Source organism: Medicago sativa, chromosome 5 (genome assembly GCF_051527215.1).
Source record: "Medicago sativa cultivar Bolivia chromosome 5, Bolivia_mono, whole genome shotgun sequence".
Lineage (NCBI taxonomy): Eukaryota > Viridiplantae > Streptophyta > Magnoliopsida > Fabales > Fabaceae > Medicago > Medicago sativa.
In genome coordinates this window covers 56,763,096-56,835,184 of record NC_140753.1, presented here as the reverse complement: position 1 = coordinate 56,835,184, position 72,089 = coordinate 56,763,096, and the positions used below count along the sequence as shown (strand labels likewise).

General features: G+C 34.1%; 3 protein-coding genes, 2 long non-coding RNA genes and 1 pseudogene across 20 annotated transcripts; 4 read left to right on the top strand and 2 right to left on the bottom strand.

Annotated features, from left to right (window-relative positions):
* The first annotated feature begins 1,053 nt into the window (after positions 1–1,053).
* On the top strand, positions 1,054–5,787 carry LOC146923339 (BAG family molecular chaperone regulator 4-like). 9 transcript variants are annotated; one of them, XM_085716098.1, is made up of 11 exons: positions 1,054–1,211; positions 1,436–1,480; positions 1,558–1,718; positions 1,811–1,883; positions 2,160–2,306; positions 2,738–2,803; positions 2,956–3,157; positions 3,251–3,370; positions 4,121–4,177; positions 5,077–5,291; positions 5,405–5,787. In XM_085716098.1, the coding sequence occupies exons 3-7, from the start codon at positions 1,588–1,590 to the stop codon at positions 3,013–3,015; spliced, it is 477 nt and encodes a 158-aa protein (XP_085572224.1). In that variant the 5' UTR covers positions 1,054–1,211; positions 1,436–1,480; positions 1,558–1,587; the 3' UTR covers positions 3,016–3,157; positions 3,251–3,370; positions 4,121–4,177; positions 5,077–5,291; positions 5,405–5,787. The 9 variants fall into 9 exon arrangements, with proteins under 9 accessions (XP_085572224.1, XP_085572223.1, XP_085572219.1 ...); XM_085716097.1 differs by having other exon boundaries at positions 3,251–3,480; XM_085716093.1 differs by lacking the exon at positions 4,121–4,177.
* Positions 5,788–16,763: 10,976 nt separating this feature from the next.
* Positions 16,764–17,858, top strand: LOC146923338 (uncharacterized). Its single transcript, XR_015012895.1, has 2 exons — positions 16,764–16,958; positions 17,160–17,858. It is a non-coding gene; the product is annotated as an uncharacterized LOC146923338 (long non-coding RNA).
* Positions 17,859–20,795: 2,937 nt separating this feature from the next.
* LOC146923337 (uncharacterized) lies at positions 20,796–25,541 on the top strand. 8 transcript variants are annotated; one of them, XR_015012892.1, is made up of 6 exons: positions 20,796–21,832; positions 22,842–22,940; positions 24,364–24,464; positions 24,575–24,654; positions 24,912–25,041; positions 25,134–25,541. XR_015012892.1 is itself a non-coding variant. In XM_085716092.1 (6 exons), the coding sequence occupies exons 1-5, from the start codon at positions 21,824–21,826 to the stop codon at positions 24,994–24,996; spliced, it is 369 nt and encodes a 122-aa protein (XP_085572218.1). In that variant the 5' UTR covers positions 20,796–21,823; the 3' UTR covers positions 24,997–25,041; positions 25,134–25,541. The 8 variants fall into 8 exon arrangements, 3 of the variants coding, with proteins under 3 accessions (XP_085572218.1, XP_085572217.1, XP_085572215.1); XR_015012890.1 differs by having other exon boundaries at positions 24,265–24,464; positions 24,580–24,654; positions 24,759–25,041; XR_015012894.1 differs by having other exon boundaries at positions 24,181–24,464; positions 24,962–25,041.
* Positions 25,542–27,363: 1,822 nt separating this feature from the next.
* Positions 27,364–35,033, bottom strand: LOC146923336 (uncharacterized). Its single transcript, XR_015012896.1, has 3 exons — positions 33,683–35,033; positions 31,219–31,353; positions 27,364–27,575 (listed from the first exon to the last, which is right to left on the bottom strand). It is a non-coding gene; the product is annotated as an uncharacterized LOC146923336 (long non-coding RNA).
* Positions 35,034–44,510: 9,477 nt separating this feature from the next.
* Positions 44,511–46,768, bottom strand: LOC146923335 (uncharacterized; annotated as a pseudogene).
* An 8,634-nt stretch (positions 46,769–55,402) lies between these two features.
* On the top strand, positions 55,403–58,695 carry LOC146923334 (uncharacterized). The gene is made up of 4 exons (XM_085711689.1): positions 55,403–55,445; positions 55,545–55,834; positions 55,985–56,192; positions 56,277–58,695. The coding sequence occupies exons 1-4, from the start codon at positions 55,403–55,405 to the stop codon at positions 58,556–58,558; spliced, it is 2,823 nt and encodes a 940-aa protein (XP_085567815.1). The 3' UTR covers positions 58,559–58,695.
* The last annotated feature ends 13,394 nt before the right edge of the window (positions 58,696–72,089 follow it).

Genomic DNA, 72,089 nt, shown 5'->3' with positions numbered 1-72,089 from the left:
TAAATTAAAAAACAAATATTTGTTTAATAAAAGTACATAATAATAACAAACAAAATCATGTTCCCTTCTTCTCTCATATCACAACAACCTTTTATTGTTTTTTAGTTTAAAATCTCAACCGTTAGATATTTTTTTGCCACATGTCTTGCATCCAAACCCTAAATGGAGTAAATGGAGCTTAGCCTAATGGAGCATACCCGAACTCGAAGTGTTTGATTTTAGCTTTTCAATTGCTTAAGACTTTATTTTAAATTTTAAATTTGGTTTAATTTGTAACAAGGGCCAACTAGTGTGTTAACCCATGCATTGCACATGACATGTCTAAAATGAAGTTGCTTTATATATATTATTGTAAAATGCTTAAAATATATTGAACAAGGAATATCCTATGCAAGGTAATCAAAATCAGACCCAACATTAAATCAGTTTAGACGAACCGGTAGTAATTAAATATTTTAATTTTTTTACGAGGTCATTATGACTGTTATGTTTGCAATTTTATTGAGATGGAGCTTCACTCTCCTCTTTGTTTCGTTCACATCGCCTCCCTTCACTTCATGATGTGGAAAATTTAGATATATAAGTTCCTGACAGACATGTTTAAGCATGTAAGTCATGTTTCTATTAATCTTGCAGAGATGTTTAAATGCTCGTGTATGGGTCTCAGGTTAAGAAGGTTAATTGCTCTGTTTAATCTTTCATAGACTTATCTTTCATGAACAAGTCCCACGTAACATTGGAAAATTGAAATTATAATGTGTGGAGCATGGGTTATAAGTAGAAGTCTGTACCTCGTCAAACTGAAAGCTAAGGGTGCCCGCAGCTTAGTTTGAGGCCCTCAATTGTGAGGCCAATTCGATCCAAAAATTACTAAAGTTTCATATCTACTAACCTAGATAAGAAAATAAATGTCTGTGTTTTTGACCATTTTGCCCTTCTGAGGGCATTTTGGTAATCTACTTATTTGAGAAGGGGGCATTTTAGTAATCTCATTGTTTCCATTAACATTTGGGCAATATATGGAGTGGCTCTGGAAAAGGAAATAAAAAAAAACGCGTTCTGCTTTCTCTAAAATACGCGTTCTCTAAAACGCTTTCTCCGTCACCTGCGATCTTCACTGCCGCCGTCAATCTCGCCGTTGCCGTCGTCGATCTCGCCGTCGAACACACTAATCTCCACCGTTCATCATCTTTTTCAGCATGCATGTCTAGGTTATTGATGTATTTCATTTTTTGTTTTGTTTGTTTTTATTAATTTTTTCTCTCTTTTTTGATTTGGCTGTTTTATTCATTTCCTCTTTGATCGATTGAGAGAATTGGGTTTTTGTTGTTCTCATTTGTTGATCTCATGATTGAATGCTTGATTTTTGTTTTATTGTTTTTTCCAGAATTTTTTTTTCTCTGTTTCGATGGTGATTAGGGTTTCATGTGTTTAGAATGCAGATTGGCCTCAACAGGACTCTCTGAATCGCGTCCAACTGGTATGGGTTTTTTTTGTTTTTGTGTTTTGTCAAAGATTGTATTTTTGGGTTCATGCAATTTTGGATTTTCACTACAGGATCTGTTGGAGGCATTTCAAGTTGCAATAATGGATACAGGTTTAAGAAAAACATTGATTTCTGTTCTGCTTATCAAAGAGACTGGTCAAGCTATTAGGTCCACTGGTGTCAAAATATTGATTGTTTTCTTAGCTCCCACTGGTCACCTTGTGAATGAGATATGTTCTTCATAACTTTGTGTTTAATTCACTATTTTTCAATTCACAAGCGTGATCTTTTTGGTGAATTAAGTTGTTTCTTGTGCATTCACATTGCAGCCTATGGTTCTAAAGGAGTTGATACATGGAATTTGAAGAGCTGGCAGAAGGAAATTAGTGACAATGATGTATGTTTATCTTTTCCAGAAAATTACTTTAGGCTTCTTTTGTTCATTAGTGATTTTACTTTCATGATTTGGAGTATTGATCGCTTTTTAGGGCTCATGGACTTTTTAACTTTAGAGCTTACTGTCAATTTATTTTTGAATTTATAAGAAATTAGTGACAATTTATTTTTAGGTTTGTTAATTGCTTGATTTATTTTTGAATATTATTATCATTCATTATAGAAACATTATAACTTGAACTAGATAATGAAGATATTACTGATTTTAATTTTGCAGGTGTTGGTCTTGGATGTGGCTGTCAATGGAGGGACCAAGGTTTCTGACAAAGAATTTGTTGTGACTACAGAGTTACTTATGAGGAAATTGCTAAAGGTGGATGGTATTAAGGCTGAAGGTGATGCTAGGTTGCAGAGAAAAGCTGAGGTAATGTTTATGGTGTTGAGAGTTACTGACTTGAAAGCTTATGATTGAAGATTTTATTTTGCTCAATTTACATTGTTATAAGAATACCATATATGTGCCAAACAAAATCATGGTATTAAAGATGAGAAAATTATTTCTTTTTGATTCTAAATACAACAAAACAATTTTTTTTGAGATAGGTTAGAATAGAGTAAGCTAAGAATAGAAGCTACAAATAATGGTTCATCTTCTATATATGTTAGAATAGAAGTTTGGCAAGTTTACAACACACATTGAAAAAAGAGTGTATGCTTATGTTTTCCTTCTATATTATATATGTTTAAATTTGTTGTTTGAGTTTCATTTCTGAAGAGATCAGTTGAACCGATAAAATAGCAAACATGAGACAATCATGTGATTTGGAGAGTTGACTGAATATATTTTTTTTGCAGATTGTGCATTCGATTGCTCTATTTCGGGTTGACTTCGCAGGAAGAGGAGAGCTTACTGAGCGCCAGGTCTGTGAATTAGTCATTACTTTAGCCCATTATTTTAATCGCAAAAGTTCCTCTTTTTATTATTTCCTTCTCTAGGTTTGTTTTATGTGAAGGTTTATATGATGTTTTGCTTGATGATGGCTTCCTTAGATTTTACTTACTGTGTTTTATAGATAATACCTACAACATCAACCAACAACACGAGATTGAGCCAAGGGAGACAATTGATCTAAATCTCTATGATGTCATTTAAGGAAGCTCAATACTTTGTTTTTCAGATGTCACATTCATTGTCTTCTTTAATTGTATTGATTTATTGGAAAATTTCAATTGCTCGACCGATTCCTGGAGCGGCTATTTGCACGGAATCACAAGGTATGCTTTAAAGTTCGGTGCTTGTGCCTTTCTGCTTCCTTTTTGTGGCCAAGCTGCTACTCATCTGCACCTGCCTTTGCTAAATGCTATTAGGTTCTGATCTTCAGTCAGTGGACCAAAGTGCTAGATATAATGGATTATTATTTTAGTGAAAAGGGTTTCGAAGTTTCCAGGATTGACGGTTCGGTGAAGCTGGATGATAGGAAACGGCAGGTCTGTATCAATGCTTGGATAACACAACTTTTAATCATACACCTCAACTTACTTTTGATTCACTTTGACACCTTTTGTCCTTTTGGTGTTATGCATTTTCTTCTTATGAGGTATGTGGATGTAATTATAAGCATAATTCAGATGGTTTTTAAGCACTTTCTTTCCTATTGCAAATGGCAGATTCATTCCCATTATTGACACCACTAATTTATTGAATTTCAAAATAATGAGTATTATCACAAATCATCAAAAAATGATGTGAAAGATCTTTTTTATTGATATGTCAGTGTTCATGCATCCTCTTTTTTGCATTTGTTCATGCATCCTTCTGTGATGTGGTTACAAAAGAAATGGCTTGGTCTTCCTGCCCCGTTAATTATTTCTGGTCTAATTGGCTACTACGTGCACTTCTAAAATTTATCTTCCTACTATAATATATTGATCAATTGTTTCTTTGTCTTTACATGCATATGGAATTTAATGAAATATAGCCATTTGCATGTTCCTATTAGATGAGCCAAGGAATAGAGTCAATGTAAAGATATTCCATGTTTTGTTAAAAAAAATGAGTTTGCTGAGTTTATCTTGTCTGTTAATAGATAAAAAGTATGTGGTTGTTCTATTATGTGTATATAGCTTTGATCTATAATTTCTTAAAGCACATGCTCTTCTATCTGGATGAAAAAATGCAGTTAAAGTTGTCTATTGTTATTTTATTAAAAAAATTGATTGGCGTTGATTTGATTGAAGTTTTGGCTTAATGCAAAGTAGAATCATGGACAATTTGGTGTTCAAGTTGAAATAGGGGTAAAGTTTCCTCCACATTAAAAGTGCGTTATATAATTTTGGACTGTATCAACGTACTCCTTTTTTTCTCGAGTTATTACAAGTAGACTAAGCAACCTGTAAGCTTACTATGTCTAAGCAACCTGTAAGCTTACCATGTAATTGACTAAAAGCACATCACAAGGCATACTTATATAAGTTCAAAATTTGAGTACAGTTTGTAATTGATGCAAGGTACGTTTGTTGAATCTGAATTGTTTTAAAAACAAGCGAGAACAACAGTTTGTGTGGATCAATTTTTATAGTTTGAGTTCGGTTAGTGTAGTGAACCATGTTTGAAACATCAGTTCGTCATATCAGAGAAACAGTTTGGTTCTTTTTAGTGTAGTATGATTTGGTTTTATAGTTGGGTTCTGTTTTTCCGTTTATTTGAACAGTCCTAACTAACTGCTAAGATAGTTCTTTGAATTCCCAGAACCAAAGCATTTTCTTAGTCCTCTAGGAATGTTGTACTCCATATTATGTTTTTATGTAAAATAAAATGATTAGGTTTTTATATTATGAAATAGGGTAAGATGATTTTATTGGTAATTTTATTTGACTTCCTTGAATAATTAGCTTTCACTCTATCTATTGAAATATAAAGGACTGCCACAGCTACTAACATAAATATAATATTCTAAGTTTTTTCTACCCATTTTTTCTATACTTCTATTCTTTTCTACCAAAAATAAACCGTTCTTTCTTTTTTCTTCAAAAATTTATTCCACCTTCCTTCTTGCCCCATACTATTATTCTCAATATTATGATGTCTTTTCTGCTCAGGAAATTTGTGAATCTTTTACATACATCTTGGTGTGGGTTATGCAATTTTGTGGTATAAATTTCATTAAGCAAAACACTTTGTTAAATTTCTATAGGATCCATGGCATCTTCCCTCAACAATGGAGATAAGAAGGCTGTTAATGGTGCAGGAAGTTGATTTCATGGCTTAGAGGATCAAAGATTACATCGGAGAGAAAAAGGCTGTTAACAGTTATGTTCTTTGTGGAAATCTTTGCAGAATTGGTTTCACCGTGTTTATTAATTGAGTTCCAGAAATGAGTTATTCAAATTAGTATTTTTTGTACAGCAGGTAATTTTTGGGGGCATGACTAGCATTTTATTGATTCAACTTAACTTTTAAAATGAAATTTAGATACCTCTCGGTGTAGTGATTTTACTGATATTTGGTGTATTATGCTGTAGGTGGAGAGCATTTGGATATAGATAATTTCACTTGGCTGCAACTTCGCAACGGCGATGAAATAATTTAAGAATGCAAAAGCCCTTAATCGTTGCCTTATAGATTTGTAATGATCATTTTTTCCACCATTAGATTCAATTCTTATTAGCAATTAGAAAATTATTATCATGTATTTTCGTTAGTTGCTTTCAGTTGTTTCTCTGCCCTTTCCTTTGCAATTCTATTAGCATTGTATTGGTGTAATTTATTATGTTTTAATTTGAGTTTGGGATCTGGTTGCTGTTATTTCAGCATTTGATTGTATTGTTGATTGGTCTAGACTCTACTTGTGTTGAGACCTCTATTATCTAATTTGTCAAGAGTAGATATTCATTTCCGAGTTAAATTCTGTTGCTCTTTATGATAAGTTTTTTATTTTATTACATTCCATTAGTCATTTATAGTTTATGATTCACAACGACTTCTCAAATATTATTGATGTTTTTTTTATGTTATATTTAGTTATCAAAGAGGTACAATATCTTAATAAAATGTTCTGTTAGTGTATGTTCAAAAATTGTTGTTGCTAAATAATTGAACAAAACAACACAACGAGTTCTCAATATCCACGAGAATGATAGTAACAATTTGTACTAAAGAACATATATTTTTTCTTTCTGAAAGAATTCTGCAAAACAACTTTTTTGTCAAAATTTATTATTTTTTAATTTTAAGAAAGTACTGAGATTATTTTTCAAAAAATTCCTCTCATTGTGTGCGCCATCCACACCAAATTATTACATAGCGCCAGAGGTAAAGCAGTGAGGCCTGAGGAAGGAGCTCAAATGATGGCCAAAGTTGAAATAAAAGAGAAATGAAATGATTTTGTATGGAAGACACACCATTAATTCGATAGAGCTTCAACATCCAAGAGGATCATACACAATCCACCAACGATCATTTATTCAATATTAGAATTGACATGAACGAACATTATACTTTTTAAGTCAAAAAGGTCTTTAACCACTCATTTTGTTTCTTTGGTTCATTTTGTGTGATGTGAATATTGGTGTTAATCCGGTAACTCTGTGACAGTTGCGCTTGCTTTTATAAGTTTGGCTAACATGTAATCGTAATTTGCACATCATTGGTTCCTTCATTGGTTCCAATTAGTTTAATCTGAATTATGTTGTTTTCCTGACTTCATGAACAAAATATATGTTTTTTTCTTTGATAAATATTTCTAATGTTTGTGCAATATTCCTTAATTTGCTTATTTTTCCTTTGGAACAATTTTTTTTACAAGATACGTTGTTCAACCTGTGCGAAGCACGGGTTTGTAACTAATTCTCTTAAAAATATTCATCTTCCTTCAAAATCAAATCATTCATCTTATAAGATAGTATAATGGGTAAATTCTGAGGTGTGTGTGTTTTTCTCAACAAAAACATCTAAAACACACAAATTTAGAGAAATGTAATGTAGTATCCAAGTTTCTTGAAGCAAAACTATTGAAATTGAATCTGAAATGATGGGGGTGGGAATATGGGAAAAAACAGTTATGAAAATCGAGCTTCATCTTCGAGCTCCAAGTTTAATGGTGTTGTGAGAGTGCTTAAATGTTGGTGTCCTAAAATTTGTGTTGTTAGAAAATCCAATACTTCAAAAAACCCAGGAAGACCAATTTATGTTTGCCCTATGGCAAAGTTCTAATGAAAAGAGGTTGAAGATGATTGAGGAATGTAACATTTCTGTAATAATATTATCATCAAATTAGTCCCTGAATTATTTCTCCATCTATCAAATAGATCCCTACGTTATATTAAAAAACCATCAAATAAGTCCCTGGATTGTTTAATCAGATATCAAATTGATCCTTGAAACATATGTGTGCAAAATAAACTAAAAAAGCCAGAACACACAAATTGAAACCGAAATATTATATGGGCAAAAGTCATAGGCAAGTCTTTTAAACTCCACGAAGCATCACTTCTTTGGAAATTCAAGAGTTGGTATAAACTCCATGAATTTAGTAGGTTAAGTTGAACCGGGTGGACCATAGGTTGGATATGGAACCCTAATTATGCCAACAGAAGTAGGATGAGCTGGTGCAGGATCCCTCATTGGTGTTTGCTTAAGCCTATCAGCTGAAAGAGCTGGTCCTCTAAGGTCATGCCTCCTTGGTGCAACACCCTGAAATTGCAAATTCAATCAAATTAGTCCCTAAAATCATAACATAATCAATCATATCAGTCCTTCAATTAATATACTAATTGCCAAACTGATCCTTAAAATTTAGGAGTCATGTCAGTCCAGCATTTGCAACAGCATTTCCTGCAGTTTCTACATTTCCAGGCACAACATTTTCTGGCACGGTTTAGTCTTAATCACAAACAAAACAACATCAAAATACAAACCCTCTTCAGAAACTGTTTTATTCAACCTATAATTTCCTTCATTACTTTAAAAAGTTTTTAGCACAATAGTTTTTCGGTTGGATCAAGGTCCACTTCTAGAACCCCACCCACATTAGTAGATGCAATGATCCTCTTTAGTTTATAAATGTGCAACTTTGATTGTTTATCATTTTAGAGTTATTAATCTGCAACATTTACATATATGTTCTTAGATAAATTGTATCAACATTGTTAAAAAGAGTAGAAACCTGAGCGCAAATATGAATCGGTTTTAGTAATAAATAGATTTTCTAAATTATAACTTATTCAAACATATAATAAAGAATTTCAAAACCATAGTATTCTAAATGCCCACGGATACCCGTGGGTAAAATCTGTCACGGGCATGGAGCGGGTAGCTAAACGGGTATCCACGGGTATAATAAACGGGTATTTGACTACCCATTATTATATGGACACAGACACAGATTTGATTGTATCCATAACCACGGGTACCATACCCGATAATAAATTAAGTAAATTACTAAAATATTTTTATATATCATATCTTATTACTTAAAGTTGTTACCTTATTGAAGAAAATTTTACCGCCCACCTAAAAATCCTCAATGATAACCTATTTTTCTTTTAAATTTTTTTAATTCATCTTATTAGGTTCACCGTTTCCACTTCATTCACATCATAAAACATATAGATTATCTAAGAATCATAAATTTCCTATGGATTATATATGATTTATGAAATTTTGAAAGTATTATGTATTGATGTTTAAAAGTTGAGGTTTTTTGGTAATTAAAAAATGTTTATATTTGTACCAAAAAATAAATAAATTCAAAACTTCATGGGTACCCATGGATACCTGAATACCCACGAGTACTCGTATAGTGGGTACCCACGAGGTTAGATTGACTCTGCATAGTGCAGGGGTGGTGGATCAGATCAAGTACTCAGTTCACAATTATTCTACTAAATTAACTTTACAGTTATTGAGTTGTTGAAAGCCACTACTTTTCCAATGCACGTTTAGCCTTCTCAATTGTTGTCTTCGCTGCAACTTGCTTTGTATCTCTCTCTACAAAAAAAGTCCTTGACGTTTTCATTTGTTACTCGTGATAAGCCGTTTTGAACATTTCATTTTCTAACCCGTGATGCAGGAGTACTTTAAATATTGGGTTATGGTTTATAATTATCTGTCATTTCGCAATCTATCTGTCCGATATAATATTTTGTCCAAAAAGTAGCTAACCCCCGTGCGAAGCACGGGTTTGTAACTAGTTATATATATAATTTGTAAAAAATAAATATTAATTCAACGAATATCAACATCAATGACAACTTGTCATGTACACCTTGTAAAAAAAAAAAAAAAAACTTGTCATGTACATAATAATTATTTTTAAATATGTATTATCGATAACTTGTTCTATGCATAATATTTTATTTAAAAAAATTATTGGGTACAACTTGTCTTGTGTATAATATTTATTTTAAACCTTGTATCACTAACAATTTGTTCCGTGTTTTATAATTTTTTTGGAATTTTAACAATGAATTTTTTTTTTGGTGTATAATAATCATTTTAATCAACGATAACTTGTCCCGTGTTTATAAGTATATTTTCAAATTTTTATAAGAAACAATTTGTCTCGTGTATCATAATTTCTTTATTAGCTACAACTTATCCTATGCATAATTAATATATTAAGAATTATTTTAAAAATTTTATTATGAGCAATTTGTCCCGTGTGTAATATTTGTTTTAAATTTTATATTAGCGATAACTTGTTCCATGTATAATAATTATTTAGATTTTTACCAACCACAACTCTTCTCGTGTATAATAACTATTTTAAAATTTATATTAGCGACAACTTATACCGTGTTTTATAATTATTTTTAAATTTTTTATCATGCACAACTTTTCCCACTTATTGATATTTATTTTAAAATTTGTATCGGTAACAATTTATTCCGTGTTTAATAATTATTTTTGGATTTTTAAAGATGACAGATCTTTTGGTATATAATAATGGGAGTGGTTATGGTGCATAAGGAGATCCTTATGCACCGTGCATAATTGCTTTTTACACCCAACATAATTGCTTTCTACATCCCAAGTAAGCCCACTATAAAATCTAATTATTTGTGGGCCTAATAAAGTCTCATATTATAATTTTTTAAAACTGCTTTCTACACCCAACTTATTAGGATCACTTTTTTAAAACCGCTTATTCAAAACAGCTTATTTATGCAAAACAGCTTATTTGTTCAAAACAGCTTATTCAAAACAGTTTATTTATACAAAACAGCTTATTCCGATTTCATTTTAAAAAACAACTTATTCAAAACAACATATTTATGCAAAACAACTTATTCAAAACAGCTTATTTATGCAAAACAGCTTATTCGAAACAACTTATTTATACAAAATAGCTTATTTGTGCAAAACAACTTATTCAAAACAACTCATTTATACAAAACAGCTTATTTGTGCAAAACAGCTTATTCAAAACAGCTTATTTATACAAAACAACTTATTCCGATTTCATTTTAAAAAACAACTTATTCAAAACAACTTATTTATGCAAAACAACATATTTATGCAAAACAACTTATTCAAAACAGCTTATTTATGCAAAACAGTTTATTTGAAACAACTTATTTATCCAAAATAGCTTATTTGTGCAAAACAACTTATTCAAAACAACTCATTTATACAAAACAGCTTATTTGTGCAAAACAGCTTAGTTATACAAAACAACTTATTCCGATTTCATTTTAAAAAACAACTTATTCAAAACAACTTATTTATGCAAAACAACATATTTATGCAAAACAACTTATTCAAAACAACTTATTTATGCAAAACAGCTTATTCGAAACAACTTATTTATACAAAATAGCTTATTTGTGCAAAACAGCTTATTCAAAACAACTCATTCATACAAAACAAAAACAGCTTATTTGTGCAAAACAGCTTATTCAAAACAGCTTATTTATACAAAACAGCTTATTTGTGCAAAACAGCTTATTCAAAACAGCTTATTTATACAAAACAACTTATTCCGATTTCATTTTAAAAAATAACTTATTCAAAACAACTTATTTATGCAAAACAACATAGTTATGCAAAAAAACTTATTCAAAACAGCTTATTTATGCAAAACAGCTTATTCGAAACAACTTATTTATACAAAATAGCTTATTTGTGCAAAACAGCTTATTCAAAACAACTCATTTATACAAAACAGCTTATTTGTGCAAAACAGCTTATTCAAAACAGCTTATTTATACAAAACAACTTATTTCGATTTCATTTTAAAAAACAACTTATTCAAAACAACTTATTTATGCAAAACAACATATTTATGCAAAACAACTTATTCAAAACAGCTTATTTATGCAAAACAGCTTATTCGAAACAACTTATTTATACAAAATAGCTTATTTGTGCAAAACAGTTTATTCAAAACAACTCATTTATACAAAACAGCTTATTTGTGCAAAACAGCTTATTCAAAACAGCTTATTTATACAAAACAGCTTATTCCGATTTCATTTTAAAAAACAACTTATTCAAAACAACTTATATATGCAAAACAACATATTTATGCAAAACAACTTATTCAAAACAGCTTATTTATGCAAAACAGCTTATTCGAAACAACTTATTTATACAAAATAGCTTATTTGTGCAAAACAGCTTATTCAAAACAACTCATTTATACAAAACAGCTTATTTGTGCAAAACAGCTTATTCAAAACAGCTTATTTATACAAAACAGCTTATTCCGATTTCGTTTTAAAAAACAACTTATTCAAAACAACTTATTTATGCAAAACAACATATTTATACAAAACAACTTATTCAAAACAGCTTATTTATGCAAAACAGCTTATTCGAAACAACTTATTGATACAAAATAGCTTATTTGTGCAAAACAACTTATTCAAAACAACTCATTTATACAAAACAGCTTATTTGTGCAAAACAACTTATTCAAAACAGCTTATTTATACAAAACAGCTTATTCGAAACAACTTATTCATACAAAATAGCTTATTTGTGCAAAACAGCTTATTCAAAACAACTTATTTATACAAAACAACTTATTTGTGTAAAACAACTATTTTGCACAAAATAAGCTGTTTTGAATAAGCTTTTTATGAGTTAGAGAGAGAAATGAGCTTGGATTATGAGTTTCTTTACTGGAACGTTGTTTAACACTGAAATTATTACTGAAACCATAATTATGGTTTAATGGTTTTGATAATCATGTATGTGAAACCAAGATAATTGTGTAATGGTTTTTAATGAAATTATTATTGTTAGATGGTTTTGAATAATGATTAAGATGTTATACACTGAAATTATTACTGAAACCATAATTATGGTTTAATGGTTTTGATAGTCTTCTATGAGAAACCAAAATAATTGTCTAATGGTTTTGTTATGGCTATGGTTTCTGTGAGTTGGTTTCAAAACCATTTTGCTGTGGAAATGGTTTCTGTGAGTTGTACTCCAAAACTATTTTGCAGTGAAAATGGTTTCCGTGAGTTGGTCTCCAAAACCATTTTGCTCTCGAAATGGTTTCTGTGAGTTGTACTCCAAAACCATTATATGTACTTAATGGTTTTGAATTTTCTGTGAAAATGGTTTTGAATTTTCAGTTCTGTTATGTGAGTTGTACTCCAAAACCATTACCATCATTCAGTTCTGTGAGTTGTACTCCAAAACCATTTTGCTGTGAAAATGGTTTATGTGAGTTGTACTCCAAAACTATTAGATGTACTTAATGGTTTTCTTTGAAAATAACACTCATCACGCAAATAATTTTCCAGATAAACTCAAAACCTAACACGAATCCATTCACAATAACACTCATCACGCAAATAATTTTCCAGATTCATATAGCAACAACATCCAAACTGTTTTTAGAAATAATTCAAGACATTATTGTGAAAAGAAATGTTAGAAACACTCTCATTCTAACACTTTTCTTAACACTCCTGTCTTGTTAGTTGAAACTCCTATGATACAGTGGTAGAAAGAGAGTCCAGTCCGTCCATAACCGTAAATGAAAGCCTCATCAACCATTAGACAATTATTTTGGTTTCTCATAGAAGACTATCAAAACCATTAAACCATAATTATGGTTTCAGTAATAATTTCAGTGTATAACATCTTAATCATTATTCAAAACCATCTAACAATAATAATTTCATTAAAAATCATTACACATTTATCTTGGTTTCACATACATGATTATCAAAACCATTAAACCATAATTATGGTTTCAGTAATAATTGCAGTGTATAACATGTTAAATAATGTTCCAGTAAAGAAACTCATAATCCATACTCATTTCTCTCTCTAACTCATAAAAAGCTTATTCAAAACAGCTTATTTTGTGCAAAATAGCTGTTTTGCACAAATAAGCTGTTTTGTATAAATAAGTTGTTTTGAATAAGCTGTTTTGCACAAATAAGCTATTTTATATAAATAAGTTGTTTTGAATAAGCTGTTTTGTATAAATAAGCTGTTTTGAATAAGCTGTTTTGCACAAATAAGCTGCTTTGTATAAATAAGTTGTTTTGAATAAGCTGTTTTGCACAAATAAGCTATTTTGTATAAATAAGTTGTTTCGAATAAGCCGTTTTGCATAAATAAGCTGTTTTGAATAAGTTGTTTTGCATAAATATGTTGTTTTGCATATATAAGTTGTTTTGAATAAGTTGTTTTTTTAAAATGAAATCGGAATAAGCTGTTTTGTATAAATAAGTTGTTTTGCACAAATAAGCTGTTTTGTATAAATAAGTTGTTTTGAATAAGCTGTTTTGCACAAATAAGCTATTTTGTATAAATAAGTTGTTTCGAATAAGCTGTTTTGCATAAATAAGATGTTTTGAATAAGTTGTTTTGCATAAATATGTTGTTTTGCATATATAAGTTGTTTTGAATAAGTTGTTTTTTAAAATGAAATCAGAATAAGCTGTTTTGTATAAATAAGTTGTTTTGCACAAATAAGCTGATTTTGTTTTGTATGAAGGAGTTGTTTTGAATAAGCTGTTTTGCACAAATAAGCTATTTTGTATAAATAAGTTGTTTCGAATAAGCTGTTTTTCATAAATAAGCTGTTTTGAATAAGTTGTTTTGCATAAATATGTTGTTTTGCATAAATAAGTTGATTTGAATAAGTTGTTTTTTAAAATGAAATTGGAATAAGTTGTTTTGTATAACTAAGCTGTTTTGAATAAGCTGTTTTGCACAAATAAGCTGTTTTGTATAAATGAGTTGTTTTGAATAAGCTGTTTTGCACAAATAAGCTATTTTGGATAAATAAGTTGTTTCGAATAAGCTGTTTTGCATAAATAAGCTGTTTTGAATAAGTTGTTTTTTAAAATGAAATCGGAATAAGCTGTTTTGTATAAATAAGCTGTTTTGAATAAGCTGTTTTGCACAAATAAGCTGTTTTGTATAAATGAGTTGTTTTGAATAAGCTGTTTTGCACAAATAAGCTATTTTGTATAAATAAGTTGTTTCGAATAAGCTGTTTTGCATAAATAAACTGTTTTGAACAAGTTGTTTTGCATAAATATGTTGTTTTGCATAAATAAGTTGTTTTGAATAAGTTGTTTTTTAAAATGAAATCGGAATAAGTTGTTTTGTATAAATAAGCTGTTTTGCACAAATAAGCTCTTTTGTATAAATAAGTTGTTTCGAATAAGCTGTTTTGCATAAATAAGCTGTTTTGAATAAGTTGTTTTGCATAAGTATGTTGTTTTGCATAAATAAGTTGTTTTGAATAAGTTGTTTTTTAAAATGAAATCGGAATACGTTGTTTTGTATAAATAAGCTGTTTTGAATAAGCTGTTTTGCACAAATAAGCTGTTTTGTATAAATAAGTTGTTTTGAATAATTTGTTTTGCACAAATAAGCTATTTTGTATAAATAAGTTGTTTCGAATAAGCTGTTTTGCATAAATTAGCTGTTTTGAATAAGTTGTTTTGCATAAATAATTTGTTTTGCATAAATAAGTTGTTTTGAATAAGTTGTTTTTTAAAATAAAATCGGAATAAGCTGATTTGTATAAATAAGCTGTTTTGAATAAGCTGTTTCGAACAAATAAGCTGTTTTGCATAAATAAGCTGTTTTGAATAAGCGGTTTTAAAAAAAGTGATCCTAATAAGTTGTTTTGAATAAGCTGTTTTGCATAAATAAGCTATTTTGAATAAGTTAGTTTTCAAAATTAATCGGAATAAGCTGTTTTGTATAAATAAGCTGTTTTGAATAAGCTGTTTTGCACAAATAAGCTGTTTTGTATAAATAAGTTGTTTTGAATAAGCTGTTTTGCACAAATAAGCTCTTTTGTATAAATAAGTTGTTTCGAATAAGCTGTTTTGCATAAATAAGCTGTTTTGAATAAGTTGTTTTGCATAAATATGTTGTTTTGCATAAATAAGTTGTTTTGAATAAGTTGTTTTTTAAAATGAAATCGGAATAAGTTGTTTTGTATAAATAAGCTGTTTTGAATAAGCTGTTTTGCACAAATAAGCTGTTTTGTATAAATAAGTTGTTTTGAATAAGTTGTTTTGCACAAATAAGCTATTTTGTGTAAATAAGTTGTTTCGAATAAGCTGTTTTGCATAAATAAGCTGTTTTGAATAAGTTGTTTTGCATAAATATGTTGTTTTGCATAAATAAGTTGTTTTGAATAAGTTGTTTTTTAAAATGAAATCGGAATAAGCTGTTTTGTATAAATAAGCTGTTTTGAATAAGCTGTTTTGAACAAATAAGCTGTTTTGCATAAATGAGTTGTTTTGAATAAGCGGTTTTAAAAAAAGTGATCCTAATAAGTTGTTTCGAATAAGCTGTTTTGCATAAATAAGCTATTTTGAATAAGTTGGTTTTTAAAATTAATCGGAATAAGCTGTTTTGCATAAATAAGTTGTTTTGAATAAGCGGTTTTTAAAAAATCATTCTAATAAGTTGTTTTGCATAAATAAACTATTTCGAATAAGCTATTTTGCATAAATAAATTGTTAAAAAAAAAATTATAATATGGGACTTTATTAGGTCCACAAATAAATAGATTTTATAGTGGACCCAAATAATTCTTTTCACTTGGGGTGTAGAAAGCAATTATGTTGGGTGTAAAAAGCAATTATGCACGGTGCATAAGGATCTCCTTATGCACCATAACTTTTGCCTATAATAATTATCTTAAAAACTGAATCAGCGCCAACTTGCCATGTGTTTAAAATTATATTTTCAAATTTTTATCGCGAACAACTTGTCATGTGTATAATAATGATAATGATTCCATAATTTCTTTATTATGGACAACTTATCCTATGCTTAATAAATTAATAATTATTATAAAATTTGTATCATTTGTACTTGAACCATGTTTAATAATTATTTCTAAATCTTATTTACTAAAGCTTAACCCCTAAAGCTATCTCTAACCCTAATATTTTCCCCCCATTTTTCCCTCTACTTTTTTGAGTCATTGGATCTTGCACATTTAGGCGCCATTCAATTTTAGCCATTGATCATCTTACTTAATGCCAGCTGAATTTTGTTATCAAGTTTGCTATAATTTTGGCCAACCGAATTTTGTTATGAAGTTTGCTATAATTTTGGCTATATCCGAAATTTGTTATCAAGTTTGCTATAATTTTGGCCATATCCGAAATTTGTTATCAATTCACTTAAATCTTACTTACTAAAGCTTAACCCCCAAGCTATTACCCCCAAGCTATTGTTGCCCTAATTTTTCCCCCTACTTTTTCCCTCCACTTTGCAACCACTTAATTCTTCCAAATGCTTAGCATTCCACTAATGACATTACTCCACTCAAGGAAGATTGGTAGTCACACCTTTTTCATTTCCAAGGTTAATATATTAACTCTCTCATTTTTCAATGTCTTCTCTTCTCTGCCTTTTCCCACGTAATATCTCTCTCTCATTGTTTCTCAGTCTCACGTAGCTCTTCCTTCATTTTTCATTTCTCTCTCTTTGTTGCCCTCATCTCTTCAATCAGGAAGACGAAAACCAAATTCATTGTTGCCGGCAATCTCAAAGCCTTTGATGTTGTCTCTAGCTCCGACTTCGAAGCTTCCGCCGACAAAAACATTGCCGTTTCTCACCGGAAGGGTAAGAACGTGTAGCTTCAACTCGATTCTCCTTCTTTTGCTGCCAATTTGGTACTCCCTCTCTCTTTTAATTATCAAAACCAATTCATCATCAAGACTTTGATCTAAACAGTAAGAATTTAGGGGATTTTTATTTCTTATTTTTGTTCACAAATCAACAAACTTGATGACTCTGAATTTTGAAATGTATTTTCTTAATCAGGTATACATGAAACTATTTGTGTGCTTATTTTGCTTTACATATCTCTACGGTTGGTCATGCAAAGGAATATATGATTGGAGTTGGTCTAAAAGTCACAATCCCATTCAAGAAGTAACATAAAAATTCATGTCTATGTCACAGCTGCAGCAGCAGTGGTAGAAGTTACGCTTTTGTTGCACTAGCGAGGAATGATTTGGTATGTGTAATGGGGAAGAATGATAAGTGAGTTGTTCACAAATTTTTGTTGTTAGATTTTTAATCCTTATTTCTAATTGAAATTCTTTGATGCTTTTCCATTTTTTTATTTTATGTGATTCTTATTCTTCTGAAGAATATAAAAGGTGTGGCTTTGTAACCATAATGTACACTGCATCTTTTTCCCTATTGGTTTCCTGGTGTTTAGGCTTTTCAACAAAAAAAAGTTATCATTTCCTTTTTGTAGCCATACTGTACACTGCATTTTTATCCATAGGGTGATTCCACTTTAGTTTGAATTCAAGCATGTGTGTTTGTTTCTAACTTTGAGTCTTTATGTGTAATATTGAAGTTCAAGCAACTATTGAGACAAAGCATGTGTAATATTGTTCTTTTTATTTTCTGGATAAATCTGAAGCATTTTTTTTTTGTGGAGTGGAACTGCTGCTGCTGGACTAAATTGTGCCTGTGTTCTTCGCGATCTCACATTCTGCGTTCAATTTATAGGTTCATCTCTACAACTTTCTCTTTTATTATTCTTTAATAACTCTTATCCTGTGATTGCATTTGCTTCTGTTCCACCCGGTGTAAGATAACATCATGCCTGTTAGATCTCACATTTAGTGTTCTTTTAGTATATATCTTTATATTTCTTTTTAGTTTATAAAACTTTTTTGTTTGTGTGCTGCATATAATATGCTCTAGAATTTTTATTTAAAATGAAATAATAGGATTTGAAATGTGACTTATGTTGCATTTGCGCGATTTTTGAGGTGAGCTGACTTCGTTTTTAATTGTCTTCTTGACAGGTATGCGAAGGGATCTAGATATCATTTTTACACTGATAAACTTGATTCTTTCCTTATCATTTATATCTTTTTGTTCAATTTTGTTCTACTATTGTGTTTCATTGTTGATAAACAAAATTGGTTTCGAAAAATCTAATGAGGAAGAAGAGGTTACTTTAATGATGTTGATATCCATTTAGTATTTGTTGTTTAGTGACTCAAAAATGAGTTTTTGAGAAAGTGAAGAAACGTGACACGATTTGGCAGAACGTGACACGATTTTGACGGTTGCAGAGGACTATTTAAGTGTTTCAGCTCATTTTTGAGAGGTGAGAAGAGAGAACTTCAAGAGAGGAAAACTTGGGAAATCAAAGGAGGTAACTTTAGGGTTGAGGGTCTTTGATTAGAGTTCTCTTGGGTTGGGAAAACATTGTAAACACCTTGGGTGAGTGAAAATCATTGAGTGTCTTGTTCATTTGTGAGATTGGGAAAATGGGTAGAAATTAGGGTTGTTCTTTGTGAGCTTGCTTAAGCTAATTTCTTGTAACCCATTTGTATCTCTTTGTAAGAACTCATTGATAGTGGATTGGAGAGATCAATCTCTCCCCCAGAGTAGGTCAAGTTGGACCGAACTGGGTGAACATTTCTTGGTGTGTTTTGTTTCTCTTCTCCCTTTATCTTTTGCTTGTGGTTTTGTGCTTTTCACTTTGATTCCTAGATTAGATCTAGGTGCTGTTATTATTGTTATTGCTTGTGTTTACTTTGAAATTGGTTACTACTTTCCTTTGCTCCACACATCATAGTTTGTATTGGTGTGATTTTGAGTTCGAATTCACAACAATTGGCGCCCACCGTGGGGCATAGGAGTGAATTGGTTAAGTGAGTACCATGGGTTCAAAGTGGGATATTGAAAAGTTCACCGGAAGTAATGATTTTGGGTTATGGAAGGTGAAGATGCAAGCGGTGTTGATACAACAAAAGTGTGAGAAAGCTTTGAAGGGTGAAGGTGCGTTGCCGGTCACCATGACACAAGCGGAGAAGACCGAGATGGTGGACAAGGCTAGGAGTGCCATTGTCTTGTGCCTCGGGGACAAAGTTTTGAGGGATGTCGCGAAGGAACCTACCGCGGCGTCGATGTGGTCAAAGTTGGAGTCATTGTATATGACCAAATCTTTGGCTCATAGGCAATTCCTCAAGCAACAACTCTACTCATTCAAGATGGTGGAGTCAAAGACCGTGATGGAGCAATTAACGGAGTTCAACAAAATCCTTGATGATTTGGAGAACATTGAGGTGCAACTTGAGGACGAAGACAAGGCTATACTCTTGTTGTGTGCTCTACAGAGATCATTTGAATCCTTCAAGGATACCATGCTCTATGGCAAAGAAGGCACTGTCACCTTGGAAGAAGTTCAAGCGGCTTTAAGAACCAAGGAGTTGACCAAGTCCAAGGACTTGAGAGCGGATGAAAACAGTGAAGGTCTTAGTGTTTCAAGAGGAAATGGTGGAGGTAGAGGTAACCGAGGAAGCTCAAAGAGCGGTAACAAGGATAAGTATAAGTGCTTTAAGTGTCACAAGTTTGGTCACTTCAAGAGGGATTGTCCGGAGGACAATGAGAACTCCGCGCAAGTTGTGTCTGAGGAGTATGAGGATGCGGGTGCTTTGGTGGTGAGTTGTTGGGAGGATGAAGGTGAGGTTTCTCACCTTGGTATTGATGCCTTGTAGAGTGGTGCTCGTCTGGAGAGACGTTAAACACTCAACATCAGCCTGGAGAGGCGATGGGAAGAATACTCATGGTTAGCCTGGAGAGGCGGTGTGAAAAATACTCGTGATCAACCTTTGAGGTGGAGTTGCAAGGCGAAAGCATAATGTGTACGCTTTTGGAAGTTGAGGTAGAGAAAGCTCAACTTGAGGTGGAGTTGGTGACACCGGGAATGGTACGACTATGGAGGCCTTGGGTGCTATGCTCTAGTTGTGAGCATGTGAATTCTTCATGAGTATTTCGGGGATTGAAGAATGTATGATGTGGCTTGTGTGATTGCCTAAAAGACCAAGGGTGATTGGATGCAAGGTGATCTTCAAGGAAGCAGGAGACGTTCCGTGGTTGAAGAGGGCTTGGTGTAGCCTTGTGGAGCTACTTGGTGTAGTTGGATGCAAGGGAAAAGAAAAGGGTAATGGTGGCTGATGGTTAAAGTGGCATCATCATCATTTTAGAGTCAAGGTGGAGAATGTTGTTTAGTGACTCAAAAATGAGTTTTTGAGAAAGTGAAGAAACGTGACACGATTTGGCAAAACGTGACACGATTTTGACGGTTGCAGAGGACTATTTAAGTGTTTCAGCTCATTTTTGAGAGGTGAGAAGAGAGAACTTCAAGAGAGGAAAACTTGGGAAATCAAAGGAGGTAACTTTAGGGTTGAGGGTCTTTGATTAGAGTTCTCTTGGGTTGGGAAAACATTGTAAACACCTTGGGTGAGTGAAAATCATTGAGTGTCTTGTTCATTTGTGAGATTGGGAAAATGGGTAGAAATTAGGGTTGTTCTTTGTGAGCTTGCTTAAGCTAATTTCTTGTAACCCATTTGTATCTCTTTGTAAGAACTCATTGATAGTGGATTGGAGAGATCAATCTCTCCCCCAGAGTAGGTCAAGTTGGACCGAACTGGGTGAACATTTCTTGGTGTGTTTTGTTTCTCTTCTCCCTTTATCTTTTGCTTGTGGTTTTGTGCTTTTCACTTTGATTCCTAGATTAGATCTAGGTGCTGTTATTATTGTTATTGCTTGTGTTTACTTTGAAATTGGTTACTACTTTCCTTTGCTCCACACATCATAGTTTGTATTGGTGTGATTTTGAGTTCGAATTCACAACAGTATTGATATTAGAATCGTAGTGTCTTATAATTCTATAGTTCTAGACAAGTTTCAGAATTCAGTTTTGATCTTCGTCCTGTTTTTGAATTGCATTTCTATCTAATTTGCTATTTTCTCTTATATTCATTGTTGCAAATCGAATGCCTTAATTTTGTTTGTTGTGTTTTAAATGTGTACAAAGATCATAAGTGGACAGATCTACAAGCATCAACTCCTTTATAAAACCTCAACTGAGATATCTCATTGTATACATTCTATATACTAAGACACCTAGCATGTTTCCACTAGACTTTTGTTTGGAGGAAAATGTCTTTCCACTAGGCCAATCGATACCTTTTTAATATTTGTTGTTACTGATAAGGTCCTTTGGCAATTGTTTAGAATGCAGACATAAGGCAACCTGATATTATTTGCATTTAATATTTTATTTGACTTTGGAATACCGAGTGCACTTGAATAAAGGAATAACAACTGTGCATTTGAGATTTTGTACAGATCAATGATAATAGTAGAAGTTCTCAATGTAAGCCAACTGACATTTTCTTTCAAGCATGCTTTCCCTGCTCATTGTTAAATGTGCCTAAAAACTTTTTTGGTGTATGTTTATGTTTTAAAGCATTATAACCTAAGCCACAAACTAAATAATGCTTTGTTTCATTTGTGTTGATCGAGTCCAAGACATGACTGCATCTTCCCAACTAAGTCTCGCCCCTATTGGACCAGGTAGGTACGTTTTGAAGTGTGCCAGGATTTCAAGAGTTAGCGAAGATAACTAGCGTGCACCGAAAACTTGGAGGAGGAAGAGGTTCCGGATAATGAGTATTGTACGTCTGCACAACTCATTTGCATAGGTTTCAAAAAACGGACCGGTACCGGGATTGCGGCCGTTACAAATCGGTATCGGCAGCCACCGTGACCGTTTTTGGACCTTTTCACGTTGAGAACAAAAATCACAGCAAAATCGCCGTTACGGCCGTTACGGAACGCCGTTACGGCCGCGAAACGCCGTTACTGACTCTGTTACAGACTTGAACTTATAGCTTTTTTTTGGTTAGCTTTTGAATCACGTAGACGGTGAAGTTGGTTATGGAAAAAGAGAGAGTGAGATGAAAAGGAAAAATTAGACATGGAGAGACAAATAGAATGGAGAAGAACAATATTGAGAGAAAGAGAATGAGAAACAGCGGCGGTGTATGAGGAAGGGAATAAGGTTAGGGTTAATCTATCACTTACAAACTGGGCCAGGTATTGTATTGGGCTTAAAAACATATGGCCTCAGAAACATACAACACAACACAGTATTAGTATGAATTAAACATAGACTAACTTACCAATACACACACTCTTCATTCAATAATAATAAATTAATAATAATAATTACTTTTAGATGGTTTATTTGTTTATTCATATATTTATTTATTAAACTCAAACAAAAAAAGTGTGCATTCATCTCTTATCTAAGTTCAAGGTAATTTTAAATTGACACTCTTAATTCAACCACTTAATTTGAGTATTTAGGTAACAAATATTAGATGAAATTTTAGAGAAAAAATTGGGACTTTGATGTTAGAACTTTGAATTTTGATTGTATATTTATTATGTTATAATTATGGAAAAAAGTATTAATCTAAGTTATTATACATTATATGATAATATAAATAGTTTTAATACGTTTTGTGAAACGTTTTGATTAATTCACACCGCGAAGACCGTTATTTGTATCGCATCGTCCGTTACAGCCGAAATCGCGACAACACCTTGCATCTGTTCAATAGTTAGGTTCTTTAAATGGAGTTGTGATTTGTACTAAACATATCTGTTTGTGTTAATCAGTCGATGGAGCTGACAACACCTGCCAGTATATCGATGATAATCAAGACATGGATATGGACTGCGACCAAAACGGTGAATTGTCAACTGACAATGAATCTGGTATGACTTATAAGTAATAATGTGTAAAACACCCAAATTGTATTTTCTTGAAACCTATTTTTACTTCATATCATATTAAGGATGTGTTATATATAAACATTGCTGGCTGTGAGAGTTATATGTTGTTCATGTATCAATCAGACATAATTATCAATTTGTTTTTTCAACAATCTAATATCGTTTAATAAAGCCGCAATTTAGTGTTTTTTCTGTTTATTGTTTGTTTTTTCTGTTTATTGTTCGTTGTTTGATAACAATAATGTAGTTGAATAGAGTTCTCATTAATCATATTGGTACAAAATAAAGGAGTGATTTTTGGTCGAGATTCAAGAATGCCGCAATTTAGAGTACTTACTATTATACAATCCAATATATTTTGCTTCTTATAATCCAGTCTAGGAGTTAGTGGAGGATATTGAGTTCGCCGGCTTTTTTGTTTTATGAATGGTGGTGGAACCCAAAAGAGTGGCTTTTGCGGTAAAGGGGAATTTTTTTGCGACTTCATGTTGAGGCTGGGGTATGTGGTGTCTGCTGTTTCTGTTTTTTGGTGCTGCCAGTTGTATATTTCACCCTCAATTGTGTTCAGTTGTGGCTTCTGCTGTTTATGTTTCTGCAATTTACGGTGCTGTTTCTGTTTTTTGCTTCCTCCATGCGGTCTGTTTGCTGTCAGCAGGCTTTTTATTATGTTTTTTGGGCGGATTATAGTGGTTTGGCTTTGGGGTTTTCCGGTATATCGGTTCCTTTTGTAATTTCCTTTTCGTGCCCGCAAGCTTTAGCAGTGCATCTTGCACACTCTCGCTGTTAATAATATTTGCTGATTAAAAAAAAGAAATCTAATTATTGGTTGAAAAAGTTCAAGAAGTAGTATCGTTAGGCCAATGTCAACCTATTACATGAATATGTTTTGTTTAAGACGATAGAGAGCTATGAATAGATGAATAGATTAAGACGATAGGATTAGAGAGCTATTAAGAAGGTTTTGTTTGATGAAGCACTTGCAATTTCCTACCCTTTTTCAAATTCTTAGTTTGTGAGTTTTTCAAAATCTATGCACTGTGGATATTGTTGTTTGGAAGAAGAATGTGTGTCAATTAATTCAGTCGGGGTTAAGGAATGAAATGAGTTCATGTTATTAAAGACTGAAATAAATAAACAAATGTCTACCATTGATATAGATCAGTTTGCAAAGTAAAGTGGCTGCAAACTGGTGATTAGTTTAACATATTCACTCATATCGCAGCTTCTATGTTGAGATGCCTACAGAAGTTCAAACTTTTACTGGATCGGATTTTTTTCTTGGTTGTTTTTTCTGCATAATTTGAAGCTGGTTCAAGTTAATTTTGTGCGTAATTTGGAGCAAGTTCGAAGTGATTTTCTGCATAGCTTGGAGCTTATTTTCAGCATGTGGACTGTTGTTGTGCAGAAGAAGTGTTTCGACTTTCGATACCGCAGCTGCTACGCAGCGGTGTTTCTTCTGCCCTTGGGTTTTGATCCATCTCCATGTGGTCCAGCTGCAACATATAGGTTTTATTTTCTGCTCTTTGCTTTGGTGTGAAAATGTTTTGGTTCAGATTATTGATTTTCATTGTTGGTTTTAGCTGCCTGTTTGTAATGATCTCCTGCTGGTTTTTCAGTACAGGTGGCTGCAATTTAATTTTTTCAGAAGCCTATGTTTATTAACAAGAAAACAAGAGGTTCATGGATCACATCACATGTAAGTCCTTTCTAATTTATATTGTATTTTCATTTTTGAAATTATTTACTTTTTCTTTTACACCATCATTTAATTACTTAATCTTTTCTTTTATGAGGGTGAAGTACATCTCAACATACATTGCTATTTCATCATTCACTGATATTTAAATATGTTGGTTGCTGGACTATGTTATGATGAGTCTAACTTTGTATTTTTTTTCCTCTCAATTGCCAAGTTTATTGATGAATCTAATTTATACTTTGTTGTATTTGCAGGAAACTCATATGTAAAGTACATCTTATATACTTCTTTGTTGCATTTGTAGGAAACTCATTTGTACAAAATCTCTTATATACTTGATTATGCATTTGTCGTAGTCTTGGTCTTATCCACCCCTCATTTAAGGTGAGAATACAGGGATTTTTAGTCAATTGACAGTGCAAAATACATGTTTTTTATGTGGATTTAATATGTTCCAATGTTTTAACTCCTTGCAGTTTGAATGTATTTGATGATGTGGTGGGTATTAAGTGATTTCTAACACAAGCTGCAATGCAAAGAAGATGCATGGCAACCATTTTCAGCAAAAGCCGTCTATTAACTTTGTAGAATTAAAATACTTATTTGTTGCACTATTTTCCTTAGTAAATTCTTGCACTTCATGATGGTTTAGCAGATACATGTCTGACAGGCAGCATTTGCATCAGCATAATAAGGCAAGAGTTTGTACTCTTTTGAGCAGGCCTAAATGTTGTGTGGCATTTTTATACATCTTTGTACAAGTTGTAGGTTTTTTTTTTTTTTTTGCTAATGCATACTTATTTCGTAATGTGCTCTTTTTGTTAATATAAGATAGTTCTTCTACCGTCAATGTGATTTAATTATTGGCATTTGGCAAGCTCAAATTAATGTGTTGAATGTGTTGTATCTATCTGATTGTTTATTGTTTCCAGATAGACATCTATCTTTAGACCCTTCTAGCATTTATCAAAATCTTACTCATTCATTAACAAGGAAAAGATTGTGCCTTTCACATTATCAATTATAACCTCCCAAATTAAAAAAAGGTCTCTACTGAACGTATGGTTTAGTATTTTTTATAGTTTACTTAATGGATTGATATGTTATTACAAGCATACTCATTCTGTTAATCATGAAGATATCATAATTTCTCAAAAAATTAGATATGCAACGTGAATAAGTCAATTTAAATTCCATTTAGTTCCTATCTGTTGCTTTTAGTTTCATTCAAGTACGTAAACAAATATTTATACGGGTCGAAGGTATTGATAATCGATCAAGATGGTGTTCTAACTTCAAATGTGGTATATAGATAAATATATTGTAATTTATGATAACAAATGATTTCAACAACTCATTCCCAAAAAATTTGAATGGTTATCGTACTATGTTTAATGGTTAATGGTAATACAATTTTTTCTATGACCTATTTAATGAGAATATATAATATTATTGGACTCTATTACAGTTGATAGGACCCGTGCATCGCACGGGTCGAAAGTCTAGTTTTAATAATGAACAACTTGTCCCGTATATTATATTTGTTTTAAATGTCATATTAACGATAACATGTCCCGTGTACAGTAATTATTGTTGAATTTTTACCAACGACAACTCTTTCCGTGTATAATAATTATTTTAAAATTTATATAAGTGACATCTTATCTCATGTTTTATAATTATTTTTAAATTTTTATCAATTACAACTTTGTCCCGTGTATAATATTTAATTTAAACATTGTATTAATAACAATTTGTTATGTGTTTAATAATTATTTTTGAATTTTTAACAATGACAAATCTTGTAGTGTATAATAATTATTTCAAAATTTGAATCAACGACAACTTGTCCCGGGTTTAAAAGTATATTTTCAAATTTTTATCAGGAACAACATGTCCCATGTATAATAATTTCTTAATTTCTTTATTATCTACAACTTATCATATGCTTAACTATTTAATAATTATTTTAAAATTTGTATCAGTTCTCCCATGTCTAATAATTATTTTTAAAGTTTTACCGTGAGAAATTTCTCCCATGTGTAATGTTTGTTTAAAATTTTATATTAGCGATAACTGGTCCCATAATTATTGTTGGATTTTTACCAACAACAACTCTTCCCACGTATTTTATAAAATAAAAATAAAAATAAAAACTCTTCCCATGTATAATAACTATTTTAAAATTTATATTAGCGACAACTTATTCCTTGTTTTATAATTATTTTAAAAAAATTATCAGGTACAACTTGTCCCACTTATTAATATTTATTTTAATAGACAACTTGTCTTGTGCATGATTGTTCTATTTATTCAATGTCAACTTCACCCATGCCATTTAGGGATTATATCTTAGAGATTTAAGAAAAATCAGAATCCATTTTGCGTTTGTTTGCCGTAATAAATGTAACACCTCTTTTAATAAACTTAAATTATTTAAATAAAATCCTTTTTTTTATAATAAAATTTCGGCATGACCTATTTTAAAAAACTTCAGCTTTTGTATGAAGTCAAAGTTGTACTTGATAACAATTTTAATTCTTCATAATAGAGACTTATATGATCACCACACTGGACTTACGAACAATTGCCAGAGGAGAATATGAGGATTTCATGCTTTTGAGATCTGCTACTCATTATGTACAAAATAAATAATCCTCAAGTAAATTTTATTCTTTTAATTTGCAAAAGATCTACAAATGGCAAGGGAGGTATTACTCAATGAAACATACACAGTTTTCAAATCCAAATAGAAACAAAGTCCTGAATATATATACAAATACGAATAAACAAATACGAATTAACAAGGGACTACAAGTACTCAATCAACTTAGACAAACGATAAATAACCTAGCCTTTAAAATTGCCGCTATAAGCCGACACGGTCTCGACATCAGCTCTCCAATCTTCATAGGCAGCTACTAACATAAAATAAAAAAAGAAAGAGGAAGAACATAAGAAAAAGAATAGAGGGGTCAGATTACGCATCAAGTTATACGGGTAGATATGGGAATGCACACAACAATATTTATTTACATATACTTACCCAATAAAGTCATTACCAAAAATAAGTAATAATAGATTTTATAAAAATAGTTGACTCAATGCATGATGACCTTAATCCTAACACTCCTCCATGGAGACTAATGTTGTCAAAGTTTGTCTATATGGCAATCAAGTCACGCAACTCATAATTAACGAAATCTCAAACGGCAGTAACCATCATGGTACTCCTCAGAATTCTCATTAGAGTGCTCTGCATTGATCTTGAATTAGTTCAATGGAGTGTTAGGGTAGATATGTTGGCTAGTGGGATTACTGGCGATCAATGTAGCTAATCACTGAGCCATCGGTATATGCCCCACTCATATCTAACCCCCCATGGCCCTAACAAGGAAACATAAGTTCCTGAGTAGTACAAATATCAATTTTTAAAAGAATACAATTTTTAATAATAAAAGGAATAATCCTCGTTTCAAAACATCTCGACTCAAAGCGAGAGGATAATAGATATCGACCTTTAACTCATTCTAACCTTCCGGATCAAAGCCCGGAAAAAAATGCACATAACAAGCAAGTCCTAAAGGACTTAGACGACCCATGTTTATCGGCTATACATATAGCCTAACTACATAACATAAATAAGGTTTGTAATATCCCACCTGTCAGTATCAAAACTGTATCAGTCGATCGTCCCAGAGAACTTATTTTGTAAGAAGTTTAATGGAGAATATTCATTACGTAATATCAGCTTATTACGGGTTATGTATCAGAGGCGTATATAACACGCTTAAGTAAAGGGCAGTTTGGTAATTGCACGAGAGGAAGATATTTATTTGGTGGAGGACCAAAAATATCTCATTTCCTCTTCTCCATTCTCTCTCCTAAGATGTTGGCAAGGCTTTTCTCTTCTTTCCCTCTTCTCCATCGGTTCCCTCTCTTCTCTCCCTACCATACCATGTTATCAAATCTTCTCCCCCATGGATCAAACATCATAGTTTCCTTCTCCTCCTCTCTCAAGAACAACAAGAAGCTTTGGATTGATATCTCTATTTCCTCACATAGAGATTCCTTTGAGACTAGGGTTTTGGTTAGAAAGTTTTGGGTTGGAGTAAAGATGATCAAGCAAAAATCAAGATGTTATGGATTGCAAGAAAACAACAAGATTGGTTTGGTTTGAACAAAGAAAGCAAAAAGGGGCAAAAAGTTAAGGTTTGGTCATGTGAAGTGAAGATGATGCTTGAAGCTTGGGAATCATGTGTGAATCATGTTAGGTGCGTTCCTTAGATAGCTTTCCCACCTTGAGTTTATGTTATTGACTTGTAAGATAAGAAATGAATTTTTTCGGGTTTGCATATAGTGTGTAAGCACCCCTTTTTATGTTATGCTTGATATACTTGCCAATGCTTTCAATTCAAATGTTTTACAAGTTTCCTATGACCTCTAGAATCATACTATGCATAAAGATATTTGGTTTTGAGGCTTTTGGGTCAAGAACACCTTTTATGCAGGGCTGGACTGTCACAGCTCGCCTCGCGAGCAAGTGAGCTCGCGATGGCGAGCAAGACAATCGAACCAGGGGTACTGCTCGCCCCTAGCTCGCCTCGCGAGCAATGCAACTCGCCACGGCGAGTAATGCTGCTCGCCTCGCGAGCAAGACAGTGCTTACGGCATTGTTTGCTCGTCTCAGGTCTTATTGACGTCCTTTAAGCCGGTGTTACCCGAGCAGCCTTTTATGAAATAAACCCCTCAAACCAAGATTCTATTGGCTAATTTTAAGTAAAGATCTCTTGAGAAGAAACAAGTATTTGGCATAGTTAGCAAAGCATGGCAATGAAAGAATGTTAAGATAAGAAACGGGTAGCAAGTCAACCATTAAGAAAAGGGAAATCTAAAGCCTCGACATAGTTGTTGAGAACTAGTAAGTTAAGTAAGAATCTCTAGAATATTAAGACGCGAAGTGTAATCTCTTCGCATAGAAGTTAAGTGCCATACGAGTATGGTAAGATGTGAAACGATTTATATCTGTTCACAAAGTAAGTTAAGCAAGCATTAAGCTTACCTCCAGTGGGATCATTTAAGGGTCCGAGGTAAAAGATATAGCATGTTTAAGTTTATTTCTCATGCATAAGACTAAGGCTTATAAGAAAGTAAGAAAGAGTGTCATGTCTCTTGTTATCCAAATTGGATTCAAGGGGTTCCCCAAGGGGAATGGTTAAGCCGCAAGGGAGCCGCATTTCACTAAGATAAGGTGCCGTGTCTTTTGTATTCCATCCAAGGTTGGGTACAAAAGGTTCTCCAAGGGGAACGAGGTAAGCCGTAAGGGACCCGCACGTTCACTAAGGGAGTCCGGTGCGCTCTTGCTAAGCATTTCACCGGTAGTAGGGGATTATCTTCCGGGGTTACTCCACTCGGAACTAATCCGTAAAATTTGAACCAAGATAATTGTTTGTTACACGCTAACATAATCAATGAAGTTGACTATGCATATTCATCATACATTTATGTGTGTTATGTCATAGAGCCTTGGCATAGACTGTCAAGAACTAGAAAGAATATAGAAGTAGAAAGTCAAGAGCTAGCAAGCTAGAAAGAGTCACTTTTGTGGCAAGACTAAGGAAGTTTATTAGATACATCTTATTTAAGTAAGCAAAGTAAGCAAGTTAAGAGAGTTATACCGATGACGATCTTAGGTTCCCCTAATCGTCCGGTTTAGAGTCGTGTCATGACTTTAGCAAGTGAAGGCCATGATGCGTAGATCGTATCTTGGCATTGCGGTTTTAGTTTCCCCTTAACCGCCATGACACGTACAAGAAGAGAAGCCTTTAACAAGTAAGATAAGCCTATGACGGGTCTAGTATGCACTACCGTCTAGGGAAGCAAGACTCCACACACGTATAATCAACCGTCAGGTTGTATTGTAGACATGTGGCGACTATAGGTTTTTCCCCAGAGGTTGCCTATAGCTTAGGGTTAGGTGGAACTCACTAAGACATTATGTCTCATCCCAATCCTTATTTGTTTCAGATATCAGGATGGTTTGCAAGCTAGTAGCCGAATGGATGCTGCGACAAGTGTTGGTTCGTACCCGATGCCGGATGATGTGGATCTTCAAGGATGTATACATTATGTATTAGGAAAGTTTAAGATGTAATCTCTTGTACGAACGCATGTTGTTGTATAAACATTCATTTGAAGTTTTATTATTGTAAATTTTAATGTATCCAGTACTAAAGATAACGCACGTGCTAGACTTTCTAGATACATCTAGTATGGGTGTTACAAGGTTTCTACCACATGGTTAATGGTTCTTGTGATCAAACCAAAACTGTGAAAATAAGTACAGACAATCAACTCATAACACAATCGGCACAATTTACAAAACCAAGCAATTAACAAACAAACAAGCAATGAATCATAAACAACACATAACGGATAAAGACACAAAGCACTCAATCAAGCAATTCATATTTTTCAAACAAACAAGCAATCATTCAAATATTCATAATCACACTATAGTTCGATTCCCAAAATACCCATTAATGGTTAATCAGCCCCCACCTTAATAATTTACCGAATACTCCTGAGCAGCAACTTACGGAACGTTGACTCCGTTGCTCTATCCAAAATGTACGAACATGCTGCCCCAAAATCAAAAACGCAAGAACAAGCTCCCCAAGCATTAGAATTTCGTGGCTAGCAAGAGAAAGAACATCAACCAGTCCAATCAATAAAACAATACTCTATAATTAGAATTAATCCAACCAATATTTTAATTTGTAGTAAGGTACCAATAAGGTGATGCTTAACCGATTTAAAATACCAATTTTTGTCGCTATAAACTATAAAACAAAATCATTTAAAATAGAAAGTAAACCAAACATTTTGTGGAACCCTCAATTCATCTCATAACTAAAGTCATTTACAAATTCCCCTCTTTTTAATCCTAAAGTAAGCGAAATTCAAATAATAAAATCATTAACCAACAAACTTACTATCTTGATATTACTCCTGCCACTAATGCTATAGAAATTATTTAAATCCAAATTAAATCTAATTCCAATCCCACACAATCCAACCTCTAATATCTATACTATATATAAAGAAAACTACCCCTTTCAGCACACTTTTGGGTTGGAATTTTCTATCCAAAAATACCCTTAATTTTAAATACAAATAGGCAATTATAAAATAACATGTGGATTAATAATCAATGTCACTAATCGTCACTGTTAACTTTCTTTTACCACCGTTAACAACAGATCAAACTCACAAAAAAGTTTAAAAATTATATTTGCATTCTTTATGTCTCTTCTCATGAATTCAAATCGACCCATAATTCATCATAGTACCCTCTAATCACATCTCATCACCTCTAAAAAATTAGAAAGTTCCAAGGCTCACGAACTTGATTAATACTTCTGAAACACCATTGAATGAAATATCTTTAAGGTCCACTTCATGAATTGAATATATGAATGAATCAGAATTTGAGAAAATCAAAGTTGAACAATAATCACTTATGAAAAAAAAAATAATCCAAAGTTTATGTTTTTTCCTGCTTTATTTCTCACGAGTCTATGAGTTTTTTTAAAATTTTTTTTAAACAAAAATAATAGCAGATGAGGATTGGACTATAAATCCTTTAAAAAAAAATTAGTAACAAACGTGAGCAAAAAATATTGTTAAAGATTGAACTTTAAATCCTCTGAAGAAAAAAATTTAGTAACAAACGTGAGCAAAATATAATGTTAAAAATTGGACTTTAAATCCTCTGATAAAAATATTAGTAATAAACGTGAGCAAAAAATATTGTTAAAGATTGGACTTTAAATCCTCTAAAAAAAGATTAGTAATAGACGTGAGCAAAAATATTGTTGAAGATTGGACTATAAATTCTCTAAAAAAAAGGATTAGTAACAAACGTGAGCAAAAAATAATGTTAAAGATTGGACTTTAAATCCTCTAAAAAAAGATTAATAACAAACGTGAGAAAAAAATAATGTTAAAGATTGAACTTTAAATACTCTAAAAAAAATATTAGTAACAAACGTGAGCAAAAAATAATGTTAAAGATTGAACTTTAAATCCTCTGGAAAAAAATATTAGTAACAAACGTGAGCAAAATATTATGTTAAATATTGGACTTTAAATCCTCTAAAAAAATATTAGTAACAAATGTGAGCAAAAATTAATGTTAAAGGGCAGACCATTCCCAATGTTGGAATCTATCTTCAACGACATGTTTTCAATCATGCTCAATTATATGTAGCTTTATCGAGAGGAGTTTCTCAAAATTCAACAAAAGTTCTCATTAATGAAGGGAAAATAGAAGGAGAAGATGGAGACTTTACGAAAAATGTAGTTTTTAAAGATATTCTTTTATCGCAATCATAACAATGTTTCTTTTATATAAAATGCCATTTATAGATTTATGTTATGATGTTACTAATTACTATTAGAATAAACAATAAAAGATCATTATTTTTTCTTTATTTTATATGCAAACAAATTAAAATATGTCGAGTTCATAAATAATTGTTATATAACTTGACAATATTTTGTTTATAAATCAATATATCAATAATTTTCATTAATAATTAAAAATTTTAAAAATTTAATCAAAATTATACAAACAAACATAATAAAATAATCACATGAGCAAGATAAAAAGTTTAAACATCAGAAAAGTGATCTTCTATTCTCATTTTAATCTAAGACAACTTTGTAGCTAAATCTGAACGTCGTAATCATTTCTACGCAACAACTCAACTCAATTTCAAAAGAATATAGTTTCAAAATTACCTACAGCTATAAACCTTGATTTTCAAACCTAAAATGAGACCAAAACAGATTCTTACAACAACTAAGTCTAACATATTTATTGAGGCCTTATTAGGAAGCTTAGAACCATCATTTCAACAAAAGCAACATGTCTTGTTTAGTGTCTTTCACCAAAATCCGAAAATAAATATAAATAACTACAAAAATATAATTTTGAGAATAGAAGGAAGATAGAACTCACCAAAAGAAGACAAAGGGCTCAAAATGGACGTAACTCATCTTCCGACGTGGCGGCTGTGAGCTCCAGCACGGTTGTAGCGATTTCTGGCGTGGCAGCCGCCGGTGAAAGTTCTCCAATCTTGAAATAAATTCAGGGGTTTGGTAGAGGTTATCACGAGGAAGAAGATTGTCACTTTAGTTTCTCAAAAGGAGTCTCATGGTGGCCGAAAATTGAGAGAGGAAGTGGTGATTGGGGTATTTCAAACTCTCACCAATCTAATAATAAAGGCTAAATTAATTCAATGGTCTCTCAACTAATTCTCAGTTTTCATTTTGGTCCCATAAATTTTAAAATCATCATTTTAGTCCATCAACTATTGTTCCGTTATTCAATTTGGTTCTTTCCGTCAAAAAAGTAACTGTGCCGTCACATATCTTCAGAAGTCACTATTCCTCTTCTCTTCCTCTCTATCTCTCACGCACTGTACCTTCACTCCTCTTCTTCATAAATTTTTTCCGGAATTATTTCACTCTTCTTCTCTCAACACAACACAAATCCAAAGAAACAACACAACACAAATCTGTTTCTGCACAACACAAATCTGAAACAACACAACACGAATCCCACCTCCGCCGAACATGAAAACAGCTCCGGCGAGATCCGAAGTGAGTTCCGGCACTGTTCAAATCCAATGTTGAAAATGATGAAGGATTGAAGAAAAAGTTCCAATCATTTACATCAGATCCTAACTTGCCACTTTCCACCTCCATTTCTTCGCCGGAATGTCACCGGAAATTGAAGTTTTCGGCAAATGGGTCGCTGGATCGGGTGAAAAGTTTTTAGCTTTTTGTTTGAATAAAGTGATGGGTCTTTTGTAGAAGATGGATTTATTTGGTAGTTGTAATAAAATGATGTTTTTGGGTGTGAAACTACAGACATGTAGAAATCACCAACGTTGTTGAGTGTGTGTCTTTGGGTTGTTTTTGTTTGATTCACAATTTTCATGTTGCTTTGTTACAATACAATGAATTAATGAGTCTTGATGGTGGTGTCGAGGTAAATTGGGTCTTGATGATGAATGAAGGATTAAGAACAAAGATGATAATGATGATTCTGGGACATGTAGGATACCAATTGTAATTATAAATCAAATGTTGAAGTTTTTTTTATGGGTTTATTATTGATAGAAATCAATGGTGATGTTGTTGTTGTTGTTGTTGATGATGGTTGATATTTTTGAATTTTTCTAGAAAAATCGATGAAGACGATGATGATATTGATGAATGTGATGTTGAAGATGATGAAGAATAGTGAAGAAGAAGATGAAGAAATGGGAAATTAATTAGTTGTTGTTGACTCACTCTAAGATAAAATACACCTGCGTAATCTAATGGTTCTCCTTTTAAAAAAGATCAAACGGTTTAAATTAAAATAATTAATATGATCTATGGTGGACCACTCTTAAGGTTGGTTCACCATAGACATTTGAGGTTAAAGTTAACGGCCAAGGACCTTTTTGAAAACTGTAGCAAAAGTTGAGGGACCAAAATGATGATTTTAAGAGTTATGAGACCAAAATGAAAACTGAGAATTAGTTGGGGGACCATTGAATTAATTTAGACAATAATAAATTAGTGGTTATTGAAGAGGAAGAAGAGAGGGTTGCAATGGTAGTAATTTCGTCATCAATGGAGGTAGGAACATGATGGTGGGTGGCCGGAAAGATGAGTGACGGTGGTGGTTTATGAAAAGGGTGGATACGTTTCTGTTTTCTGGTAGGAGAGATACACATAAGGAAATATATGTGGGTAAGGATGAAGAAGTGGTCATGTGACATTAGGATACATGGCAATGTCACGTGTAGAAATTAAAGAAAAGGATTAAAAAGGAATGTTTGAAAACCAAAATTCTCCAAGATATTTGTTAAGATACTTTACTTAAAAATTAAAGGGTTAAATATGTTTTTAGTCTCAAAAAATATATCAACTTTTCGTTTTAGTCCCTCTAAAATTATCCTTCGACTTTTCGTCCCTATAAAATTTTCAATTACTAATTTTGGTCCTTATTTTAAATTTAATTTTTTTTATTTTTTAATGAAATTGTGCAGAAATGTGTAAAATATTCTAAAAAAAATTCCTAAAAAAGTTTAGAATTTTTTAACAAAACACAAATTAAATATGAAATTTTAACAGTAAATGATATAAAAATTCATATTAAATTTAGGTTTTGTTAAAAAATTTTGAATTTTTTTTGGAGTGATTCTTATAATATTTTGAATTTTTCTGGGAAATTTTATTAAATAATATGAATTCTACATATGAGTTTACTTTAAAAGAGAGACCAAAAGTGAAGATTGAAAATTTTATAAGGACTAAAAGTTGAAGGAAAATTTTAGAGGGAATAAAACGAAAAGTTGACATATTTATAGGGACCAAAAACATATTTAACCCAAAACTAAAAGTATGATCATCTAAAAATACAATAACAAAAGGATATTGAATCCAATAAAATAAATTCTATTTAAATTATTTTTATTCCACTAATCATTATCAAAAGGAATTACTTTTATGTCCTATAAATACATCAAACATATTTGTCAACCAACACCTACATTTATAATTAAATTAAAATTAAAATTAACACTGCTAATACAACAACAACAACAACAACAACGATAATAATAATAATATCAGGGCGTTACAATAAAAATCACTTTTTTTAAACAAATAATTTAGTTTGTTTGGATACAAATATATAAAAGAGAATTTTTGTTACAAAATTAGTTCAATCTTTTAAACCATATTTTCTCTCTCCTCTAAAAAAAATTATTTTTTGAGAAGCTGCTCTTAACAATTTCTCATTTTAAGCTGTTTTTAGATTTTTTTTTAGATTCTGATTTTTTTTAAAAAGTTGTAACAAACAGAAGCAAACTCTTAAAAGTGATTATTTTAAAAAAAAAATGTTTTTTTCCTTAAAAAAGCTATAACAAACGAGCTCTTAGTTATTTCTGACATTTTAGTCAATGTTCACTTATCTCGTGCATATAAGTTGATGACGGTTCAATATTGCTGTAGAATTGAAGTGATGTGATATTCTAAATAGTAGAAACACTTTAGCGTGAACACATTTTTTTTTTATTAATGACAACTTGTCTTGTGTATCAAAGTTAGGGCCCGTTTGTTACGGATTAAAATAAAAGTGATTTTTACATAATATAATTTAGAGATTATATTTTAGAGATTTTGTGAAAAATCAGAATCTATTTTGCGTTTGTTTACTGTAATAAAAATCACTTTTTTTTAAACAAATAATCTAGTTTGTTTGGATACAACTATATAAAAGGGATTTTTTGTTACAGAATTAGTGCAATTTTTTAAATCATATTTTCTCTCTCCTCTAAAAAAAATCTTTTTTTTTAGAAGCTGCTCTTAACAGCTTCTCATTTGAAGCTGCTTTTAGATTTTTTTTAGATTCTTATTTTTTTTAAAAATTTATAACAAACGGATGCAAAACTCTTAAAAGTGATTATTTTCTTAAAAAAGTGATTATTTTCTTAAATAAGCTATAACAAACGGGCTCTTAGTTTAGCAAGTCACAACTTATCACATACATTTGAGTTAGTTCTCAATTTTTAAATTTTGTTAGTGAAAACTTGTCGAGTGCATGCTAGTTTAATTCAATCAATGTCAATTTCTCTTGTGTATTTTATTAACGAAAACTTGTCTCGTGCATGATAGTTCATTTGTTTTAGGGGGCATGATAGTTTCATAATGATTTTTTAGGGGGCATGATATTTCTATTTAATTAATGTTAACTTCTCCCATATTTTAGTTATTTTTAAAATTTTAGTCAACACTCACCTATCATGTACATTTTAATTCATGAAGGTTCAATCTCATTGTAGAATTGAAGTAAGGTCATATTCTAAATAGTAGATTCATTTTGGCAAGAACAATTTATTATAAATGACAACTTCTCCCGTATAACAAAGTTAGTTTAATGAGTGAATATATAATAGTTTTTGGCACTGCTTTCCCATGTATAATAGTTTTTGGCACGGCTTCGGCCGCCTCACGCACTACTTCGGCTGCCTCATGTATAATAGTTTTTATATATAGATACATTTTTTAATATTATAATTAGTATTTTAAATGTTATAAAGATAGATTGCTCTTAAAAAATATATTTAAAAAAAAGTTATAAACATTTGTAGCTAAACATACACAAATTTTGTTTTCCACTTTTTAAAAATTATATTTTGAATATATTAAAACCATTTTTTTGTAAGCTTAACTGTGCATACTCCCTCTGTCACAAAATATAAATAGAAAAAACTCATTTTCTTTGTCCCAAAATATAAGCAAAAAAGACAAATTTTTATCCTATTTAATCTTCTTTTTTTATAAAACCATTTTTTCCAAGAAAAACTTTTAATTATTCTCATGAAATTAAATGCAAATTACATTCATTTTCTCTCTCTCTTCCATTTTCTTCATAATCAATAGCCAATGAAAATTGTTTTTACATCTTCCCATGAAACTTATTTCAAAGAAAACACAAAAAAACTATTCTCCAAATTCTTATATTTTAGCTTTCTTTAATAAGTGTGATTTTATTTTATTTTTTTGCATACAATTTGGGACAGAGCTAACAATCAATATATTTTTTAGTGTATAAAAAATTCTTAAATTTTTAACTTGATGCTAGTTAAGAATCCTTATATAATGTTTTTTTACTGAATCCTTATATAATGTTGAATCACAACGAAATAAATTCTTAAATTAAATTTGATATGTAATTAAATTACTCCTGTGGTATTCATCATCTTTATTTCTAGTGTAATTATTTTTTAATAAAAAATTATAATAAACCATGGAAAGAATGTGCAAGTATTTGAAGAAAATTGAACATAGGACAAAACCATATCCATTGGTTTAAATTTTTAGAACTTTTTTTTTTTCATACTACATATTGTTGCTCTATACATTTTCTTTTACTTTTTTTTTTTTCAAGTAAAAAGAAGGAAAAGGTAATAGAACAGAAATACACAATATGAATGATGTTTTTTATACCTTGATGTTGCACATGTCATGTTGATTCAGCGGGAAAAAAAAAGTGTAGTCATTTTTACATGGTGATATGAAGAAGAAAAAAAATATGAAAATACTTTTTAGCAAGAAAAAAAGAGTTCTTGTTACCTTCCTGTGTTTTCGATTTCTCTTACAATCTTCCTACATAATAAGAAAATGAATTGAAGATTAGAAAAAGGAAGAGGGAGAAGATGATGAAATATAGATAAGAAAAGTGAGAAAGAAGAGAAAAAGGAATGAGTGAAATGAAGCATTGAATCTTGTATATAGACATATGTTAAAATAAATTGAGTTTGAATATGAATTTCATACTTGAGAGGCAAAATTTTGGGGAAGAGTGTAGAAATGAGTTAATAAGTTTGTAGAAGGTTTGAAATTGAAAAGCTCTTAGGGTTGTTGAGAAGTGTGATATGTTGTGAATTGACATATTGAATAAAGTAGATATTTTTAAAAAAGCAAAAGGTTAAGTTAGCTTTAAACAAATACATTTCCAACAATTAAAGCAACGTGTATTAGTAAGACAAAGTATGTAGTTACATGACATCATAATACTTACATGATGTAATCTTGTTAGAAAAAACATTATTTAGACTTATTTTACCCCTAATAATGGGACGTGGCAGTTAGCAAGGATAGGTTAATAATGTGTTTTCCACAACATTGTATCTTTTTATAAAGGGGGATTGGTTTTCAATTTTTCAAGTTAAAAATGGCAGGAAAAAGTAAAATCCGCTTGAACTTATGTAACTGGCACAACAACCGCCGATTTCTATCTTGTTTACCGGATTTTTATCTGGTTCCATCACATGCCAGATATAGATATATGAATTGGACTGGGCATAGGTTTGGTTCCAGGTTGAATGGCTATTCCGGTCCAATTTTGATTACCCTGGTCCTATTTCATATCGCTAGTTGCCCTTAATTTCTAAATATTTATATGTTTGTAGCATTAAAGTGAAATGGAGTAGAGATCTTCTCTATTTTTGGAAAGGGTTATGCAAGACGTTTGTTAAAAATTCAAAAATTGAAATAATGGACTAGTTATATATATAAAAATTTCTTTTTTAAGTTTCAAGGTGTTTACATCATTATTAAGATAAAATGTTCATTTTGAACTTCTTAACAAGGCCCTTAACATTTCCCTTATAAAAAATTGACATCTCCCCTACTATATAAAGTGATGCGTAAATGTTTAATTAATGTTATCATTTTAAAAAATGTTTGAATTTATATCATTAGCAAGTCCAACCAAAATCATAGCAATGAAGACCTCCATTTTTTTTTTCATTTCTTTTGAGAAATGGTGAAGATTCTTGCACAATGAAATGAGAAATAATATTTGTACAACAATTTTTTTTGATAACTTTTGTGACAACTTTCTCTCTCATACTTATATTATGTTTTTACTTTCTCTTTCTATTGTTTGGTTTTTGTGTTAATACCTCATTTTCTTTGTAAATCAATGGTTGTTCAATAAGTTATCATTGAAATGGTTGTTCAAATAACACACCTTCAATGAAATACAAATCGTCATTTTTGAAATTGTTACAAATTGTTTATTTTATTCTTTTGAAATTCATTCAACTAACAGAACCAACAAGAGACAAAATCGCCAGCCTTTCCAAAAGAAGGGCATATCTCAACCAAGGCTTACAACCAACTTGCATATCATAAACCTGTCTATGATCTTAATTCTTAAACATTCAAATTCCTACAAACCCAATTGATATACACCTTAAAAAATTCAATCATAAGGATTTTACAATCTGCAACAATTGGTTCAATACTAAGCATATAATTAAATCCTCTAATGCATTCCATGACCATCAAAGTATCCAACTGCACAACAATTTCACCAGTTCTTTGATCCTTCACGAGTTGCAGAATTCTGGAATTGAAGGCTCGTCCCTCATAATAAAAATAAGCCCCTAATAAAATAAAAACAAAATTTTGCGAAAAGGAAGGGATTATTGTGATTCTTTGAATTAGATTTCCAAATTGATTGATTGATTAAGTGATTATACAAATTGGATGGTTTGATAGCATTAAAGTCTTGTTTAAAAAAAAAAAAAACTAGAGTCTAAAGGATGGATGCGTGTTGGATTGGTGGTGGTTACCAGTGTGTATGAGAGATGGAAGTCGGGAGGGAACGCGAGAGAGGTTAAGAAGAAGAAAGAAGTAGCGTTGCTGCTGGAAGAAAGAAGAAACAATAACATGTTTTTTTCCCTTTGATTGGGGGGTGGGTATTGACTATAATTATTTTTTAGGTCCGTCACTTTTGATGGCCCAGCTCGGTTGAGTTGTTTGCACACCCCCAAGAATGACCCTGTATCGAACACCAAGTGCTTTAGCTAGAGTAAGTCCATAAGATGTCATGCTCTCTTGTTTGCAGGTTGAGAATGTTGTTTTACTCGTGTAATTCTTGAAAGCATACAAAAGTAGTAAACCCTATCGGGAAACAACCTGCATCAACCTGAATGACATAAGCACGAGTACATAGAATCTAAATCAGTTGTTCACCCTGTTGCCTACACTTCTTTGTCATTTTATATTTATCAGATCAGACAGTTGAACCACTAATTTTACTAAACACTTTACTTAGTTTATCAACTATCTATCATCAACCATAAACTACAACCGTAAGTCACTAACCATCACTCATCATCTATAAACTATAAGCTATCAATCATCCATTATTATCATTTTTTTTTATCAAAGAGAGCCTAAATCAAAATATAAAAATTTGATTTTATAAAATCAAAACCAAGTATACTCAAAATGCCGCACAAGAAACAAAAATGTGTATCCTTCAAAAAATAAAAATAAATGTACACATGTGATCCATATGGCAAGTACATGTAATGTACATGTAATCATGTAATGTTCATGTTGTAAGACAATCTCTATTAATTTGCTTCCTTAATTGTTGTTTTTAGTTCTACCTTATTTAGTGCCAAAAATAAATCATATAACTTTTTTTTTTACTAAGAAGAAAAATCATATAACAAAAATCATACATATTACAAAGTATTTAAAAAATTTATAATACAAAATTAAGCTTGTATTTTGAGTACATATTACGGGGTTTATCTTAGTCATGTAATTAAAACAACTCAAAACATATTATAAATTGCAAATTAATTTATAATTTCCAATGAATATATATTTTGTCAACTCAATAGAACACATGCATTTTTCTATTGTTAAATTCTATCAAAGATCAAAAGTGAAGGAATTTGAAATAAGAGATGTTGAACAAAAATATAGTATAAAAGCAAATGACATCCAATAACTAATTGAATATTAAAAAAGAAATAATGGCATCTAAAAGCTAAAAAAGCAATACATTATAATTTTGGGACTTCCAAACACTGAGTTTTATTACCACATTAGATTAAGAAACACTACACAATTGAAATTAATATCACATATTTATTCAAAACCTTAATCCATTAGGTATATGAGTCATCTCACTTATATGTTCCTCAAAATCTACTCTTCCATCTAATATAGAAATTTAACTCACATTTGTCACATTAACATCTCTTATTTAAGTTTGCAACTCTCCACGTCTATAATTATGTGACATAGTCAAATAAGATCAAATGAAAACAAAATATGTTTAAAATGGTTGGTTGGTGATTGTTTCATAGAGGGAAGTTTATGTTTCTTTCTTACATGAGAAGAGAAAGGAAATTAGAAGAAAAGAGTGCTACATAATTTTAAATATATAATAAAGATGTATTTTATCAACCCAACATAACATATTTGCAATTTTCCATTATCATTTGCCACCAACGATCAAAAGTAAATAAATTTGAAATAATAGAGATTGAATGAAAAAATTCACAAGAGAAAGAATGAAATCCAAAAATTAAATTTTAAGATTGAATAATTAAAAATTCGAGTTCTAGTCCCCTATTTTCAGTAACTCACGAAATTGATCCGTTCATTTTAAAATCACTCTGTTTTGGTCCCTTTCTACTATCTTTAGACTAAAAAATAATGATGTGACATATTTTAAACGATGTGGAATACACTCTCAAGGTGTAGAATGATCAATATCCATGCAACTACCTGGAAACTCCCTAAAATTTTCAATTTAAATATGATATGTCACCATTTTTAAGTTCAAAAATCTGAAAGAGAAACCAAAACTGGGTGATTTCGAAATGAGGAGCAAATTCTGGGAGTGAGTGATAGTAAGAGGACCAAAACTTTAATTAAGCCAAAATTAAACAAATGACATCCAAAAACTAAAATAACAGTTCATAATGTTGCGAGTTTCGGGGAATCCTACATTGAGTTTGATCATCACGTTAGTTTAAAATAAACCACACAAATGAGTTTGACACTACATCTTCACCCGAAACCTTAAGGCATTAGATATATGGATCTTATCACTTATATGTTTTTCAACATCTACTCTTACATCCACTGTAGAACTTTAACTCACACTTGGCACACTAACATCTTTCCATCAAGTATGAGACTCTCCGTATTTGTGATCTACCACCAGGAACTACCCATGTTTCCCTCACAAAGTTGAACAAGGTTATGACATTGTCCTTGGACCATACGTGAGAGCCAACACTGGTGTAGATCGACTGATTGAACATAAAACTACCACACAAATGAGCATGATACCACGTCTTCATCCAATATTTTAAAATTATCCATACTAGTTACATAATATAAGTAATAAAATAGAAGAGTGAGCAAAGTTAATGAAATGAGAGAATAAATAAGAGGGTGGAGGTGTTATTTGATTTTAGAAGTGTGCCACGTGAGAATTATTGTAATGTCCAAAATTGAATGTCATGTTATATAAGATGATGAGTTGTCAACAAATGAATTTGATGGTCTATAATCTATACTTTATATACTATGTATGTATACCGAAAATAACCCCTTTTAGCTCTTTTGAGTTTGTTTTTTGCCTTTTTAAAAATGCTCTTAATTTTCAATAAAAATAACACATGTAACAAATATATAAGAATAAATTTAAATATTAAAATAGGAGTGTAACAAACACAAATGTCAAGTTTTTTCCTTTATCATTTAAAAAGTGTAACAAACTAGATGAGTATATCTATATTTACTTTTTCATTATCCCGATTATACCCTTAAACAACGAATTTTTCTATAATAAAGATTGTTGTTAGCGTCATAAAAAAAAGAATTTATATTTTTTTTTTGTTATATTGTTGGTTTAATTGAAATAGATAATCTTGGTTAGTTTGATTTGCTTTAATTTTGAAGAAAAAACATTTATATTTTTACTTTTAATCAAAATTAAAATTTCATAAAAAAACACCGTTTATAATTTTCAAATGTTAGCTCAATAAAAATGACAGAAAGACAAGCCCGCGAGTGTCTGTCTTTTTGTTAGTAATAATAAAGGTTTTTTTTAGTGTGACACATCATCACAATTCTAGTATAAGATTAACTAAGTTTATTTTATATAAAGGCTAAATTGCATTTTTGGTCCCTTAACTATTTAGGTAGTATCACTTTGGTCCCTTAATTAAACTTCGATTTATTTTGGTCCTTAACTTCTCTCCGTTAAACATTTTGGTCCTTTCCGTTAGTTTTAATTCAAAAATGTTAGGTTTTCTAAACATTGTTCTTGTTTATTATCGTTCGTTTGAAAGTTACATTACAAGTTTTCTAAACATAGTTATTGTAGAAAAAAGGACCCAAAGGTGGAAAGAAGAAAAACCAGAAAATTAAAAGACAATAAAGTTTTGAGAACAAAGTACAAAAGTTAAGACACTTTGATACATTAAACTTTATCATACACTACAAATATATAGAGCCAAACCATAAGCTTGCTTGTAAGACTCAATATAAAATCTGCACTAAATCTACTCTTAAGCACTAGCCATCATTAACTAAGAACACTAGGCATCATTACCTAGGACTGCTTTACTTACTAAATAAGCAACAATCTAACTATGACACTTAAACTTAAACAAGCAACGCTTTAATTATGACAGAAAACAACAACACATAATTAATTATTAAAACAGAAAAATATCAATCTACAACACTCCTCCTTGATATTTTTCTTGAAAAAACTCCAAGCATTGATCTCATCTTTCCAACCTTCATCAGATAAAACTTCATTGGCCAAATTTTTGTATCTGTTGCAGCGGAAACACATTGAGCTTTAGTTGATGATTGGGTGACCCCTTCTTGCTTCTTCAAATTCCAATCAGACACAACACGACCAAATGAAAAAACACAATCAGATGCAGTCTTGACATTGTCGCTTTCTGCATAATCTAGGAGGTCTCCACTTTCATTTTGAAAAACACACAAGTCATAAACAGAGGCATCGACAACATTACAATCAAAATCCTTTTCTATAATCTTTTTCTCCTCCTGCATGGTAACTTTACATCCCTCAAAATTAGCAGCTTCAGTATACCTTGCAGTCTCTAACATAACAATATTGCATCTAGCATAATTGTCATCCAAAGTTCACCTTTTTTGAGCTGAAAAATTCGCATCAACTCTATTTGGAAAAACACGCAAGGATGTCTTCTTCCACTCCACTGGAAAGCTTTTTCCTCTCATTTCAATAATCATTAATTTAGATCCAAAAGGATAAAAAAATAGTGCATTTCATATCCTTAAAATGCAAAGAATAGTTTTTCTCCATCATTTGTCCAACACTCAAAAGACTTTGATTTATATCAGGCACAAACAAAACATCTAAAATATATTTTATACCTGAGAGAGTTTCAACAACCACAACTCCTTTGCCTTTGACCTCAACATGTTGTCCATTGCCAATGACAACTTTGGAGTAAAAGGATTCATCAAGCTCTTTAAAAAAACTAACAGTGTTAGTCATATGATTGGTGCGTCCACTATCTATTAGCCATGTTTCTTTGCTACTACATGCTAAATAGCAAGAAGCCTTAAACAATTGCTCCTCATCTTCTTGGTGGTGCTCAACAACTCGGGCTTGTTGTTCTTGTTTGTTTGGTTGTTTGTTTGTTTGTTTGTTTTGTTTTTGTAAACCTTCTCCACATGATCAAGTTGGTTACAAGCTTTACATTTAACTCCTGGCCTATACCAACAAAACTTATCTAAATGAGTATCTTTTTTGCAATGTGGACATGGTGGAACCTTCTTTTTCCCAAAACTTTTAAAGCTTTGGTTTTTGCCTTTGTTGCTGGCCTTTGTTCAGAAGCTTGCAAAGCATTAACAAGCTCTGCAAATGTGATTTTAGAAAAATTCTTATTTTCTTCAAGAGATGAAATTTTTGCTTCAAACATCTGTGGAAGACACACCAGTATTTTTTCCACAACTCTTTGATCATTGAGATCTTCTCCCAACAATTTGATTTGTGTAACAACTTTAGAAATTCTGTCAAAAAACTCTCTAACAGTTTCAGTTTCTTTCATTTTTAGTGCTTCAAACTCTCTTCTAAAGTTCAACACTTTCATTTTATTTGTTCTTTCACTTCCTTGGTACTCCTCCTTCAGCTTGTTCCAAGCTTCTTTTGCAATTTCAAGATTCAAAATCTTGATAAAAATATCATCATGTAGAGCTGCATGTATTATGACAAGAGCTCTACCTTCTTTTGCCACTTCATCACTATGATTTCTTATTTGAGCTAATGTTGGGTTGTTTGGGAGAGGTGGTGGGTTGCTGCCCTTTTCAACCATATCCCATAAACTTTGAGCTCTCAAATAAGTCTTCATTTTTACAGCCCACAAATCATAGTTTTCTCCTGAAAACACATGAGGTGGAGGTAAATAAGCATTATTAGAAGCCATTTTTGGTGTTTAAAAGTTTTTTGTAAAGATTTTTGTGAAGGTTTTCTTGCTGGTTTTCTCCCACCCTCAAAAATTTACATTGGTTTTCTAACCTCACAGACCCGTTAAGATCAATGGGGCTCTTGATACCATGTAGAAAAAAGGACCCAAATGTGGAAATGGTGGAGAAGAAAGAAGAAAAACCATAAAATTACAAGACAATAAAGTTTTGACAACGAAGTACAAAAAGTTAAGACACTTAGATACATTAAACTTAAGCATACACTACAAATATATAGAGCCAAACCATAAACTTGCCTATAAGACTCAATATAAAATGCACTAAATCTACTCTTAAGCACTAGTCATCATTACCTAAGAACACTAAGCATCATTACCTAGGACTGCTTTACTTAGCAACAATCTAATTATGACACTTAAACTTAAACAAGCAACACTTTAATTATGACAGAAAACAGCAACACATAATTAATTATTAAAACAGAAAAATATCAATCTCCAACAGTTATATTACAAAATTTCAATTTGACCTATTCAGATGATGTTATCATTTTCAAAGACATATAAGGAGGTTTGTTCTTAAAGAAAATTTACTGGGTAATCATCCACCCAAATTCTAATTTGTAGCTCAAATCACAACAATAGTTCAAAGCACTACTACCACGAGCTGTCTCTAAATTTAAATAGTATGATAGAGTGACATTGAAAATATGTTTTTTTTTAATTTTTTTTTTAAAGAACATTGAAAATATGTTGTCCGTGTTAGTTTTGTCTCTTTAAATTATTGCTCTTGTTTTTCATGAAAGTAAAATTACACACGTTAATGATGACTAAGTATCAGAAATTTTGTATTCAACCGAAGAGACAATTCAAATAAAGAAAGTGCAAGTGAACATTGGCATACTCTTATGAATACAAAATTGGAAGTTGGGTTTTCATATTATTAAATTTTGTTCACAACTAATCCTTATTCATTGTAGCCATTTTTTGATTATTTAGTATGCTTTGCCTTAGTAATGATTATCACTTAATTAACAAGATTTCTTTCAATGTTTGGTAAAAATGTTGTTTCAATCTATGAAGATAATAAGTCTATATGCAAATAAAAAGATAACAACAAATTGGGATAGACTTGCTGAAAGGTTAGACTTAAAAAGCAACATATATATGTACATTATATACCATTGTATATTACTTTTGACACCTCAACTGAAGTTGTAACTTTGGCTTCTGGTTCTTGTGATTATTGTAACTATACAGAAACTTACAATGAGAAGAAAAGTCGAAATAAATGTGATAAGGCTTGGAAACGATGCAGAAACACTAAACAAGCAAATAACCGGGAGATAACTTCCGTCCCTATGAAATAGGAGGCTCGGCTCTCTATTTAAAATAGGCCCCCAATAAAATAAAAACGCAATTTTTTTGTATAGATAAGCTTTATTAAAAAATCAGAATCAGAAGGGATTCTAAACATGAAACGAAATACAAAAAAAATTAAGCGAGAGAGAGGTAGAATTTACTAACGGCGTCATTTGGATTTGTCACTTATCCGTTGTGGAAAATGGAAAAACGAATGATTTATGTGAAAAAGAAATGATTGTTGTAATTCTTTCAATGAAATAAGTTTTCAAATTGATTGCTTAAGTGATTATACAAATTGGGGGTGGTTTGATAGTACCAGATTTATGTCCAGAGTGGAGAACTAAAGTCTACAAAAAATTCAAATGTGTAAAAATGTAACACATATATTTTTTATTTAAGTGGGGGTGGGTAGATATTTTTTGAGGCACATAGCTTTTGGAGGCCCGACTTGATTGAGCACCTTGCACTCCCTCAAGACCGGGCCTGACTTTAGGGGTCATATATTCCTTATTCATGCATTGTTTAAGCCAACTGGAATTGTTATACCCTAATTTTGGACCTAAAAATACTGGCTCAATTCTTATTCTCTTGCATTTTAAGTCATTGGATTTGTCTCTAATCAATTGCATCTTTCTCTGCATTTTATTTCAATGTTATTTGCAAAATTCATGAAAAAGGGCATTTTAGTCATTTCCTATGTTAAAATTTCTTTCAATCTTTGAAAAATTGTTTGAGTCTTTTCAACTGGTTTGAATAAGTCCTCATTTCAATTCTATGTCAAAATCCCTTTTAAAAAATTGCATTTGAAGTCATTTTGAGTCAGTTTAGCCCCTAGGGGCATTTTAGTCATTTCTAGTTTTAAAACTCTGTTTAATCTCTAAAAATTATCTCTGAGTCTTTTAATTTGCTTGTATAAGCTCTTGCTTTAATTTCCTGTTAAAAATCCATTTTAAAATTGCATTTGAGTCGTTTCGAGTCATTTTAGTCCCCAGGGGCATTTTGGTCTTTTCACGCGAAATTTCGACAGAGAGAGGTTACTTTAAAGTACCTCATTTAAGTAGTCGGTTCGTTTTAGTCCTTTTGTTGATTTTATTTTTCGTTTCACTTTACGTTTGTTTCAAAATTACCGTTTTACCCATTTTTTTTTGTTTAATTACATTTTAGTCCTTTTGTGCCTAATTTTTTTTAGTCCTTTAGTCTTTGTTTAGTTCAAATCATCTGCAGGGGACACGTGTCAGCAATCCAATGGTCCAGCAGTCAATTCATCAGCCTATAAAGCTGGTCAAAGAGGGTCAAAGTTTCCACACAATCAATCATTATCACATTTTCCCAAAATATCACAAAATATCACAAAAAAATCAGAGAAGAATTTCTCTTTCCTCTCCACCCCTGTAACCGAATTTCACCACCTCAATCACCACCGTCCAACAAACTCCGACCACCCTAACCACCTCTAAACCGCCACAACTACCACGTCCTTCTTCCTTTAATCACCGTCATCTTCATCATTAACATCGACTAAAATTTCCAGAAATCTTCAACCGATTCATAAACACCATTCACAATCAAGTTCATCTTCATCCTCACGAACCCAAGCCAATTTTCAGAACTGTAACCAATCTTCAATCCACACCGATCTGAACTCGTTTCACAGCAACGCAAACACAGGCCTCAAATTGGTGTACGATGCAGCAAGAAATGAGCAGAATCAAGAGAAGCGAAGTAGAACCGAAGCTGAGGTAAAAGGAGGGAACAGTTTCGCGAGGCACAAGTGAGGAACATCGAATTCTTGAAGTTTTCCGTCGTCCACGTAGCGCCGTCCTCCGATTTAGAGCAGGTAACGTTCTGCTTCTCTAACTTTCGTCGTGAATGTGTTTATAGTGTGTTCTATTCCTTTTGAAAACGGTCAAAGGTGAAAAAAAACGGTTTGAATTCGATCTGTATGTTGTAGATCTAGACCGCTGTGTTTGTTTTTTTGAAAGTTTTGACTGTATATTTGGAAAGAGGAGGAGAAGAGGAGCGTTTTGATGTAAAACTTTCAAAGGAAAAATAGAAAAAAAAAGCTCCGACGCGGCGGCTCTCCGGCCGACCACCGCGTCGGAGCGGCTCCGGTCGTCTTCTCCGTTTCCACTTCCGGCATGTTCTGCAACTAGAGAGAGAGAGAGAGACTTGTTTAGAGAGAGAAGGGAATTGATGGAATGAATGAATGAATGAACCGGTTCAGGTTCTTTTATAGCCTAGTAACCGAACCGGTTCAACCCGTTTTTGCTCCACTAACCCAGCCCGACCCAACCTGTCTGTTTTTTTGAGCCCAATTGCCATGGCTGAGCATATACTGCTCTTTACACCCTCCTTTTCCTGGGAGTTTCAATGCTTTTTTTGCTATTTTCACCCCCTGCGCATGAATTTGCTATGATAAAATTCCCAAAAATTTTCTATTGATTTTCTTGATGATTTTTGATTGTTTTCTTGATATTTCTTGCATGATAAATATTGGAAAGATATGTGGAAAATATTTTGTCTTTTTTAATGCATTTCTTTCAAATTTTGTTAAAAAACCTTGTCAAAATTTCTAAAAATGTGGTGAGTTCTAGTACATTTGTTTTGGGATGATCAAGACTTGGTTCCTTGTGACTTTTTGCATATTGAAAATTGATGGAGAAATACATGTGTAATTGTGTGTGATTGGTGTTGTTTTTGTCATATTTTGTGAAACTTTTTTGCACATTTTAATTCCAATATTTTGGCTCATGATAATTGGCGCTTAAAGAGTAATTTTGAGGCATTGTTTGTTGTTAATTTGGAATATTTGGTGCTGTTTGTGATGTGTGATATTACTTTCTTGTGTTGTGAATTGTTTGAACATTACTATGTGCAAAATTAGTGCAAAATAGGTTTAAAGTGTGCCAAAACTTTGGAAGCTTGATGTGGCCTTACAATTTTCATGTCATATGCTGAAATAAAACCCTTGGAAATTTGCAAAGGATATGAAAATTATAGGTCGTGATCTTGCTTTCATATCATGGTAAATTTTAGGCATATCTTTGCCACTTTTTAGTGCTAATTCTCATTGATTTGCTTAATATTTTCTTGCCTATCTCTTCTATCATTTTGTGCCTTATATTACTAACCATTTTGTTTATTATTTCATAAGCATCCCCATCTCATCTCATATTCACCTTTATTTTCTTGCAATTTAATTTTTGCCAAGGCTTAGCATGTAAAAACTTAGGGGGCGTTTGTTTTGTGGATACACAATTTATTCCCGGGATTAAGTATCTTGGGAATATGGAGGGGAAAATCTTGTTCCTGGGATAATGTAGAAAAAAGTGTTTGGTTAGTATTTTAATTCCCAGGAATTTTTTTTAAAAAGAAACCAAGGAATAGCTAAAATTTGATTGGCTTGCAATGTATAATCCTGGGAATAATGTTAAAATTCTAAAAACACCCTTATTGTATATGCTGCAGATTCTGAAACAAATAAAAATCAGTGGAAGAATATGATGTAGTGATCCATTATATTTCCACAACATGTTGATGAAGATGGCTATATAATTCTTTATAGTTTTCCTGTGGCATAAATTTCCATTTTGCTTCCAATTGGTGCAGCGGCAGAACATGAGGCAAACAATTACTACTTATTCAAAATAGCTTCTAAATGGATAATTAATTCAGTCGGATGCACATAAAGACTGTTGTTGTGTTTCCTCTTAATCTCAAAGCAATCGATTGTTTCAGAGGAAGTAAGAAAACAGTTAACCATAATAGGCAAGTGAAATAGGGGTATAAACGGTTTTTTATTGTGAGAGTGGGGTTCTCATTCCTGGGAATAGGATTTACCCATCTCCATCTGACAGGAATAAAACAGGGCAGACGTGGGTGTAACCGCTGTTATTTTATTCCTGGGCATAATTTATTCCTAGGTTTATTTTTTTCTTTCCCATCTACCAAACAAAGGGATGTTTAATTCCAGCCTTAGTTTCCTGGGAATAATTTTTGTAACCTTCAAACAAACGTCCCCTTAGGAATTTTTGTACTTTACTTTTATACAATTTCAATTCTTGCAAGACCATAGAATGTATCTAGGCCAATGATGTAAAGGACAATGGACTCTAATGATGTACACCGACACAAGCACCGACACATGCACACACCTCACTTTAGATGTATGGCTAGGATATGCATGTTTAGATGTATGTTTAGGTTGTATGCTTAGATGAATGCATAGGATTTACACTTAGAAAAAATCATTTTCCAAAAAAATATGAACAATATCACTCAAATCATTTTCTAAATAAACCGTGGGATCAAAATCCCATTGTATTTTCCCTTTTATTTTCTTAATCAAATTTCAATGAAAATTAATCATACTTGACTTTTTTTGCAAAATAACTAATTCCACCTCACAATTTCATAATCTCATGCCTTTGAGGCCTCTTTCCTTCATTCTTCAAATTCCAATTTTCAAACTTAAAGTCAACCAACAAAAACAAAAAACTTTTTTGGAAGAGAACTACGGTGGATTTGATCCCTTAAACGGGTACGTAGGCAAGGAACCAAAATTCCTTCAATTCAATTAAAATAAAAATTCAAACACTTTCTTCTTCCTCCAATTCTTCACTTAGTAAACCTTTAGGTGTAAATATCGTTTTCAAATAGCATTTAAAAATAAAGCGCGCGCGTAGAAAGTAAAGACGGTTCCTATAGGATACTATAGTCGTTATGGGTGCCTAACACCTTCCCGTAGCGAAAACAACTCCCGGACCTCGATTCTCAAGGGTTTTGCTTATTTTTTCCCTTCCCAAGAAAAAATGAGATATCAAAGGTTAAAAAGGTTCAAACGTAATCAATGTTTGACACCCGAAAACCAAGATAAAACAGCTGGCGACTTCACTGGGGAGATTCGAGAGTTACGCCTAGTCTTTATTTTTTCGCTTGCGCTTGTATTTTTACTTGCTTCTTTTACTTGCTTTCTTTTGTGAATAATTGTTTAAATTCTTGCAAACGTGTGGGGTGAGAATATCAAAAGTCCTACACCCGGGCTGAGTGAACTTAGGATTTAGGGGGGATATAATCGACAATTCATTCTGAGAGTTGCCTCGTGTTTTGGATTATGCGATCAATCCCACATAGCTGAGGCATTTTGGGGGAGATGTTGTCGGCGCGTGTTGTCGCGTTTAGGCACTTTACTTCTAATTGTTCTATGACGCTATGAACCGTAGATAACCAAACCCATCCATGGCCGTTTTCTAGGATGTAGTGCGGAGGCTAAACCGAGTGTTGTCTCGAGTTTTAGTCGTCACGTGATACTACACTCAAGTTAGACCTTCTTGCGGATAATCATGGAGCGAGTGTTTGTCTCGTGGCACCATGATATACGTCGGAGAGGTTGTGACTTGGGAACCTTCTTAGAACCCGGTTACTATTACCTAAAGCCCTAGTTTCACCGGACACCGTGTCCACTCTTGACTCCTTGACTTTGAATCTTAACCCTCCATGTTTTCTCCGTACTTGAATGTGATCATGCATACATGCATACATGCATAAACTTTTTTCCATGCATTTATCGAAGGGCTTAGACAATTTGAATTTGTAAACATTGTAGGAATGGGGAAGACTAAGTCCTACAAGTTCATGGAGGTTGATTTGGCTAGTTTGAGAGATTTGGCACTCAAGATCGAGGATCCGACTGGTTTCCGACACCGTTATGGGGACTTACTTACTATTCTCCGGACTAATGTGGATGAGAAGCTTGTGCACACTCTAGTGCAATTCTATGATCGGGAGTATCGGAGCTTCACTTTTCCCGAATTTCAGCTGGTGCCTACTCTAGAGGCCTATTCTTCTTTGACGGGTTTACCTATAGCCAAGGGAGCACCTTTTACGGGGCTTGAGCATCCTCCCATGCCTATAGTTATTTCTAAAGATCTCTATCTCAAAACCACCGATGTCTCCAAGAATCTTGTCACCAAGGCTCGCATCCGAGGGTTCACTTCGAAGTATCTACTTGAGAAAGCTAATCTCCGAACCACTTGTCAGGACACTCTCGAGGCTATTCTTGCACTACTCATCTATGGGCTTATTCTCTTTCCACACCTTGACAACTTCGTGGACATGAATGCTATTATGATCTTCCGCTCCAAGAATCCGGTTCCTACTTTGCTAGCTGACACATACCATGCTATTCATGATCGTTCCGGCAAGGGTCGTGGATACATTTACTGCTGTGTGCCTCTCCTCTATAGGTGGTTTATTTCGCACCTTCCGAAGTCTTTCCACGACAATCCGGAGAATTGGTCTATTTCACAGAGGATTATGGCTCTCACTCCTAATGAAGTGGTTTGGCTCACCCCCGCTTCTAGAGTCAAAGAGATTATCTTCGGTGGTGGAAAGTTTCTTAATGTACCTTTTCTTGGTACCCGGGGTGGAATCAACTATAACCCGGAGCTCGCCTTACGACAATTCGGTTTCTCGATGAAAGAGAAGCCCATCAATCTTGCTACATCTCCTTAGTTCTTTCACTACTCTAATGCTCCTACCGGGATAAAAGAAGATTTCATAGAGGCTTGGTCTAAGCTACGGAAGAAAGAGGTGAAACACATGGGTGTGAGATCCGGTATTGCTCACGAGGCTTATACCCAGTGGGTGATAAACCGAGCTGAGGAGATTGGCATGCCTTACCCTTCCATGAGATATTTGTCTGCATCTATCCCGACCATGCCTTTACCCCTATTACCACCTACTCAGGAGATGTATCAGGAGCATCTAGCCATGGAGAGCCGAGAGAAGCATCAGTGGAGGGCTAGATACTTTGAGGCTGAGAACTTGATTATGACTTTGGATGGAAAGGATGAGCAGAAGACTCATGAGGTTTTGACATTGGAAAGGGAGTTAGCCAAGGCTAGGGAAGAAATTGAAGAAAAGGATAAGCTGCTTATGAGGGATTCCAAGAGGGCTAGGGGGGCCCGTGATTTCTATGCCCTATACTGCAGCTATGAGTCTGAGCCCGAGGATGATACTTCCACTTCCTATGCTTGAGGATTTCTGTTTCCCGCTGTTATTTCCCGTTGTTATTGTTGTTTTACATATTCAAAGTCTATCCCTTGGCTTAGTATTTCAAAGGGAATTATCTTGTAAGACTCTGTAATGTTTGTTTTTGTCTGGTTTTAATTGTTTAGTAATGTTTACGAGTCCCTAATTTGTCTAAAACCCTTCGATAAACATAAAAAGAGTCTTTTTGCATATGCATTAACACATCTCATGCATCATATGCATTCATTGGTCACAAAAAACTTCCCTCGTGCTCATTACCTCCTGGTTTCTCCGCCGCAGTCTGAAAGGTGGCTCGTGCTCGCAAAGTTTACCGACCAGATAGAGTTCATCATACGAGATTGTACAAGAGAAGGAATATGGCTAATTTTGAGGAAGAAAACGCTCAGCTCCGTGCCGAACTGGCTGCTATGAAAGAAGACTTGGCTAAAGCTCATGACACTATGTCTACTCTGTTGGCTGCACAAGAGCAACCGGTCACATCCGGTTCGGTCCTTACTGAAGTGGTTCCATCAATCCCACTATCCACAGTGACTTCTGATGCCCGATTTGTTATGCCCAATGGCCGTCCTTATGGGCTCTCAGCTTTCTATGCTCCTGACACTGCAGCCGGTATCTCTGGTGTTGCCAATCAAGGACCTACTCCTGCAACAACTTTTGCTACTACACCTACTTCTATGCCTCAAGTGACTCCCATTGTTACCGAGCCTGTTGTACACACCGCGCGACAGGTAATCGATGTTGACACTCCACGTGGACAGGACCCCGTAATGGAGGCTATGAAAGAACAATTAAGAGAGCTAGCTGGAGAGCTCCGTGAGGTCAAAGCTAACAGTGGGAACGCTACTTCAACTAAGGCTCGTGATCTATGCCTGGTATCCCGGTTTGAGATTCCTAAGAAGTTCAAAGAGCCAGAGTTTGACAAATACAATGGAACTTCTTGTCCACACAACCATGTCATCCGGTATGTCCGAAAGATGGCCAACTACGCAGATAATAATGCTCTGATGATACACTGCTTCCAGGACAGTCTGGCAGACGATGCAGCAGATTGGTACACAGGTCTAAGCAAGGACAATATCCATACTTTTGAGGAGCTCGCTGCCGCTTTTGAAAGTCATTATGAGTTCAACACCCGCTTGAAGCCGAATAGGGACTCTCTTAAATCCTTGTCTCAGAAGTCAGATGAAACCTTCCGTGAGTATGCTCAGAGGTGGAGAGGGGCAGCTGCCCGTGTTTCTCCTCGACTAGATGAGGAAGAACTAACACAAACATTCCTGAAGACTTTGAAGAAGGAATATATTGAAAAGATGATAGTCTCTGCACCCAATAACTTCTCCGACATGGTTACTATGGGAACTCGTCTAGAGGAGGCTGTCAGAGAAGGCATCATTGTTCTTGAAAAAGGTGAGTCCTCAACTAGTGCGCCAAAGAAATATGGTAATGGCCACCACAAAAGGAAAGAATCCGAAGTAGGGATGGTATCTGGTCATCAGCCTACAGCTGCAGTGGCCCCTAATGTTGCTCAATTACCTTATCACTACATGCAGTACTCTCAACATCCTTTCTTCGCACCATTCTACCAGCAGTATCCACTACCGCCGGGTCAACCACCAGCTCCCGTCAATGCCGTCGCTCAACAGGTACAACAACAGCCTCCTGCTCCACAGCAACCTCTGCAACATCAGGGTCCCCGGGCCAGGACTTATTTCCCACCAATACCAATGCGGTACGCTGAGCTGCTCCCAACTCTACTTGCCAAAGGACATTGTGTCACCAGACCAGGCAGGCCTCCGCCTACCCCATTGCCTCCCAGGTTCCGACAGGACCTTACATGTGAATTCCATCAGGGCGCCCAAGGCCATGATGTGGAGGGTTGCTATGCCCTGAAATATGTTGTGAAGGATTTGATAGACAGAGGACGGTTGACTTTTGAAAATAGTGTTCCACATGTGCTCGACAATCCACTCCCAAACCATGGTGCTGTTAATATGATTGAGACTTTCGAGGAGGCTCAGTTTCCCCAAGAAGGCCCCATGTTAGATGTCCGAAATGTTGTTACTCCTTTGGTACCACTACATGTCAAGCTCTGCCAAGCTTCCTTGTTCAGTCATGATCATGCTTCCTGTTCAGAATGTCTTCAGAATCCCATGGGCTGTTGTGTGGTGCAAGATGATATACAGAGCCTAATGGATGATAAACACTTGATTGCCAGTGATGTTTGTGTAATTGTGCCGGTATTCCATGATTCTCCTGCTAGGAGTGTGCCCCAGACAAAGGATGTTGAACCCTTAGTGATCAGGCTACCTGGCCTAGTATCTTATGCCTCTACTAAGGCAATCCCTTACAAGTACAATGCGACCATGATCGAGAGCGGGGTAGAAGTACCTCTGGTATCCCCAGCTACGGTTGCTAACATTGCTGAAGAAATTACAACTCTGAGAAGCGGAAAGGTCCGCCCACCCTTGTTCCAAAAAAGGGTGGTTACACCTGTTGCCACGGTAACTCCACCGGTTGACAAGAATGTCGGTCCATCAGGCCAGTCTATTGAAGAGTCTAATCTGGACGAAATTCTAAGGCTTATCAAAAAGAGCGATTATAAGATTGTTGACCAGCTACTGCAAACTCCGTCAAAGATATCCATTTTGTCTCTGCTCTTGAGCTCAGAAGCCCACAGGAAAGTGTTGATGAAAGTACTGGAACAAGCCTATGTTGATCATGAAGTCTCTGTGGATCAGTTCAATGGAATAGTGGGTAACATTACTGCTTGCAATAACTTGGGGTTTGGCGACGATGAACTCCCCGAAGCAGGGAAACACCACAATTTGGCTCTGCATATCTCAGTACACTGCAAGTCTGACATGATATCTAATGTGCTGGTGGACACTGGATCATCTTTGAATGTAATGCCTGAGTCTACGCTGAGACAGTTGAGCCATCATGGAGTCTCCCTGAGGGGAAGCAGTTATCTGGTTAAGGCTTTTGACGGATCTCGCAAAGATGTTCTTGGAGAGGTAGATCTGCCAATTACCATTGGTCCTGAGACATTCCAAATCACTTTCCAGGTCATGGACATCAATGCTTCCTACAGTTGTCTCCTCGGAAGACCGTGGATTCACGACGCTGGGGCAGTAACTTCTACTCTGCATCAGAAACTCAAATTTGTGAAGAATGGTAAGCTTGTCACTGTGCATGGTGAAGAAGCGTATCTGATTAGCCAAGTGTCATCCTTCTCTTGTGTTGAAGCAGGGTCCGCTGAAGGGACGTCATTTCAAGGATTGACTGTTGAAGGTGCGGAGCCTCGTAGAGCTGGTACTACTATGGCCTCATTGAAAGATGCCCAGAAAGCTGTTCAAGAAGGGCAAGCTGCCGGCTGGGGCAAAATGATACAGATTTTGGAGAACAAGTGCAAAGAGGGCCTTGGATTCTCCCCAACCTCAGGCGTGTCAAAAGGAACCTTCTATAGTGCTGGATTTATCAATGCTATTACCAAGGACGCTGCTGGGAGTAGTCATGTGCCTACGTTTGTTGTACAAGGAGGCACTGTGAGAAATTGGGAAGCCATTGATATTCCTTTAGTCATGCATGCTTCCATGTAATGTGTCTTGTTGCTCATGTTTTCTTTGTTTTCAAAATAACAATCCTTTCGCTCTGCCCAAGGCGAAAGTGATGTCTTTGTAAGGGCGTGTTTGTTTCGGCATTGCCGTTATTAATAAAATTGTCGTCTTTTCCGCGACTCTTTGTTTTTATACTTTTAGTGCCTTTTCCTTGGAAATAATGGTAATGCCAGAAAAAACCAAAACATTTGTATTTTCTTATTAATTTCAAAAATCTGCATGAAAAACATTTTCTTAAAATCATCCCAATCATATTATGCAGATTGAACCATAATAAACCCGTTGAACACAGTGACCCTATGGTTCCTCCAAATTTTGAATTCCCTGTATATGAAGCTGAAGATGAGGATGATGATGAAGAGATATCGTATGAGATCACTTGACTGCTCGAGCAAGAAAGAAGAGCCATTCAGCCTCACCAGGAAGAGATTGAGCTTATCAACCTGGGTACTGAAGAGAACAAGCGAGAGATCAAGATTGGTGCTGCACTTGAACCAGAAGTGAAAAGGAAAATCACTCAGCTTCTCCATGATTATCCAGATGTTTTTGCATGGTCCTATGAAGATATGCCGGGTCTAGACCCCAAGATTGTGGAGCATCGAATACCGACAAGGCCCGAATGCCCTCCTGTCAAACAGAAGTTGAGAAGGTCTCGTCCAGACATGGCTCTTAAGATCAAGGCTGAGGTGCAGAAGCAAATTGATTCGGGTTTCCTCATGACAGCTGAATATCCAGAATGGATTGCAAATATTGTGCCAGTACCGAAGAAAGATGGGAAAGTTCGAATGTGTGTTGATTATAGAGATTTGAATAAAGCCAGTCCAAAAGACAACTTCCCATTGCCTCATATTGACGTACTCGTTGACAGTACTGCTCAGTCTAAAGTGTTCTCCTTTATGGATGGTTTCTCCGGCTACAACCAAATACGGATGTCTCCTGAAGATAGAGAAAAGACGTCCTTCATTACCCCATGGGGAACATTCTGTTATAAAGTGATGCCGTTCGGCTTGATAAATGCTGGTGCAACCTATCAAAGGGGTATGACCACTCTGTTTCATGATATGATTCACAAAGAGATTGAGGTATATGTTGATGATATGATTGTGAAGTCAGGTGATGAAGAGCAGCATGTTGTGTACTTGAAAAAGATGTTTGAAAGATTGAGAAAGTACAAGCTGCGATTGAATCCTAACAAGTGCACATTTGGCGTAAGATCTGGAAAATTGCTAGGCTTCATTGTCAGCCAGAGGGGCATTGAAGTTGATCCCGACAAAGTCCGAGCCATCAGAGAAATGCCGGCCCCTCAAACTGAAAAGCAAGTCAGAGGCTTCCTCGGCCGCCTGAATTATATTTCAAGATTCATATCTCACATGACTACTACTTGCGGACCAATCTTCAAATTGCTCAGAAAGAATCAGCCTGTTGTATGGAACGATGAATGCCAGGAAGCTTTTGATAGCATTAAAGAATACCTGTTGGAACCACCTATTCTTGTCCCGCCAGTGGAAGGAAGGCCTTTGATTATGTATCTGTCAGTATTAGATGATTCAGTGGGTTGTGTTCTCGGACAACAAGACGAGACTGGAAAGAAAGAACATGCTATCTACTATCTGAGCAAGAAATTCACCGACTGTGAGACTCGGTATACAATGCTTGAAAAGACTTGTTGTGCTTTAGCTTGGGCTGCCAAGCGCCTGCGTCATTATATGGTGAATCATACGACTTGGTTGATATCCCGAATGGATCCAATCAAGTACATCTTTGAAAAGCCTGCTATTACTGGAAAGATTGCACGTTGGCAAATGTTGTTGTCTGAATATGATATTGTGTACAAAGCTCAGAAAGCAATCAAAGGAAGTATCCTTGCTGAGCATCTTGCTTGTCAACCTCTTGATGATTACCAGCCAATCAAGTTTGATTTCCCTGATGAAGAGATTATGTATCTGAAAGCAAAAGATTGCGAAGAACCACTGATCAATGAAGGGCCGAATCCCAATAGCAAGTGGGGGCTGGTATTTGATGGTGCCGTCAATGCTTATGGTAAAGGGATTGGGGCCATTATTGTGACTCCACAAGGGCACCACATTCCTTTCACTGCTCGGATAACCTTTGAATGTACGAAAAACATAGCTGAATATGAAGCATGCATCTTGGGCATTGAAGAAGCCATTGATATGAGGATTAAGCACCTTGACATCTATGGAGATTCTGCACTTGTTATTAATCAGATAAAGGGTGAATGGGAGACTCATCATGAGAAGCTGATCCCTTACCGTGACTATGCAAGACGTCTGTTGACATACTTTACAAAGGTTGAGCTACACCACATTCCTCGGGATGAAAACCAAATGGCTGATGCTCTTGCTACTTTGTCTTCCATGTTTCGAGTGAATCACTGGAGTGATGTGCCTGTAATCAAAGTGCAGCGTCTTGATAGACCCGCTCATGTGTTTACTATTGAAAATATCCCAGATCAGGCTGATGAAGATGTGAATAATGAAAAACCTTGGTATTACAACATCAAACAGTTCTTGCAGAGTCACGAATATCCACTCGGTGCTTCCAACAGGGATAAAAAGACCTTGAGAAGATGGGCTAGTAGATTCCTTTTGGACGGAGAAATCCTATACAAGAGAAACTACGACATGGTTTTGTTAAGATGTGTGGATGAACAGGAAGCTGAGAAATTGATGCATGATGTACATGACGGTACCTTTGGGACCCATGCTTCGGGCCACACCATGTCAAGGAAACTATTAAAAGCCGGCTATTACTGGATAACCATGGAGCGTGACTGCCACAAACATGCCAAGAGATGCCACAAATGTCAAATTTATGCTGATAAGATCCATGTGCCTCCACATGCTCTCAATGTTATCTCTTCCCCTTGGCCTTTCTCTATGTGGGGCATTGACATGATCGGAAGAATTGAACCGAAGGCTTCCAATGGACATCGTTTCATTCTAGTGGCAATTGACTATTTCACCAAGTGGGTTGAAGCTGCTTCCTATGCCAATGTGACCAAGCAAGTGGTTGTCAAGTTTATCAAGAATAACATCATCTGTCGATATGGTGTTCCCAACAAAATCATCACTGACAATGGTTCCAATCTGAACAATAGCATGATGCAAGCTCTATGTGAAGAATTCAAGATTGAACATCACAACTCTTCTCCTTATAGACCTCAGATGAATGGTGCAGTTGAGGCTGCTAACAAGAACATCAAGAAGATTGTTCAGAAGATGGTCACTACTTACAAAGACTGGCATGAAATGTTGCCTTTCGCCTTGCATGGTTACCGTACTACAGTGCGTAGTTCAACCGGGGCAACCCCTTTCTCTTTGGTATATGGCATGGAAGCAGTTCTCCCTCTGGAAGTGGAGATTCCATCTCTTCGAGTGATCATGGAAGCAAAACTAACTGAGGCTGAATGGTGTCAGAGTCGGTATTATCAGTTGAATTTGATTGAAGAGAAACGTATGGATGCTATGGCTCATGGACAGTTGTATCAAGTGCGAATGAAAAATGCTTTTGACAAGAAAGTCCGACCTCGAGAATTCAAGGAAGGCGAACTTGTATTGAAAAGAAGGATAAGTCAGCAACCCGACCCAAGGGGCAAGTGGACACCTAACTATGAAGGTCCTTACGTTGTCAAGAAGGCTTTCTCTGGTGGTGCTTTGATTCTTACACACATGGATGGTGTTGAACTCCCAAATCCTGTTAATGCCGATATAGTCAAGAAATACTTTGTCTAAAAAGAAAAGAACAGCGTGGTAGGTCGAAAACCCGAAAGGGCGGCCTAGGCAAAAATGCGCTTCCCGGTGGATCGAAAACCCGAAAGGGCGATCCAGGCAAAAGTTAGGGACAAAAAAAATGAATATGAAAAAGCTCGCTGAGATTGTACGCAACTCAGGCAAGAATGAGCACCTCGATGAGCCGAAAACCCGAAAGGGGGGTTCATGCAAAAATGAGGTTGACAATAAAAGACAAGTAACTATATCTGGCAAACTACCATCACCCCTTGGGACATCTGCAACCGTCAATGATCGTCTTCATCAGAGGCTTCTGTGCTTGTGAATTCAAAATTTCTATGAAATGTAGCGGTCATTGTGTTCAATGTACCACCAACCAATAAAATTACCATTTTCCAAGCTTTGTAAATCCGTGAAGTCAGGCCTTTGGCTGACTCCCACTCTTCTACATCAATTTGAGCCTGTGCTTTTGTTTGAAACTCTATTTTCTTTCTACTTTCAATGCTATATACAAAACATTTTCTTTCTATTTGATAATGTCGATGTCTGAAACAAACATCTTTTGAAAATTAAAAACCGTTTCCTGTCTATTTTGAAAACAAACCTGAGCAATAGGGTACATTTCAATGAAACATGCATGGATAAATGAGTGTCAATGTCTATTTCAATACGTGTTACGAGCAGATTACTCCCCAGGATGATCTGTGGTCAATGGCAAGAATGAAAAAACAGAATGAAAAATGAAGAATGCAAATGAAAAGCTCGCTAAGTCGAAAACCCGAAAGGGCGGCTTAGGAAAAAATGAGCACCCCGCTGATTGACAACCTATGAAGGCAATTCAGGCAAAAATGGGGCAATTAAAAGAATTTTGTTCCCCGGTGAATCGAAAACCCGAAAGGGCGGTTCAGGCAAAAATGGGTTTGAAAAATGAAAGAATGAAAATGATATGAAAAGCATTGACCACAGATGCAAACATCCCACGTTTATCCAGCGCTGACACGCCTAACAACGGTGACCTGTATCAAAGAATCTTCCAAGGTTCCCTCTCCTACAAGTTTATTGCCCTCAGCCATGGTTTTGATACGTCTTCCAACGACGGTCTTTCCAAAGAGGATTTCTATGTGATTATGTTATAGCACGAGCCACTACGCGCCCAATCTTCCAATGTTTTGTCTGTCTCTATGAAACTTCTCTGTCAAGATACAAGCCAATCATGCATTTCAAGCATTCATACACGCATAATCATGCATTTCATGTGCTCATACATTCAATAATTTCGTTATACCATACATACATGTTGCATTCTCAAGCTCAACTATCACCCCAACTCAGTTTCCACTTTCAAATTCAACTCAATCTCCAATCTCAATTCGATCTCCAATTTCAATCCAATCCCAATTTCAATTCAATCAAATTTCAAATGTCAAATTCAATTTCAATCTCCCATTCAATTCAATTTCCATCTCCAATTCAACTCAATTTCAACTCTCCAATTCAATGTCTATGTCTATGTCTCTGATCAATCTTAATTTTCAATCTCAAACTTTCAATTCAATGTCTTTGTCAATATCAATTCACTCTCAATTTGCTTTTGGGCCAACAAAGATGGTCATGTCTATTTCCAAGTCAAGTCAATATCAACTTTCTCTCAATTTGTTTCTTTCCAAATCAAATTTCCAATTTGTATCTTTTTATTGGTCAAGTGGCAAGTTCGATCCAAAGAACAGCTTGCACCTGTTTATATGCCTATGTTTCCTGTCAAACGACAAGTTCGATCCAAAGAACAGTTTGTACCGGCCTATCTGTTTGTGTTGGCAATCAAGTGGCAAGTTCGATCCAAAGAACAGCTTGTATAAGCCTTTTGTCTATGTCTCCAGGCCAAACGGCAAGTTCGATCCAAAGAACAGTTTGTACCTGTCCATTTGTTTCATTTTCAATCAAGTGGCAAGTTCGATCCAAAGAACAGCTTGTATCTCTCTATATGTCTATGTTTCTGGTCAAGTAGCAAGTTCGATCCAAAGAACAGCTTGTACCTATCTCGTATTTCTATTCCCAGCCAAGTAGCAAGTTCGATCCAAAGAACAGCTTGTGCTCATTCTCTTGTTTGTATTTCGTGGTCAAGCGGCAAGTTCGATCCAAAGAACAGCTTGTACCCATCTCTCGTTTGTATTTCTTGGTCAAGTGGCAGGTTCGATCCAAAGAACAGCTTGTACCTATCTTTTATCCCCTGGTTTGTCTACCCTGTCAATGTCTACCTAAATCCCCAGTGATATGACATGCTCTATTAGACTCCAGTTCATTTGTCTTGCATTCATAATCATAATGTTGCATGGCATTCATATTTTGAAAATCTGAGAGCGTATTTTTATGTCCAAAAACAGTGCAAATGTTAATATTTAAGTATCTTCGTCCCGTCAAATCAAAGACTTCGTCTCTTGACTCTCCGGACAAAGAAACTTAAATAGGGGCAACTGTTATACCCTAATTTTGGACCTAAAAATACTGGCTCAATTCTTATTCTCTTGCATTTTAAGTCATTGGATTTGTCTCTAATCAATTGCATCTTTCTCTGCATTTTATTTCAATGTTATTTGCAAAATTCATGAAAAAGGGCATTTTAGTCATTTCCTATGTTAAAATTTCTTTCAATCTTTGAAAAATTGTTTGAGTCTTTTCAACTGGTTTGAATAAGTCCTCATTTCAATTCTATGTCAAAATCCCTTTTAAAAAATTGCATTTGAAGTCATTTTGAGTCAGTTTAGCCCCTAGGGGCATTTTAGTCATTTCCAGTTTTAAAACTCTGTTTAATCTCTAAAAATTGTCTCTGAGTCTTTTAATTTGCTTGTATAAGCTCTTGCTTTAATTTCCTGTTAAAAATCCATTTTAAAATTGCATTTGAGTCGTTTCGAGTCATTTTAGTCCCCAGGGGCATTTTGGTCTTTTCACGCGAAATTTCGATAGAGAGAGGTTACTTTAAAGTACCTCATTTAAGTAGTCGGTTCGTTTTAGTCCTTTTGTTGATTTTATTTTTCGTTTCACTTTACGTTTGTTTCAAAATTACCGTTTTACCCATTTTTTTTGTTTAATTACATTTTAGTCCTTTTGTGCCTAATTTTTTTTAGTCCTTTAGTCTTTGTTTAGTTCAAATCATCTGCAGGGGACACGTGTCAGCAATCCAATGGTCCAGCAGTCAATTCATCAGCCTATAAAGCTGGTCAAAGAGGGTCAAAGTTTCCACACAATCAATCATTATCACATTTTCCCAAAATATCACAAAAAAATCAGAGAAGAATTTCTCTTTCCTCTCCACCCCTGTAACCGAATTTCACCACCTCAATCACCACCGTCCAACAAACTCTGACCACCCTAACCACCTCTAAACCGCCACAACTACCACGTCCTTCTTCCTTTAATCACCGTCATCTTCATCATTAACATCGACTAAAATTTCCAGAAATCTTCAACCGATTCATAAACACCATTCACAATCAAGTTCATCTTCATCCTCACGAACCCAAGCCAATTTTCAGAACTGTAACCAATCTTCAATCCACACCGATCTGAACTCGTTTCACAGCAATGCAAACACAGGCCTCAAATTGGTGTACGATGCAGCAAGAAATGAGCAGAATCAAGAGAAGCGAAGTAGAACCGAAGCTGAGGTAAAAGGAGGGAACAGTTTCGCGAGGCACAAGTGAGGAACATCGAATTCTTGAAGTTTTCCGTCGTCCACGTAGAGCCGTCCTCCGATTTAGAGCAGGTAACGTTCTGCTTCTCTAACTTTCGTCGTGAATGTGTTTATAGTGTGTTCTATTCCTTTTGAAAACGGTCAAAGGTGAAAAAAAACGGTTTGAATCCGATCTTTATGTTGTAGATCTAGACCGCTGTGTTTGTTTTTTTGAAAGTTTTGACTGTATATTTGGAAAGAGGAGGAGAAGAGGAGCGTTTTGATGTAAAACTTTCAAAGGAAAAATAGAAAGAAAAAAAAAGCTCCGACGCGGCGGCTCTCCGGCCGACCACCGCGTCGGAGCGGCTCCGGTCGTCTTCTCCGTTTCCACTTCCGGCGTGTTCTGCAACTAGAGAGAGAGAGAGACTTGTTTAGAGAGAGAAGGGAATTGATGGAATGAATGAATGAACCGGTTCAGGTTCTTTTATAGCCTAGTAACCGAACCGGTTCAACCCGTTTTTGCTCCACTAACCCAGCCCTGTTATACCCTAATTTTGGACCTAAAAATACTAGTTCAATTCTTCTTTTCTTGCATTTCAAGTCATTTGAACTGTCTCTGATCAATTACACCTTTATTTGCATTTTATTTCAATATTACTTGCAAAATTCATGAAAAAGGGCATTTTAGTCATTTCCCATGTTAAAATTTCTCTCAGTCTTTTAAAATTTGTTTGAGTCCTTTCAAATAGTTTGAATAAGTCTTCATTTCAATTCTATGTCAAAACCCATTTCAAAATTGCATTTGAAGCCATTTTGAGTCAGTTTAGCCCCTAGGGGCATTTTAGTCTTTTCATGTGTTAAAACCCTGTTTAAATTCTAAAAATTGTCTCTGAGTCTTTTAATTTTGCTTGTATAAGTTCTTGCTTTAATTCCCTGTTAAAAATCCATTTTAAAATTTGCATCTGAGTCATTTTTAGTCGTTTTAACCCCAGGGGCATTTTGGTCATTTCACACGAAATTTCGGCAGAGAGAGGTTACTTTAAAGTACCTCATTTAAGTCGTTGGTTCGTTTTAGTCCGTTTTGTCAATTTTAATCGTTTCACTTTACGTTATTTTCAATTTACATTTTTTTACCAATTTTATTTTAATTACTTTTTAGTCCTTTTTGTCATTTTGTGTTTTTGTCCATTTGTTAGTCCAAATAATTTTCAAGTGCCATGTGTCCAAATGCTATTAGTCCACAAAAGTTTGTTAGAGTCCAAGTGCCACATGTCTCTATCCTATTGGTCCAAGGCCAATGAGCTAGCCTATAAATGGGTCAAAGAGTCAACTAATCATTCATTCAATCATTTTTCCACAAAATTCATAAAAAAGTCACAAAACCATTTTTCCTTTTTTCCCTCCTTCTCTCTCATCCCTAACCAACTTTCTCCACCACTTCCACCACCCTAACAACCTTCTCTCTCAACTCTAACAACTTTTCACCACCACCAAAACCACCCTAACTAACTCCTCTAACCTCCATAACCACCACAAAACCTCCATAACCACCACTTTCTTCATCCTTAATCCATCTTTTTCTTCTTCTTTTTCTTCAACAATTCTCCATTCAATCCCTTCAATAAATTCGCCCCTCTATTCAATTTTCAAACGACTCCGATGGATTCGTTCGAATCAAACACGGATTCAATTCATTCGAACATCACAAATTCCGATCAAACCAACACATAGCAACTTTGAATTGAGCCGAATCTGTTGAAAAGGAATCCTGGCCGAAACTTCATGCTCAAACAGCTCAAGCTCACACCGTTTCAGTCACAAAGAGAATCCGATTCAAGTGTCGAATACGTGAAACACAAGACGGCAATCGCACCGGAAGGAGAAGAGCGAACATAATCGTAAGAGAAAGAAAGAGGTTCATCAACAACAACAACAGCAGAAAGAAGTTCGACAGTTCCCAGCATCAATACCGAATCGCATAGCTTAAAGGTGAAGAGGTAACTCGCGAATTCATCTTTGTTTCTTCATTATCCACTTGCTTTAGAAGGAATTTTCGAACGGTATCATATAGATCTACATGTTTGTGCTTTGTTTTGGTGAATTTCGATGACGGATTCGAATAGAGGGAGGTGAAACGAGTCTAAATCCGTAAAGTTTTTTGAGTTTGGAGCATTTTTGAAACTCCGGCACGGTGGAGCCACCACCGGCCACCGTGCCGGAAAATTTAAGCTGGCCGGAAGGGATGAAGTGTGGGGGCGCTGTTGTGTAGCTCTAGAGAGAGAAGTGAGTAAAACGTTTTTAGTGAGAAGCTTCTTGTGTTGAAATGAAGAGAAAAAAACCAGCAAGCTTTTTGTACCAACAACTCTTGACCCAGACTCATGCCCATGGGTCCAACCCGCTCCAAGCCCAAGCTGTGTTTACATTTCTGCTATTTCACTACAGTTTTGCTATATTCAACCCCCAGTGCTACTTTCTGCACCCCCTGTTTGCCTAAAACGTTCTAAAAAATTCCATAAAAATTCATAGTTTGTTCTTATTAATTTTGTGGTGTTTTTATGATAATCTTGTACTAAAAAACTTTATGAAAAATATTGATGCATTGTTGTATTAATTCTTGAGTGTTATGTTGAAAGGCTTGTGAAAATGTGCACAATTTTGGTCCCAATTCTTGATACATGTGTGTGATTGGTGATGTGTGCGTTTATGATGAATTCACCACTGTTTAGGTGCATTTCTTGCTGCATGGGAGTATGTGTAATTAGTTGCTTGTTTCGTAGGGCGTATTAATGATTGTTTGCGAAAATGAAGCGTTAGATATATTTAGGAATGAATCATAATCTTGTAATTTGAGCATGAACCTCTAATTCTCACATTCTTGCTGCATTAAAACCCATTTAAAAATTGCAATAATGTGGAAATTATAAGTCATGTGCCTCTTGAAGTATTGTGATTAGTTCTTAGTGTATCTTAACCCTTTATTTTTGTGTTCTTTGCATTTGTTTAGTGTTCTTTTGCCTTATTGCTTTCTTCATTACATTTGGTGTTACTAACCCCTTTCATCTTATGTTTCATGCACTCCATAAGCATACTCCATTCTTCCATCTTAGTTTCATTTCTTGCACTTTAAAATTCATGCAAAAAATTAGAATGTAAAACTTAGGAATTCTTGTACTTTACTTTTATGCATTTTAATTTCTTGCAAGACCATAGAATGTATCTAGGCCAATGATGTAAAGGACAATGGACTCTAATAATGTACACCGACACAAGCACCGACACATGCACACACATCACTTTAGGTATATAGCTAGAATATGCATGTTTAGATGTATGTTTAGGATTGTATGTTTAGATGAATGCCTAGGATTTACACTTAGAAAAATCTTCTTTCCAAAAAAATATGAACCAACTTCACTCAAACCCTTTTTCATAATAAACCTTGGGATCAAAATCCCATTGTATTTTCCTTTTCTTTTTCTTAATCAAACTTTAACGAACTTTAACCATACTTAGACCACATTTTGCAAAAATAACTAATCAAACCTCACATTTTTACAATCTCATGCCCTTGAGGCCTCTCTCTCTCATTCTTCAAATTCCAATTTTCAAACTTAAAATCAACCAACAAAAACAAAAAACATTTTTGGAAGAGAACTACGGTGGATTTGATCCCTTAAACGGGTACGTAGGCAAGGAATCAAAATTCCTTCAATTCAACTAAAATAAAAATTCAAACACATTCTTCTCCCTCCAATTCTTCACTTAGAATACCTTTAGGCTTAATATAACTTTCAAAATATCATTTAAAAATAAAGCGCACGCGTAGAAATTAAAGACGGTTCCTATAGGATACTATAGTCGTTATGGGTGCCTAACACCTTCCCGTAGCGAAAACAACTCCCGGACCTCGATTCTCAAGGGTTTTGCTTACTTTTTCCCTTCCCAAGAAAAAATAAGATATCACCGGTTTAAAAGGTTCAAACGTAATCAATGTTTGACACCCGAAAACCAAGATAAACAAGCCCGACCCAACCTGTCTGTTTTTTTGAGCCCAATTGCCATGGCTGAGCATATACTGCTCTTTACACCCTCCTTTTCCTGGGCGTTTCAATGCTTTTTTTGCTATTTTCACCCCCTGCGCATGAATTTGCTATGATAAAATTCCCAAAAATTTTCTATTGATTTTCTTGATGAGTTTTGATTGTTTTCTTGATATTTCTTGCATGATAAATATTGGAAAGATATGTGGAAAATATTTTGTCTTTTTTAATGCATTTCTTTCAAATTTTGTTAAAAAACCTTGTCAAAATTTCTAAAAATGTGGTGAGTTCTAGTACATTTGTTTTGGGATGATCAAGACTTGGTTCCTTGTGACTTTTTGCATATTGAAAATTGATGGAGAAATACATGTGTAATTGTGTGTGATTGGTGTTGTTTTTGTCATATTTTGTGAAACTTTTTTGCACATTTTAATTCCAATATTTTGGCTCATGATAATTGGCGCTTAAAGAGTAATTTTGAGGCATTGTTTGTTGTTAATTTGGAATATTTGGTGCTGTTTGTGATGTGTGATATTACTTTCTTGTGTTGTGAATTGTTTGAACATTACTATGTGCAAAATTAGTGCAAAATAGGTTTAAAGTGTGCCAAAACTTTGGAAGCTTGATGTGGCCTTACAATTTTCATGCCATATGCTGAAATAAAACCCTTGGAAATTTGCAAAGGATATGAAAATTATAGGTCGTGATCTTGCTTTCATATCATGGTAAATTTTAGGCATATCTTTGCCACTTTTTAGTGCTAATTCTCATTGATTTGCTCAATATTTTCTTGCCTATCTCTTCTATCATTTTGTGCCTTATATTACTAACCATTTTGTTCATTATTTCATAAGCATCCCCATCTCATCTCATATTCACCTTTATTTTCTTGCAATTTAATTTTTGCCAAGGCTTAGCATGTAAAAACTTAGGAATTTTTGTACTTTACTTTTATACAATTTCAATTCTTGCAAGACCATATAATGTATCTAGGCCAATGATGTAAAGGACAATGGACTCTAATGATGTACACCGACACAAGCACCAACACATGCACACACCTCACTTTAGATGTATGGCTAGGATATGCATGTTTAGATGTATGTTTAGGTTGTATGCTTAGATGAATGCCTAGGATTTACACTTAGAAAAAATCATTTTCCAAAAAAATATGAACAATATCACTCAAATCATTTTCTAAATAAACCTTGGGACCAAAATCCCATTGTATTTTCCCTTTCATTTTCTTAATCAAATTTCAATGAAAATTAATCATACTTGACTTTTTTTGCAAAATAACTAATTCCACCTCACAATTTCATAATCTCATGCCTTTGAGGCCTCTTTCCTTCATTCTTCAAATTCCAATTTTCAAACTTAAAGTCAACCAACAAAAACAAAAAACATTTTTGGAAGAGAACTACGGTGGATTTGATCCCTTAAACGGGTACGTAGGCAAGGAACCAAAATTCCTTCAATTCAATTAAAATAAAAATTCAAACACTTTCTTCTTCCTCCAATTCTTCACTTAGTAAACCTTTAGGTGTAAATATCGTTTTCAAATAGCATTTAAAAATAAAGCGCGCGCGTAGAAAGTAAAGACGGTTCCTATAGGATACTATAGTCGTTATGGGTGCCTAACACCTTCCCGTAGCGAAAACAACTCCCGGACCTCGATTCTCAAGGGTTTTGCTTATTTTTTTCCCTTCCCAAGAAAAAATGAGATATCAAAGGTTAAAAAGGTTCAAACGTAATCAATGTTTGACACCCGAAAACCAAGATAAAACAGGAATTACTGGCAGCGTTTGAGAAATTGGGTGGATATTCCAATAGGATGATTTTGATTCAAGTAATATTTTTATCGAAAGGTGGTAAAAAAAATTAGTTATCATATTGTAACAAATATTGATTTGTGATGGAATGTCATGATTTTCATTGAGTCTTTATCTAATATATATACAAGGCTTAAGTACAGTAGCTAATCATTCCAAATATATTTGCTTAATATTAAAGCCATTTACACATAAAATGATGGTATCGATACTAAATTAAAG

Bases quoted from the DNA above. Each gene is read 5' to 3' on its own strand.
- LOC146923339 (XM_085716093.1), top strand. From the start codon at position 1,588: ATGGATACAGGTTTAAGAAAAACATTGATTTCTGTTCTGCTTATCAAA. The intron at 2,307-2,737 runs GTAATGTTTATG...TTTTTTTTGCAG, and splicing joins GGTTGCAGAGAAAAGCTGAG to ATTGTGCATTCGATTGCTCT. The intron at 2,804-2,955 runs GTCTGTGAATTA...TGTGTTTTATAG, and splicing joins GAGAGCTTACTGAGCGCCAG to ATAATACCTACAACATCAAC.
- LOC146923337 (XM_085716089.1), top strand. The intron at 22,941-24,264 runs GTATGACTTATA...CATAATTTGAAG, and splicing joins GTCAACTGACAATGAATCTG to CTGGTTCAAGTTAATTTTGT. The intron at 24,465-24,579 runs GTTTTATTTTCT...TTTTCAGTACAG, and splicing joins GGTCCAGCTGCAACATATAG to GTGGCTGCAATTTAATTTTT.
- LOC146923334 (XM_085711689.1), top strand. From the start codon at position 55,403: ATGTCTACTCTGTTGGCTGCACAAGAGCAACCGGTCACATCCG. The intron at 55,446-55,544 runs GTTCGGTCCTTA...ATGGGCTCTCAG, and splicing joins AGAGCAACCGGTCACATCCG to CTTTCTATGCTCCTGACACT. The intron at 55,835-55,984 runs GTATCCCGGTTT...CACTGCTTCCAG, and splicing joins AGGCTCGTGATCTATGCCTG to GACAGTCTGGCAGACGATGC.